Source organism: Perognathus longimembris, chromosome 12 (genome assembly GCF_023159225.1).
Source record: "Perognathus longimembris pacificus isolate PPM17 chromosome 12, ASM2315922v1, whole genome shotgun sequence".
In the NCBI taxonomy this organism is placed as follows: Eukaryota; Metazoa; Chordata; class Mammalia; order Rodentia; family Heteromyidae; genus Perognathus; species Perognathus longimembris.
The window spans coordinates 30902921-30975009 of NC_063172.1; the positions used below are offsets into that span (position 1 = coordinate 30902921).

A 72089-nucleotide genomic window follows, 5' to 3' on the forward strand; every position below is an offset into this window, starting at 1 on the left:
GTGCAGTTTTATTTCTGGGTCTTCAATTCTATTCCATTGGTCTTCAGGTCTGTTTTTATACCAATACCAGGCTGTTTTTGTTATGATGGCTCTATAGTAGAGCTTGAAGTATGGTATTGTGATACCTCCCGCACTGCTTTTTTTTGCTTAGAATTGCTTTGGCTATTTTAGGTCTTTTGCTGTTCCATATGAATTTATGGGTTGCTTTCTCTATTTCAGTAAAGAATGTAGCTGGGATTTTGATGGGGATTGCATTGAATTTGTATAACAATTTGGGCAATATGGCCATTTTCACTATATTGATTCTGCCTACCCATGAGCATGGGAGGTCTTTCCATCTCCTTGTGTCTTCTTTGATTTCCCTTTTTAGATTTTTATAGTTCTCATTAAATAGGTCTTTCACGTCTTGGGTTAGGTTGATCCTTAGGTACTTTATTCTTTTTTTGGCTACTGTAAATGGTATTATTTCCATAGTTTACTTCTCTGCTTGTACATTGCTGGTGTACAGAAAAGCTGCTGACTTTTGTGGATTGATTTTGTATCCTGCTTCTTTGCCAAAATGGTTTATTAGGTGTAGGAGTTTGGGGACTGAGTTTTTGGGGTCCTTCAGATATAAGATCATGTCATCTGCGAATAGGGATAGCATGATTTCTTCCTTGCCAATGTGGATCCCTTTGATGTCCTCCTCTTGCCTTATTGCTATGGCTAGGGATTCCAGCACTATGTTGAAAAGAAGTGGGGAGAGTGGGCATCCTTGTCTTGTTCCTGAGTTTAGGGGGAGTGATTTTAGTTTCTCCCCATTTAATACGATATTATCAGTTGGTGTGCTGTATATGGCTTTTATTATTTTGAGGAATGTTCCATCTATTCCTGTTCTCTCCAGAGCATTTAATAAGTATTGTTGTATTTTGTCAAAGGCTTTTTGGGCATTGACTGAGATAACAATGTGATACTTGATTTTAGTTCTGTTGATGTGGTGAATTACATTGATTGATTTACAGATGTTGAACCATCCTTGTGTCTGTGGGATGAAGTCTACTTGGTCAAGATGTATAATTTTCTTGATCAGTTTCTGGATCCTGTTAGCTAATATTTTATTGAGGAGCTTTGCGTCTGTGTTCATTAGTGATATTGGTCTGTAGTTCTCTTTTTTTGTTGGGTCTTTGCCTGGTTTGGGAATGAGTACGATATTATAGAATGAGTTTGGGATTTCTCCCTCTATTTCTATTTCGCAGAAGAGTTTGAGGAGTATTGGTATTAGTTCCTCACTAATGGTTTTATAGAATTCGTTGGTGAATCCATCTGGGCCTGGGATTTTCTTTGTTGGGAGGTTCCTGATTACCCCTTGTATCTCGCTGTAAGTTATTGGTTTATTTAGTTGATTTATTTCTTCTTGGTTTAGTTTGGGCAGTTTATACTTCTCTAAGAATTGATCCATTTCTGTAAAATTATTGTTTTTTAGTGAGTAGAGGTTCTGGAAATAGTTCCTTATGATTGTTTGAATATCGTGTGTACTTGTTATTTTTCCGGTGGAGTCCCTGATTTTATGTATATGAGTCTCTTCTCTTCTTTTTTTTCTAAGTCTTGCGAGGGGTCTGTCAATTTTATTTATTTTCTCAAAGAACCATCTTTTAGTCTTATTTATTTGTTGAATGGGCTTTCTATTTTCAATCAGATTTATTTCTTCTTTAATCTTTGTGATCTCTCTCCTCCTAGTCATTTTTAGATTCGATCATTTCTTGTTTCTCCAGTTATTTTAGTTTCATCATGAGGTTATTCACCTGCTCTGCTTCCATTCTTTTAATGTGGGTGCTGAGGGCAATGATCTTGCCCCTCAGCAATGCTTTAGCTGTATACCATAGGTTTCTTTGTGATGTATTTTCATTGTCACTGTGGCTTATGAATTCGTTAATTTCATCCTTAATTTGGTCTGTGGCCCAAGTGTTAGATAACAGTGAGGGGTTTATCTTCCAAGATTATGTATAGACTCTGTGGTATCCTTTGTTATTGAGGGTTACCTTTATTCCACAGTGGTCAGATATAATACATGGGATGACGTCAATACTTTTGTATTTGCTGAGGTTCTTTGTGTGGGCTATGATATGGTCTATTTTGGAATATGATCCATGGGCTGCTGAGAAGAAGGTGTATTGGGTCTCTGTAGGGTGAAAGACTCTGTACAGATCTATCAGATCCATTTGTGATATGGTGTTACTTAGGTCCTCAGCTCCCTTGCTAATCCTCTGGGTGTTGGATCTGTCTCTTGGAGAGAGTGGGGTATTAAAGTCACCCACTATGATTGTGTTTGGGTCTATCTTGTTCTGTAGGTCTGTGAAAATTTGCTTGACATATGTAGGACCTCTTTTGTTTGGTGAGTATACATTTATCACCGTGATGTCTTGATTCTGGATTTTTCCTTGTATTAAAATGTAGTGTCCTTTGTCTTTTTGAGTTGATTTTAATGAGAAGTCCATCTTGTCTGAGATCAGGATGGCTACTCCTGCCATTCTGGTAGGTGCGTTTGCTTGGAAGATCGTGCTCCATCATTTCATTCGGAGCCTGTTTTTTATCCCTTGCTGTAAGATGGGTCTCTTGAAGACAACAGATGGCAACTTTTTGTTTGTGGATCCTTTCTGTCAGTCTGCTCCTCTTTATTGGAGAGTTTAAACCATTTATATTCAAAGAGATCAAGAATAAGAGTGTTTTTTACCCTTCCATTTGCCTGTTAGGCTGTTTTTCCTCTCCTTTCTTTTTTCTTGTCTTTAATAAGCTGCTCTTTCTGTTGGGCTCTGGCTATTGTAGTTTCTTTCTGTTTCTGTGTGTCCTGTACAATTTCTGTTGGGGGGGGGTTCCCCTCTGAATTTGCTGTAAGGCTGGTTTTTTATTCACATACTCCTTTAGATCCTCTTTGCTATGGAAAGATCTGGTTTTTCCCTCGAGTATGAATTCTATTTTCACTGGATATCTAATTCTGGGTTGGCAGTTGTTGGCCTGTAGGACTTCGATTGTGTTCTTCCACGTTCTTCGTGCGTGGTAGGTTTGTGTGGAGAGGTCTGCTGTAATTCGGATCCTTTTCCATTGTAATAAATTTCTTTCTTTGCTTTGGCTGAATTCAAAATTTGCTCTTTATTCTTGAGATCTGAAGTCTTGATTATTATGTCCCTGGGCGAGAATTTTCTAGGGTCTGGTCTGCCAGGTGTCCTATAGGCTTCGGTTACCTGGGTGAGGTCCCTTGTGAGGTTGGGGAAGTTTTCTGCAATAACTCTATTGAAAATATGTTGAAGCCCTCTGCTCTGGTATTCGGCTCCTTCTTCTATTCCAATTATGTGCAGATTATATCTCTTGTCTTTGTCCCCTAGCTCCTGGATTAGTCTGCCCTGGAGTTTTACCATTTCTTGGAGAGTGGTAATTTTCTGGTCCTTATCGGCTGCATCGTTGTCCAATAGAGAGATTCGGGATTCAATAGGATCAATTCTTTTGATGTGGTTTCAAGCATGGAGTTTATGGATGTCAGGGAGCTATTTATGGTTGCCAGATCAGCTCTGATCGTGGAAATTTCTTCCTTTAAAGAGTTGTATTTTAAAACTATTTTTTCATTCATTTCACTTCTCAGGATGTTAAGGTCTTCTTTAACAGAGGTTTGCACTGTATCCATTTTTGCTTCCATTTCTTTCTTGACTTCCTGAAGGTCCTTCGAGACTTCCATTCTAAGCTCCTGGAATTGTTTTCTGAATTAGTTCCTGAGGCTTTCCATCATTTCTGCTATCATAGCCTCAGTTGTTTTTCTTCTTCTCCATTTCCTCTTCAGTTTTACTGCTTTTTGGAGCTGGCGAGTTGGCTTGCCCTTTCATGAAATTTGTAATATTTCTTTGTGATTTGTGCATCTGGAGATCTGTAGTTGGCGTCCTTGGGTTGGCTTTGTGCTGGTTCCCGCTGGTCCATGAGTGAAGACTTGTTTGTGTCCTGGCTCTGGGTTTGAGTTTGGCTGTTGAACCTTACTGCCCAATGGGTGAGCGTGACCGTCTCGGTTGTTGTCGGGGTGGTCACCTTCACTGCACTTAGGGGTGGGTAGGTTCTATGTCTTTCTCTGCAGGACTGTGTCCTGCTGCTGTGTTGTGCTGACCCTAGCGTGCCTCTGATGGGGGTTTGCGGGTCGCTGATTCAGCATGGTGTGGAGACTTTTCTTTGATTCTTTTTCCCACTCAGTACCGTGGTCAGAGGAGCTCACATCTCAGATTGAGATTTGCTGCTGAGAGGTGGCTCGCCCACCTGTGTGGATTGCTCCTGTCGGAGCAAGTGTTGCTGCTGAGGGGCAGCCCGCCCACCTGTGAGGAGTGCGCCTATCAGAGCAGGCACTGCTGCTGGGGGGCTCTGCCCACCTGTGCAGAGTGCGCCTATCAGAGCGGGTATTGTAGTTTGCCCACTTGTGCGCTCCCACGGAGGGTTGGGCAGGAGATCCTCCTGCTGGAGGGCTAGCACACTGGCCCATGCTGGCCCTCAGGGGGGGCATGTGCGTGTGCACTCTAGTGCTTCCTTTGGGGACATGCTGCCCTGAGTTGTTGGAGGGTGCTTGTGCCCTCTCGTGAGTTTGCTGTGGGGGGCAGTATGCGTGGACCCCAGCAGGCTCGAGTGTCTGGGTGTGGGTTGGTGCCCATAGACTCTCTGCGCCTCCGCTGTGAGGGAGGCATGTGTTTGGGCCCAGGTGTCCCTGCTGGGCTGGTATTGCACACCAGCTAGCCTGTGACTGTTGTTCAAAAAGTCCGCGAGGACCAGGCGCCTCAGGTGGGGCTTCTAATGCCTACCGGTCTCCGGGTCCCTGCTGGGGAGAGTGCGGGGCCAGTGCAGCCAGGTTCAGGCTCCTCTGTTGGGGCTTTGGGGGATGCCTCTGCTAGCTCCCGTGTCCTCCCAGAGGCTGTAGGGTCCTAGAGCCGCCAGATATGGGGCTCCTTTGTTCCCTCAGTGTAGGGAGGGGGAGGGAGGGAGCTCTAGCTTCTTTGTAGGGTTTGGGTCTCTGCTAGAGTTGGTCTCCCATGGGGGGGGAGTAATGGGGGACTTACTGGTCTTGGATTATGTGTATGTCCCGCGCTGCTGTGGGCTTTTCGGGGCTGGGGTGCTGGGGTGTGGCGATCGGTTGTTTGGTGGTGGCGGTCCCAGCTCTCCCCTTCCGGCTCTCCTTGTCTGCTCTACCCGGTTCCCCTGCTGTTTACGTCTGTTCCCGGCCGTTCGGTCCCACACCTCCGGTCGCTCGCCACCGTCTGTCTCCGTTGGTCTGCACTCCATCTGGGGTCCGTGGAGCTTCTGCTGTCTGGACTCTGCGCTCCTGGTGTGACTTTTCAGCTGTTGCTTCTCTGGTCGCTGAAGGTATGTGGCCCCGTTTGCTGGCGCTGGGTCCCCTTTCCCAGCCTGGCCCTGTTCGGGCCGGGGTCGGCGGGGGGTTGGGGGGTGGTACCCCGGAGATTTTCCGGCTCCATGCAGGTTATAGGCTCTTTTTTTGTTGTTCTTTTTCATTCCTGTGTTTCTTTGTTGCTTCTGGTTGTTGGGTTTGCTGGATTCTTGATGGGGTGTTAGGTGCTGGAGTTCCCAGCTCACTATTTGGTTGGAGTGAGTTGGGGTGCCTTCCTATTGTGATGGTGCCATCTTCCCTCCTTCGAGCCATACCAACTTCTAATCAAATGTTTTAGGAAAGATTTTGGAATCATATTACATGATACTGTAAAGAATGACTAATCTTTCCCATTAGAATAATAGGAACTTACTGAGAGTTAGTGCCTGAGACTGGTAGTTGATTATGTTTCAGTCATTATGAGGGTTCTTATCTCATAAATGTAATCATGGCCAGTTGGAAACTTTTGCCAATCCAAAGAAAAACATCAAAACTTGCTGGGCTGGGGATATAGCCTAGTGGCAAGAGTGCCTGCCTCGGATACACGAGGCCCTAGGTTCGATTCCCCAGCACCACATATACAGAAAGTGGCCAGAAGCGGCGCTGTGGCTCAAGTGGCGGAGTGCTAGCCTTGAGCGGGAAGAAGCCAGGGACAGTGCTCAGGCCCGGAGTCCAAGGCCCAGGACTGGCCAAAAAAAAAACAAAAAACAAAAAACAAAACCAAAAAAAAAACCCCCAAAAAAACCTTGCAGATTTCCACAGTATGCAGAAAACTCCGAACCTTGACCAAACCTGGCCTTAGAATGGCCATGGAGTTTCCTTTAGTTTAGTCATCTGCTTTATTTGCAGGACAGTTCTCCATTTCATGTCCTTTCTAGGGATCCAACCTACATTACCTGTCACAAAACACGGCGAGGCATTAGGGGGCTGGAAAGGATGAGACAACCCTTTGCTTTGTGTTACTGTGCTATGCTTGGAAAGTGTGCAGTCTGGCATCTCTTAAGGATGGTTTAGTGTGGGATATTTTTCATCCAGGAGACTAAATCAAGCCATCCATTAGAAGGTAATCCACGTACTTGATTAAGATGGAAAGGATTTTTTTTTCCTCCCTCACTTTTGTCCTACTATTCCCTTCACTTACATATCTTTTCTGGGTGGTGACATCATTGTAGATGGTGGTTGTGGGGTGGGGGCATGGGTGTGAGCAGCTCCCTCGGCAGCCATTGCTGATTCATCTGAATGACTTGGTTCCTGAGCTGGGAGGGAGTGATATCATAGTAACACCCTTTTGCTCCCAGGTGTTCTCTTTCATTTTGTGTGTTTACCATAGACCAGCAGCTGAGTTGCCTGGGACCTTGGGAACTCATTGAGCTTTTACAGGCTGGGTGATCCCAGGCAGGGAGCCCTGGGGCTTCTCATCAGTAGAGGGCTGAACTCCTTCACCCTGCTCATCATGACACCACTTCCAGATCCCCAAAGCTAGGAAGAGGCCAACCTAAATCTATCCAAGGCATTCAGGCATAAATGAATCAAGCTTCTCAGTCCTGCTCAGCCTCTCTGCCTTCAGGTCGATTATCATGAACTATCATTTTCGTAGGAATTTTCTTAATTCAACTGTTACATAAACCATGGGTCTGCTTCTTTGCCATTTTAATTCAGAGCCTTCGGGATAGCGGTAATCCCTGGTTTGATCTTTTGATTTTTATTTTTTCCCTTTCTTCTCTTCTATTCCATGACATCTTCCTGCCCCTCTCCTAATTTAACAGTTTCCAGCTGTGTATCATTTGGCTCTGTTTCCACACCAGCTTCTTCTGTATTATTCTGTTGGACCTTTTCCAAGTCCCAGATGTGCTATTGATTGATGCTGAGGCATCTGGACTTCAATACTGGCTTCTCACTGCACCATGGTGAACTTGGGAGAGATTGGACTGGCAGCCGCTGCACCAGGGAGGCATTACAAGGGAGCATGAGGCAGGCCAAAGGAAGGGCTGTGAGCAGCAGTGGAAACCAAGGTGAATCTAGTAGCTCATGTTCTCCCAGGCTGTGGCTTTTGTGGATTCAGATGAGCACAGTAACTGGACGATGTTATTGTTCAAGCAAGATTATGCAGCAGAACTGCAATATTTTATCTGCCTCTACTAGCATACTAGAGGTGAGGTTCCAAGCCAGAGCAAGGGGTTGCCAGCTGTCACCCATGGGGCTGTGAATGACAAAGGTGTGAACCAAGCAGTTGCAGGAGAGGGAATACTACAAGGGTAGCAAAAAGTAGTAAGCTGAAAGAAAAGTGCTGATTCTGGCTCAATTTCAGTATTCTCATATGAGCCTGTGTGTGTGTGTGTGTGTGTGTGTGTGTGTGTGTGTGTGTATTGGTACTGAGGTGTGCACTCAGGACATCTTGCTAAGCCATGCCTATATTCCTTTTATATGCTGCTTAGTTTTGAAGTAGGGTCTTGTTTCCTGCTTGGGCACAAATGCTTTGGCTGTGATTACCTTTTTTTTTTTTTTCCTGGTCTTGGGGCTGAACTCATGACTGAGGAGCTGTCCCCGAGCTTCTTTGTCAAGGCTGTACCACTAGAGTCAGCTCCACTTCTGCTTTTTTTTTCTTTTTTGTAGTTTATTGGAGATAAGAGGCTAATGGACTTTCCTGTCTGGGCTGTCTTTGAACTGGGATCCTCAGATCTCAGACTCTTGAGTAGCTAGGATTACAGGGGTTAGCCACCAGCACCCAGCTTGATATCTCAATTTTAAGCCTCTTGTTGCAGCTAGGATGACAGGTGTGTGCCATCAACCCCAGTTCTCAGTAGAGAAATATCCTAAATTTTCCTTCATGGGCTGGCCTGGGACTGCAATTCTTCTAGTCTTCACCTACCAAGTGTCTAGGATTACAGATAAGTCACTGGTCCATTTTTACCTAAGCCCTTACTGTGAAAGAAGAATCCTGAAGAGCTAGAGGCATGGTTCAGAGAAGTAGGGTGGGAGGGGAGGGAGGGAGGATGAGTAGATGAATAATTTTGTGGGATTTTTGTTTTGGGAATTCAAATGAACCTTTAACTGGAAATTATTTATATATTCACTTAATATTTTTGTTATAGGAGATAGTAATAACCACATTCAATAATAGCCTTCTGGTGGCCATTATAACACCCCAATCCCAAGGAGTTTAAAAGGAAGTAGAGGTGGTAGAGGTGTGCCTTTCCTCTATTCAACCCCATCCCCCCCGAGAGTCATGGGGTTCACAGAGTACAAAAACCTCTTCTTTCAACTGCTCTTACTCCTCCACTGGTTCTCGCTTTCCCTTGTACTTACTCTATCTTATCATCTTGTAGATTTTTTTTTCTTGGCTTCCTGAATGGAAGGCTCAGTGTCTTGGAAAAGGTTAGGACCAGTAGTTCTTGGGATTTAAGTTTTTTTTTAAATTTTGGATTTTTTGCATATACATAATGAGATGCCTTATGCATGAGATCAAGACTAAATATGAAATTAACTGATATGTCAAATATACTATATGTAGGCATGAATATGTATTTGTAGGTGATTTTATATTGTTTTAAAAATAATTTTGTGCATGAAACAATACTATGGTATAGAATTTTATTACTGTAGAAAAGTAAATGCAAAAGCTCAATTTTGGAGACCTTGACTGTCATCTGCTGATATGAGATACTTCCTTCTCAATCTAGAGTCTCACTAGCTGGATGAGAGTGCCCTTGAAGAACAAGTCAGAACTTCTAGTAGAACATTCCCACAGGCACATGGACTAAAGAAGATTTTAAGGCCTAAAAATCTCCCTCTCTATTAGTGACTTCTTATAAACAGACACAGTTAAGGTGAATGATGAGCCATAAAAGGAAGTTCCAACCATCTTGACTCTCAGTGACAATAACTGTATATTACTTTTTCTCTCATTTCCAATGAGCACAGAAGTTATGAGGCGTGGTAGATTGTATTATCAGGTCCACGTGTCTGCTTTCCTGCAAGGTGTGAGAATGATGCCTCTCAGCTACATGGATGTCAGGCTTCACCATCTGGCCAAAAAGAGGTGAGCAGAAGAGCCATCCATCATTTCTAGATGAATGCTTACAGTCTATGTGAAGTTCCAGCATCTCTTTCTTTCCCCTCTGCCAATGAGGGGTATATCTGAGAAACATTTGGGGAAATGTGCAGACAGGGGTTCTTTCCTTAGCTTGGGTTTCAGAATGACAATGACATGGAACAGAGATGCAGGAGACCTAAGGCAGATGTGTGGTAGAGCTGGAGCAGGAACAAGAAATGTACCTTTGTTGCAAGTTTGATTAGAAGCCAGATGGATCTTGGTTAGAATTTCAGCTATCTAATCTTAGTCATATGACAGAAATTCTCTAAGTCTTAATCTTCTCTTTCATGACATGGAGACAATAATCCTTAATCTCTTTGGGTTGTTGAGTTGATTAAAGATGAAAAAGCCAAGTATATTACTTAGCACAGCACCTAAACTTATAAAACACTCAATAACTGCTAGATGTTGTTATTATAAAGTAGACATTGAACTCCATAGGCTTGGGCATGTACTAGTAGATAAACAATTAGGAAACATAGCAACTGAGCATAAATCTGATAACATATCTCTTTAAAAAATAATAGTCAATAGTTCATGGCCAAGTGCTAGTCAGAATACTGTCCCTCAATGATGTCTCAAACCTTGGAACCTGTCAATATGTTATATTACATGACGAGAGGGAATTAATAGATATGATGAAGGATCCTGAGCTGAGGAGATGAACCTGAGTTATTAAGATCATCATTAGGGTACTCAGAAGGAAAGATGGAGGGCAGAGGGTCCAAGTAAGAGAAGGGGATGTGGATGAAGGAAATATAACTAGGAACAATACCCTTGCTAGCTGGAAGAGCTAATGGCCAAGTAGTGTTTGGAAGGTGAGAAGTTTTCCAGGGAACAGATTCCCTGTGAGTGTCTGCAACAGGATTCCAGCTCCTCACATTTCTTTGTAATCTCATGCAATCAGATTTGGGCTTCCAACCTCAACAAGCATCAAGTGGTAAGTTTATACTATTTTAACTCACCAAAATTGTGGCCATTTATTTCAGCAGCAATAGGAAAAGTCCTACTTCTTTTTCCTTATTCCAGCATGGTTGCGGTCTGTAGTAGGTGTCCTCAGTGTTCTGAGTTCAAAATCAGAAAAGCCTGGGTTAGGTTTCTTGAGAACCTTGATGCTGGCGGCATAGATTACCAGCCTGCCATCCTACTCCCCTTCCCAGCCCCTCAGGATCCTACCTCATCCTATCCTACATACAAAAGCTCAAAACCACAAGATAAATTTTCAATCTTAATTTTCAGATGACATTTTACTTTATGTACTATGTATGTATAATTTGAGGGGGGTTGTCATGGTATTGTTCAAGATATGAATGAATGATAAAATTAAGGCCAGAAGGGTCAAGCTCTTAGATAAGGCTGAATTATGCCAACATGATTTTTTTACTATGACTTTTCCCAGAAAACTTTTCTAGCAAATGAATGCAGGAAATAGCTTATAAACTTTCTAGATAGAGACAGAACTCATTGAAAACAATGTACATATAGCAATGTACGAGGCATATGGTGGTCTTCTTTTTTTTTTTAACATGACTGCTTGCTGAAAACTGGTTTGATGATAAAGGAGAGCAATGGTTGCTGTTGCCTTCTTTTAAGTGTTTTTGTTTTGCTTTTAAATTACTCTTAATGGAAGGCAAGAGACAGGAGTGATATTGTCTTTTCCTTCCAGAGGAATTTTGTTTACATTGTCTCTCCTCTGTGAGGAAGGAAGGGCCAGTAGGGACTTCAGGATTCCTCTGAGAGCTGTCAGTCTGGAAATGGCAGCAGGTGATCAAGGCTATTGCCAGACAGTTCCCACCACAGTAGAGCAATGCTTCTCTGCCACTCCTGTTATGAGGTGCTGAGGTTTGGGATTAAGGAACATGTCACAGAGGGAAGCATAAATCTCCTGGTCTCTTGAGCTATAGATCACCTATTAAATTAAAGAATCAATTAAAGCAAATATTCTCTTTCTGTTCTAAGTACAATTAGCAATTGGGTGTCTAAACAGCTGCATGTTTTACTTGTTTTCTCCTAACAAAATAGAATTATAACCTGTTAAGTTGAAACTTCTTTGTACAACCACTTGAAGATCAAAATTTAAAAAGGGGAAAAAGGCTGGCATGTGGAGAGCCTGCTGCATATGTCTGAATTCCAGAAAATAGGTATTTTTCTCTTTCCTTATTGATGACTTGGTATTTCTTGGTATTTCTATGTTTTCCCATCTTAGAGCTCTTGGTGCCAGACTCCTGGTCCAGGAGAAAGGTGTCAGAACAACTCTAAAGTCTTGGTCTGAGCAGCAGACTGGGTATTCTGCTAGTTCTATCTCTCTCTCTCTCCCTCTCTCTCTCTCTCTCTCTCTCTCTCTCTCTCTCTCAAACCTGATTCTATAGTAGAAGCTCTTACAAATTTACTACCACCCAAATCACTTTTAGTCAATATTTTGTCTAAATGTGGTGACACCCTTTTTTAGTTAGCTATTGTGTGCCTGAGGACTGAAGCATGCCCAAGACCAGATGGTGCTTGCTTCTGTGAGGAAGACAATGACGAGGTTTGCTTGTCTGAGTTATGAAAAATGCCAACTTGAGCAATCACCTGGCGGCTGTCCTAATTGTCTTAATCTGTGAGTCAAAGGGGCCATATGGCCCACCTGATCAATTATACAGATATTGATTATGTTGAGGAGGAAGAAAAGAAGCTGTTGTTAAACCCAGGCTGCTATTTTTGTCAGGGCGTGTTAGTAGCTCTGTAAAGATTTGTACGGGTGGCTGCTGGGGCCATAAGCAGCACAGGTGCATTTGAGTCAGTCTTGAACAGCCTTTTTGTTGTAGGACACTAGATGTTTGTAGGGCCTGTGGTATCCAGGGTAAGAAACTAGAGGTGGCTTAGAGCCTCATGCACAACAAAGTTGTACCCATTAAAAATAATGGTCATTTTTGAAGTTTCAAATGAAAAGGACAGAAATCTTGCTTGACAAAAATATAATTCCTTCCTTTCCCAGACTACCCCCAGACACACCAATGCCAAACACAGTAGCACTCTTTCGAAATGCTTTATACTACTTATTTTCAAAGGCTTTTCTGAAGCTATGGGAACAATCAACTCTCTTTTGGGGGGGAGGATTCAATTAAGTCTAAGATATTTGTTCATTATTTCATGATTTTAAAAAACTATTAATTTAATTTATTTATTTAGCCAGTCTTGGAGCTTGAATTCAGGGCCTGGGCACTGTTGCTGGCCTCTTTGTGCTCAAGGCTAGTGCTCTACCACTTGAGCCACAGCACCACTTCCAACTTTTTTGAGTAGTTTACTGGAGGTAAGCATCTCATGGGGATTTTTCAACCTGGAATGGCTTCGAACCATGATCCTTAGATTCCAGCCTTCTGAGTAGCTAGGATTACAGGCATGATCCACTGGCACTGGCTAAATGATTATTTTGAAAAAGAGAGAAACTTGGCTGGGTGTAGTGGCTCACACCTGTTATTTTAGCTACTTGAGAGGCAGAAATGAGGAGGATTACAGTTCAAGGTCAGCCCCAGCAAAATGTTAGTGACACTTTCATCCCAACAAACAAACTGGGTATGGTGCTTACCTGTAATCTAAATTATGTGGTAACAACAATAACCTCAATAAGTCTAGGGCATGTTCAAAGTCCTAAATTTAACCTATAGCCAGGGAGTGGTAGGGCTTGCTTGCAAAAACTCAGTTCTGTTTTAGGAGTTCCTCCCTTAATGGTAGTAAGATGCTGATAGATGGATTCCTATATTTTTTGCAACTGTAACTGTATTCAACAAGATCTTCCCTGAATAGTATTCTGCTATTTTATAAAACTATCAGTGGGCCAAGTGCCAGTGGTTCATACCTGTAATTCTAGCGACTTTGGAGGCTGAGCTCTGGGGATCACAGTTTGAATCCAGCCTGTGCAGAGTCCATGGGACTCTTATCTCCATTTAACCACTAAAATGCCAGAAATGGAGCTGTGGCTTAAGTAAAACAGTTAAGCCTTGAGCACAAAAGCTGAGGCTTGAATTCAAGCCGCAGTACTAGCACACACACACACACACACAGACACACACACACACAGTGTGCATACACATGGAAATGTTGTATTCCCAACATGAACCATTTGAAGTTACCTATGTTGAATATTGCCAATTGTATTACATATCCCAGAGAAAATGGATCATAACAAATAATGCATATATGTATGCCTCCATATGCATGTAAAACTATATGTATATGTGTATGAGTATGTACATATGTACACATGTATACATATACACACATATGTATATATATAATTTTAAACATAAAAGGTGTTTACCCATTGAACGGTAAAAGAGAAATTAAAATATCAGTGCAAGTGATCTCTTGAGCCATAGTTTTGCACCATGGGTTCTGGAGCCTTGCAAGGAAATACTCACTAGCTATGAGACCTTGGGGAAGATACTGTAGCATGAGCTACTTCAATGAAATATGTTTATGCCTGCTCCATGGGACAGTTATAGGGATCAAATAAGTTAGACTTGGCCCCATATAAAGTCCACGTACCTGTAGACTTCCATTATAATTACTAACATGAGCCAAGGCCCCATGCTAGGTGCTCTGAGAGATAAAAGTAAAAAGACACCACCGGTCCCTTTTGACACTTTACTATCTAATTAGGAACCTAAGTGACATTCTCATATAAAGTTGAATATTAAAACATGGTAAATACAGTAACACCAACAATTATGTTCATCTGCACAGAATAGCCTTTTACTATGGAGTGGATAACCAGAGCAAGGGGGTACTTTTTAAAAACAATTAATAAAACACACAAAACCAAGAGTTTAGTCTCTAGCTTCTTTTCACTGGGAGCTTATCTCTGACTTTGTGAGGAAAGGCTCGTCAGATTGACATTAATACACAGCTTGTCCTGGCCCAGCTCCTGTTAATCCTGCGGTGGCTTAGCCACCTATGTAACCTTAACCCACACCGGTGCTAATGCTGGGTTAGAACTTGCCCACAGAGTTGAGGGACTGTGAATACCCCTCAGTGTAGTTCGGAGAGGAACAGTGGCAGCTTTGGCTGAATTTTTTTTTCCTTCATTTTTTTCTTAAGAGTTTACTGAGTTCTAGTTTAAGTAGCAATTCTGTACACGTGCTGGGAAACACCCTACTCGGATCCTTGAGGGATCCTGTCACTCTCACCCAGTTTGTGTCTCCGTCCAGACTCAGCCTTCCATTTTGGTCCTGTATTTTGAATGGCAGCTCAACTCTATAACCCAGCTGGGAGAAGTGGTGGGGCCGGGCGGGCAGAGGCTGGTGGGGGCCCGGGGAGAGGCGGGTGGGGGTGGGAAGAGGCCAGGTAGAGGTCGGTGGGGCCGGGGCAGAGGCCGGTGGAGGCGGGGTGGGGTGGTGGGTGCGGGCAAGGCCGGTGGCGGTGGGGAGAAGCAGTGGGGCCCGGCCGCGTTTTTTCCAGGCCGCAGACGCTCCACGGAGGCCTGCTCGCTCACAGGCGGGGCTGGCTTTAAGATCTAGCTGAGCAGGCTGGGATGGACGCGGCCCTGGTGAACTGGAGCGAACGTTCCCGAGCCCGAGGGGCCGGGGTTTGGACTGGCCATCCGCCCCGCGGTGTGCCACCTCGGAAAGGTTCCTAGGGGTCCCTGAGCGGCAGTCTTCCCTTTGGGAAAGCGGGAAGGACAACGCCACTCTTCCCGGTGGAGACTGTCCAGGGAAGGCCCGGCACGGAGAAGGCTCCAAGGAATATGATGCTCTTGCCTTCGAAGGGGCCCGGAGGCCTAGCATTACCGCGCAAATCCCTCAGCAGCGGCCGCCAATGCAGTTTATAAAGGGATAGTGGCAGCTTCGGCTAAGCTTTATTTAAATTAAAAAAAAATTTTCTTGTTTAAAAAAGTTATGTTAGAGAAGAGGCTCAGGGGCCCGAAGCGTTTTCCCCAGGAGCTGCCCCAGGAGAGGCGGCATAGTTAGGCCCTGCGAATGCGCATGCGTGTCCACAGGAAGAGGTTAAAGGGCAAGCACGTGTGTGTGCACTAAAGAGACAGGAAATTGGGGGTGGGGAGAGAGCCCCCCCCAGAACGTTAGTGCGTAACCAAGGCGGGAGCCAATCAGCAGGCACAACCCGCCCTCGCACACGGGGGGCACAGGCGGTTGCCATGGTGATCCCGCCCTCCGCCCACGGTAGTTGCCGCCCAGCAGACGCCAGGACGCCTGTGGCAGGCGAGGAGCGAGCAGAGCGTGGTCTTTCGAGTCCACCTCAGCTACCGTCAGCTGCCGTCGCCTTTCGTGGGCTACCGTCGGCTGCTGTCGCCTTTCGTGGGCTACCGTCGGCTGCTGTCGCCTTTCGTGGGCTACCGTCGGCTGCTGTTGCCTGTCGTGGGCTACCGTCGGCTGCCGTCATGAGTGGACGAAGCCGGAGCCGAAAGGCTTCCCACGCCAAAAGCCGTGGCAAAGGCCGCCCCAAAGGCCGAGTCTGCGCTGGTGGCGAGGAGGCCCCGCGCGAGGCAGACCCTCCGCAACACCAGACTCCGCCGGAGGACGTCCCGACAACCGCACAGGTGCAGACGGGCGCCCGTTGGGACGGTGGGGAATCGGCCGGGCCCGCAGCCAACCCCCAACTCGCGGAAGTGGCCTCCAGCCCGCTCCCTGCACACTGTGGGTATGCGCTCCAGGCCCAAGCGGTGGGGGTCCACCGGCTGGCCACCCCCAGGCCCCGCCCCAGGAGGGCCTTGGCCATCGCTCAGAGGCTGGTCACGGACACTGTGTTCGTGGGAACCGTGGGAACTGTGGCAAGGCGGAAAAATGCCCCCCGCGGCGGAAGTCGGCGTGGCCCTTCCATAAAGAAAGCGGCCGAACCGTGTGGCGCTGCAGGGCGGGGGTCTCAGGCCGCAGGTGGTGCGAGACCCAGGAGAGGGCAGGCGGCCAGGGAGGGTGGCACAGTTGCCACCCGTGGCGCCACCGTCTCCGCAGGGGAGGAGAGGAATGTTCTGGCACCTGGGCCCTCATCCGGGCCCCCAGCAGGGCCTTCATCTGGGACCCCAGGAGGGCCCACATCATCAGGGCCTCCATCATGGTCCCAGCCACGGCCCCTGGTCAGCATCAAAAGTAGCATGAATGCTCTGGAGAGGGTCCAGCAGAAGCTGGAGACCTTGAGCACCCAGGCCGACCGGGCCTACCTTAGGCTTTCACGAAAGTTCGGGCGGTTGCGACTGCAATTCCTCGAGCGCAGGAAACTCGTGATCCAGAATATTCCTGGCTTCTGGCGGCAGGCTTTGCAGAACCACCCCCAGCTGTCATCTTTTCTGAACAACCGAGATAAAGAAGTAATAAGCTACTTGAGTAGCTTGGAGGTGGAAGAGCTGGGCCTTGCCAGATTGGGCTACAAAATCAAGTTCTACTTTGGATGCAACCCCTATTTCCAAAATAAGGTGCTCATCAAAGAATACGGTTGTAGTTCTTCGGGTAAGGTGGTGTCTCATTCTACTGCAATCCAGTGGCTTGCTGGTCATGATCTGCAACCCCTAAGCCCGGGAAATCCAGAAAACAACCGAAGCCTTTTTGGGTGGTTTTCAAGCCACAGCTCTATTGAGTCTGACAAGATTGTCGAGATAATCAATGAGGAACTTTGGCCCAATCCTCTGCAATACTACCTTATGAGTGAAGGGGCCCAAGAAGAGAAAGCAAAGGAGGGTAGGCCAGGTCCGGCGAAGCAGCCAGTGGAGGACCCTAAACCTGGGGCAAACCAGTCCAAGTGATCCTTCACAAGCTTCTACTACCTCTGGCTAGACGTGTTTCTGGCTGACTACTTGTGTGTGTGTGTGGCAGTCTTGCCTTTTCCTTAGGTTTGCCTCTGTACTGTAGCACCTTTGGACTTTAGCTATAAGAATATGGCGTTTATAATCATCTTTTGCTCTCCAGGGATTTATTGCCTTTTTTAAAAACAAGAATCACATGTTATGACATCTCTTACTGTTCTAATGTTAAGCATTTAGCACTCCAGATGTCTTCTGCCTTTTTCCACCTTGCCTGGACCCTCATGAGTGATCTTCCAGGAAGACCAGAACATTCTCTAGGTCTGCTACTTCACAGTCAGAGACTTGTTGGACTTTGTGTTTATGCTGGCTATGCATGTCATTAAGAACAAACTGCTCTTTCAGCACAACAAAACCAAGCCAGTGCACATGGCATTGACTGTTTTGTGCTTTTCAGGCCCAGTTTTGGCCTGGGATCTGTTCTGTCTATGTGCTGGACATTGCCAACCTTGAGGTCAAGGACATTGTGTTGTGTGTTCTTTACGACCATATGTGTCTTTTTGCCTCTGGACCTGTCTAGGAGTGGACCTGTCTAGGAGAAGCCTGGCCATGCTTGATGGACATTGTCAGGTCTCAGACTTTTGTCTAGACTCTTAACTGTCCTGGTGAACAGGTCCTCAAGAACTCCTTCTGGACTCAGATGTTGTGCCAGCGCATGAGACACAGCTATCTTCCTCAGACCAGCAATCGGGTGACTGCAAAGACTGAAGGGCAGGCAGTTATTTGTGGACACATCCTCAGGCTGTGATCCAGGTGAGGGTGGGGACTGTGCCCCACCTTTGTCAACTACAAATTTTTGGGGGGTCAATTTCTTTTTTTTCTTAAGAAATGTCATGATTGTTCTGGGGTAGGGATTCTGGGGAAAAGGTATTTGTCCTCTGTTGGCCTCTATCTCCTTGACTTCATTTCCTATATCCATACTACTGACTCTTACCTTCCTCCTGACCTCACTTTTGTGCTCCATTTCTTGCCACTCTGTTCTCTGCCTCTCACTTTTCCTCCTCTTTTTTTGTTTTTTGTGTGTGGTGTTTTTTTTTTTTTGTTTTTTTGTTTTTTGGTTGGTTGGTTGTGGGGCTGGGTGCTGCCCCTGAGCTCTTCACTCAAGGCTAGAGCTGTACCATTTTGAGCCACAGCACCACTTCCAGTTTTCTGGAGGTTAACTGGAGGTAAGAGTCTCATAGACTTTCCTTCCTGGGCTGGCTTTGAACCTTGATACTCAGATTTCAGTCTCCTGAGTAGCTAGGATTACAGATGTGAGCCACCAGCACCAGGCTTTTTGTTTTGTTAGTACTGTACATAGTATGGACAGAAACAGCAACACAAGCTAGGGTTTTCTTTGTATAGCTAGGGAGATTGGGAGCTTGATATGCACACTCACATGCTAGGCTGAAATAGAGGGAACCAGAAGACCAAGTGAGTCTATGGTCATTATTTGATACAGACTCCTAGAGTCATTCAAAAGTTAGCAAGTTGAAAACCCTGTTCACACTTGTGCATCTGCTACAATTAGTCTATGGCATAATGTTTACATTAGTATCTGTTCTCTTTTTGACTTTTGACTTTTGTGTGCATGCTCCTTAAGTCCTCCCTCTCCTTTGTGGTAGTTTCAATCATCTGGATCCCTAGCTCCCAGCTTCCTACTTAGCAGTCTGTTACTCTTTATTTTTTACTTTCAAATGCTTACAGAAGTAGGCTTTAGCTGGGTACCTGTGACTCACATCTGCAATCTTAGCTACTCCCAAGAGGCTGAGATCCAAATCCAAAGCCAGCCATGCAGTAAACTTCTGTGAGACTTTTTATCACCAATTAACCACCAAAAAGCTGGAGAGGGTGCTGTGGCACAAGTGGAAGAGCACTAGCCTTGAGCAAAAAAACTCAAGGACAGTGCCCAGGCTGTGAGTTCAAGCTGTAAGTCCCCCCCCTCACCCCCCCCCTCACCCCCCCCTCACAAAAGGAAAAAGAATCTGCTTTTGTCACCAGAATGAGGGACCCTAAGGTACTCCTAGGGCATGGAAATAGGCAGGAACAGAGTCTGTTCTAGGTCTTTAGGTTATTTCCTGGGGGGTGGTGGTGGGGGGTAGGGGGCGGGGTGGTGGAAGCAAGCTATGGATGAGTCCAGAGCTCAGTCTTTCCTGTCCAGGTTTGTCGGTATCTTCTCCTTCATCCTTGAGGATAGGAAATAGGACTCTCTCTAAACCTGCCTTACTTTATGGAAGATCTCATCCTAAATTCTGCAGGCAAGTTTGTGTCTTGTAGTTGTAGTGAGGGGAATTGGAGCAGAATGTAGAGCAGGCATGAATGAGCCTGATGTGGAATAGGCATGGGAAAGGTGACCAGAATGGCTTGAGAAGTTTCAAGGAAAGCATACCTTACCAGTCAGTAATTGAGGGGGCAGCAAGGACCTTTTTAAGTGTTGGGAAGGGAAAATTAAAGGGGTTGATGGTAAATAGGATGCCTTAGAAAGAATAGGTCCATAGTTTTGTCTAATCTGTATTCCATCATACTAATGATGTTTTTGAATCACAGAAACCCAAAACAATGTTATTCTGGATGCTTTTTCTTTTTTTCTAGATGTGGCCTTGTATCTATGGAAGATTTAATTTTATGTGTTCTGTATTTTGCCTCCAAAGTCAATTCTTGCCACTTTCTCCATTGTTGCCTATGAGAAAATTAGAGCTGTGTAAGTCTGTTTGTTTTTTTTCTTAACAGTTTTGTTCTTTATTATGGACATTTTCAGGAACACACAAGTGGAGAAGACAGTCACTAGACCATGTGTTTTATCACCTACCTATTGTATTACCACCTAGCTATGTGTTAGTCATCAGTTAGGATCTATTTAGTTTGTTTATAGTGCTTCTACCTATATTGTGTTGGTTCTAACTCTTAAGACACTATGCCAGTGCAGTTGGGAGTTTGGGACTCTGGTGGTGTTAATTGTGAACTAACACTATGACATCCATCCTGCATTTTGCTTTTATTGTTAACTAATGATGTTCTCAGAATAGGCCTTAGAAATGAATCGTCACAATTCTTGAGGTTCGGATGAGCTGAGCTACCTCTCATCCACAAAGGAGAGATTATTTGTTGTAAAACTCAGACTTCAATGTTAGGTACTTCAGACCCTTTATCATAGCATCAATCGTGTTTCTGGTGTAACATGGAGACCTACATTATGATTGTGTGACTGTTAGGATTGTTATCAGTGTGATTTGGTTTCTTAACTGTGGACTTAGAAATGTAATTTGGTAACTGTTGCTGGGTTTTGTGAATATCTTCTAACTGGTTATACTTGATAAGTTGACACTGGTAAGAACGTAGTTATTTCTGTGTTTCTAAAAATCAGAAATGTTTGTACTTTTGTATGCATGATGAAAAATAAAACTTGTTATATTATTTGCAAAAAATAATTGGAATGTTGTTTGGTAGGCAGAGTTTTGTCAGAAAGGGATACATACATTGGACTAGAGTTATGATTGCCAAGCCACAAACCCATGTAGAGATGACTGCACAAAACATGCAAAATCCTGATTCCCAGGCCTTTCCTAGAGATTGTGATTCTGTGGTTTCGAGAGGAAGCCAGGTATTCTTGTTTTTAACAAGCTTTCCAAGTGTTTTTAGTGAGTGTTACAAGGATTCCTGTTAAAATAAGGATTCTGATTTGGTGGTTGGAGGTGCAACCTGAGACTTTGGCACATACAGCAAGTTTCCAGGTGATGGTTTGTGGACTTTGAGTCTCAACAGAGATGACCCTGAAAGCCTTTCAAATTAGAGTGATGGTGCCAGAGCTCCATACAAAGGCGAACTAAATCAGAATGAGGAAAGACATTAGCTCAGCAGAAGATACTTCAAAAACTTCTCACATAAGCGTGGGGGCTGGTGGCTCATGCCTGTAATTCTAGCTACTCAGGTGGCTGCGATCTGAGGATTGAGCATCAAAGCCACAGCCAGGGCAGACAAATCCGAGACTTTGATCTCCAATTAACTACCAGAAAACCGGAAGAGGAGCTATGGCTTATAGTGGTAGAGTGCTAGCCTTGAGCAAAAGAGCTCAGGTACAGTACCTATGCCCTGAATCCAAGCCCTATCATTGATTAAAAACAAAACTTTTCACATGACTTGGTGGTTATCTGACTGGAAAACTTGGCTCTCTGATGATCATTTCAAATCAGTAATAAAGACCATTCCCCACTAATCAGCCTCAGTGACAACCAAATGCCATTAAAATTGTCCACCAAAAAATAACTAAAAACTTGGATTGCTAATTGACAAACTAAAATGTGGTTATGATAAAGGTCTTTGAATAAATAAAGGTGCAGGGTTCAGGACACAGGAACACTGATGTTGAATGAATAACTGAATTCCTGGTTCATATTCAGATGCCTCAGTCTAAAGGTAAAACTTGTGAAGTGGTTTGCTTTTTTCAAAGGACCATCTGCATTAGTACATGTGAGGAGAGATCACGTGAGATGGGAAGCTGGGTAGTGATCTAATGGTTAGCCTGCACGTTTATAATAATATTCTCCTGAGAATTGACCAACATCCTATGAGAATTACATCAATTCTTTGGGCAACATCCTCAGTGAGCTTCCACTAAATTCCACCTTTTGAAGGTCCTACAACCTCTTTACAGTTTTGCTACAAAGGCTAGGCTTCTCATATAAGAAGCATTGGTTGACACATTCAAAACATAACACCCTTTTCTATATCCTTGGAGTCCCACTTGGCCTGGGAGCTACCTTCCCATGGCTCATTCATTTGTTGTCTGCTGTAGATATGAGTGTCATAGACCTTAGACATACAGCTGTGAACAAATATAACTCTGATTCTTATATTTTCCTCCTAGATTTCAGTCTCCTCAGCTTTTGCCTTGGATTGGCAGTTAATATGTGTTTTCCTTTTTTCCTGCATGGGGCTGGTGAGTGCTTTTGATGTATGTTAGGTTGGGCACTTGGCCACAGTACTTCCTTATCCTATCCTTTAGCCTTTAGCTTAGACTTCACAAGGTATTCAGGCCCTTTATAACTTACTTAAAGAGTCCTGGGCTTGGCAAGGCACAGTGGCTCATGTCAATATTGTTAGCCACTCCAGAGTGGTTGTTGGGAGAATTACAGTCCATCGTCTGTTCAGGCCAAAAGCAGAATCTTTTTGAAAAAGTAATTAAAGGCAAAAAGGTATGGAGGTATAGCTGAAGTGATAAGAGCCTGCCTACCAAGTGTGAGGTCCAGACTTCATCCCCCAATGCCACTAAGGGAAAAGACAATTGTCCTGGGCCCCTTCTTCTCTTCCCTTCTCTTCTTCCTTTTCCCCCTTTCCATCCCTTCTAACCTTTCCTCCTCCTCTTTTCTCTCTTCCATTCTTTCTTTTCTGTTATCCAGATTAGTCTCACTAACATTTTGCTTGTGATAGCTGGCCACTAAGTACAGTTTTGATCTCTGTCTCTCAAGCTGGAATTACAGTATACACCACCATTTCTTGCCTTATTATTTTATTTTTTTGAAAGACTGAGTCTCTATGTGTGGGCCAGGCTTTCCTCAAACTTGCAGTCCTCCTTCATTTGCCTCCTAAGTGCTGGGATTACAATGGAGTACCACTACACCTAGCTTGATGTTCGCATTTCTATAAGCTGTTCATTGAGTAATACAGCCACTTAAGATATGGCTGAAATACACTTTTTCTGTGCTGTTATGTTTTCTAATCTTCTCAAGCTAAAATGATTAATTTTCACAATATTTTTCCCACACTTCAATTAATGGTACCTAAGATAGTGATTATCTGTTTAGCTTTTGGCTCCCACTAGAATCACTGAGGCCCTGGGTCCCAAAAATAATAACAAATCTTACGTCTTTATCATGTTTTTAAATTCTCACATCTCACTGGCTTACACATAGTAGATAATCATTAAACATGAACAAAAATTGAGCAACTGAATATTGGAAATGCCCTTAGCAAAGTCTGGGAGTAATTTGGAGTGAAGGAGACACATGAATCTAATAATACAAATGGATTTAAAGCAGGGTAGGATTGTTGGGGAATCTATTACCTGCACACAGCCTCAGGCAAAAATCGTGGTACCAAATCGCACTAAGCATATTAGAAATCAGGAAAAGGAAAGGAAGGAAAACAAAGATGTTAGAAATGTGTACTGCATTTGCGGTGCTTTGATGATGTACCTGAGCATGAGTGTGTAATGGAAAATGTGATTCTGGACAGTGACCCAGGGGTCCTTCTCTTTCTTTATGGATATGTGCATATAGTCCAACATCTCCTAAGAGGGCTCTTCAATTTAGACGAATTAAAAAAAATCAGCCTGTAACATTGAAAAGCAAGCTGGACAGGAGATTAAACCTGAACAATGGAATGGAGTAAGAAGATGCAGTGGGAAACAGCTATGAGCTTCAGTACTTAATAGCTTAACTTCTGGGATTATTATGGAGAAAATAGGGTTACCAAGGCCTATTGCAACTTTATGTATTGCTGGCCCACCAAAAACTTGAAGAAAAATTCTGAGAGAGGGAGAAGGGCATGAAAGAAGGCCTTTGAAATCTAGGCACATTCTGGATAGGGTTATGATCACAGGCAGATAGTCCCGGAGGAAGAATGGAGGCCTTGTAGGGTTCTGGGGGTGCATCCTTACCTTCTGCTTTGAGAATCTGCCTTGTGTCTACTTAGAGTGCCACCTCTGACTTGTGGTACATTCATTATCCAATTAGCATGTATGTGGGACATTGAGCTCCTACAAGCTTACCTATCATTTCTTACAAGAGGTCTGATCTGACACTTCAGTAAAATGGTACCCCTACTGCCCACTGTGTTCCTTCTCATAGCTTTTACTATGTAGAATTTATTGTAATTCCTATCATTTTTGTCACTGGTGGTAAGTTTTTAAGGGTCTTTGTTCACTGCTTTGCACACAAGATTTTGCACAAGTATTTTAGACTAATGGAAGTCTAGTTGTCATCGGCAGTTAGATGGCAGGTTGGATGGACCTTTGAGTTGTCCTATGTTGAGATGTCTTTTCCTGATGTGCAATGGAATTTGTGGGCTTTTTGATTGAATATTATAAGCCAAGTGCCGTGCTAAGGATATTACCCACAGAATCACAAGTCGAGTTTTAAGAGCCTAGTAGAGTCTAGATAATTTGCTCAGAGTACATAGGTTGAAATTCCCAGAGCAAGGGGTTTTACTCTTGCTTAATCGTCATGGTCTGACTAGAGTTTGTAATAGGTGTTGGTGGTTAAGCAAGAATTATGTTAATGCCTTCAGAGAAGACAATGAGTGGCTGTAGGTGAGTTTTGTGCTGTACTAAGGGTGGCTGCACTGTGCCTAATACCAGGGAGAGGACTGTATGTGTATATTTGTGCATATGCATGTATGTAGCATTTCTGGGCTGGGCCTGGGTCCAGGAAGGCCACGAGAATAGCCAGCAAGTCAAGCTGTGAAACATAGGGTGTAAGCTGTCAGCTTCTCCCAGGCCCACGCAACCCTAAGGTTGCCAGGACAAGATGCACATTGCCTGGGCTCTTTGCTCCCTCAGGCAGTTGAGTACGCATTCTAAAGGCTCCCACTATAGGCAGCTTGTGGGGACCAGAGCCTCCCTGATTGGAGCATCCCAAAATACTGGGACCTTTCTGAATAGAGGCATTGATTGTAGATGGTTCCACAAGAAGCTAAGTCATAGACAGCAGCAAACTCAACAAAAGGCAGTAAGCAGCTCTTCAATGAGGGCCTGCTGGTCAAAGCTGTTCTTTGAGCTCTATCCGCCTACATGGATAACTGTCTTTGCCATTTCTCTTGTTTCCAAATAAGGATGATGAAAACTGACATTATTTGGGGGTACTTAAAAAGTTTCACTGCAACCTGTACTCCACACAGGGATCATGTAGAAGAAAGGAAACAGGAGTTAACATTTACTGATGAACTACTGCAGGCATAAGTGATGTATAGTTGGTCAATATTTAAAATATTTTTTCATATTTTTCAATATCAAGCTTTGAAAAGCATCACTATTAACTACATTTTATAATTAATGATACTACATCTCTGTTTTCTTTATTCTTGTTTGGGGGCAATATCGGGGATTGAACCCAGGCCTCACCCTTGCTGGGCAAGCACTCTGCCACTTGATACTGCCCCAGTCTGACTTGAAACTCTGAAAGTGAAGAGACTTTCTCATGGTTACTCAGCCAAACTAGTGTTTGGCTCTAAACCTCTGTGTTCTCATTATACCATACTGTCCTTTCTAGAAGAAGGAAGATGTAATTACTCACATTTTAAAAGAAATGAGAATGATATTGGCCAGTTCTATGCTTTCTAATCCTAAGAAAGTTTAATGAGTCTGAGAATCCAGGATAGTTACTGTTTTTTTAAATAAGGAATCTGAGGGTCAGTGATCCTGTGATTATTAGTTCAGCTGCTTAACAAGCTCCCAGATTCTTTCCACCTTCCTAGGTTTTTCCCACCACCATGTTTGGCATGAGCCTGGCAAGGGCTTTTTGTCCTCATCTCATGGTCTCAAGATGCCGGATTCTCTTCCAAGTAGCATCTTCAAGGAAAGTGTTAAAAATAGGAAAGCAGTGAAGGAGGAAAATAGGGACTTGTATTTTTCTCTTACTTGGGAAAAAATATTTCCTGGAGTTTCCTGGTGGATTTTCCTTTGTCTCACAGGCTAAATGAGTCCCTATCCCCACTAAGACCAGTTGCTGGCAAGGAATTCAGTGGCCATGACTGGTCTGGGATGATAAGCTCTAGTCCCTTGTGACTATAAAAAAGCAGAAACTGGCTGCTGGGTACATGATGCTAAAGCTAAGGGCTTGTCAGGCAGAATACCTAGGAGAACTGAGGGCATTGATTACTGACTCATAGGCAGCCTTTAGTACCACATCTCTAATCTCAGGCATGTGGTGGGTCAAAAGAACAGGATTTAGGTTTGCATATGCAGAACAATTAAATGTGGAAGGAGAAACACACACACACGCACACACACACACACACACACACACACCCCATTCAGTAAAAACATGAAACAACAGTTTAATAAAAGAGCCATGTGATCAGGCAGTCTCTGGAGCAGAGGACAACTCAACAGTTCTCAGAAGATTTGGTGAGATTCTTTGTTCACTCGTGATTGGATGGAACATTTTAAGCTCTTTCTAATCAGCAGGATTTGTTTTGTATCCTCTGTATTATTTCCTCCAAAAGAGAATGCATACATATCTCAATGATTTGGGGCTAATTTTGGACCAAGCAATTGTTTTTAGATGTTTGGAACAACATTGCTGTCTCCTTAGAAAAGTATTTAGTGCTTCAGCAAGAGATGTGAACAAGCCATAATTTAAATATTAGTCCTAGTAGTATTACCCAACTACAGTTGAATTTTTATGAGTTTTTCTTTTTCCTTTCAATGGGTTCCTTGTGGGTCCGTGCAGCATTGAGATAACACTGGTGCTGTCCACTCAAAGGACCTCTGAACATTTATTTCAACAGCTACATACGAGGCACTGGAATAATTAATACAGCAACAGAAACAGGGATATTTGGCTTCTGGTTACTGGCAATCTTTCCAATCTGTCCTCAGTTTCTAGATCAATCCTGTGAGCAGGTTAAACACAAGCACATACTGGGAAAATCATTTGCATTGCTTCTATAACAAGCCGACTGAGAGGAGTCATCATTTAAAACCAGACATTTCTCAAATGATGGTACAGAAATATGAACACTCATTTCTCTAGACCTCCAGCTGGAGAACAGTCTCCATAGCCCAGTAACTTCGCTAAGATATCTAGCAGCCAGCCATTTGGAGATGCTTCTTTCTGATGCTTCTTTCTGATGTTGGATTCAGTGTATTGATCCAGCCTTTTCTTGAGTGAGGTCTCCAAGAGCTGAGAGAGCCATTCCCTACGTGGCCCAGGCTCAAGCTTTTTCCAGGGGCTTTTAGTGTGGTTCTATTTGGGTTGGCTCTAAGTGTTTTCTGTCTTATCCCACCCTGTTGCATATTTTAAATGCTTCTCAATCCTAGTTGATTTGAATCCATGGTGACCAAAATCATCCTAAAAGGAGACTAAGTTCATTGCAGATACCCATAGGTAGTACTTTTCCCCGGAATGCTCTAGTAGTTTCTAGGGCAATATGCGGAAATGTGGACCTCTTGGCTAAAGAAAAAGGTTAAAAAGGAGCACTTTAGAACATGTTCAACAAGCTAGTTTGAGGTCTGTTTTGGAAAGTCTTTCCCTTCATTACAGAAGCTGAAACGCCACTTGGAAACAAGAAAGAACAGCAGGCTTGCTTAGAGTCATTGGCTTTTAGTATCTGGAGACACCAAATGTTCCAGAATGTTGACTACTAAATGTTTAGCAAAGCTAGGTTGATGACTTATAGAATGAAGAGAAAGAAACTTACTGGGTGACAGCTAAGACTTGAGGGCAGGCATATCTGTGTTCATACTCAAACCCTGATTAATACCTGCTAGTGTTAGAGTCTTGGTTAATACTCAGCTTCTATATAATGTTTTTTTTTTATTTGTAAAAGAGAGACAAATGTTTAGAGTTTGATAGGAGTAATAAAGTACACTCAGCTGGGTACAGTGGTTTACCATTATAATATCAACTGCTCAGGAGGTAGAGATGAGGGTTTCAACTTGGGCAAAACAGCAAGACCCTATCCCAGCACTAAGCTAGACAGCAGAAGTACAGTTGTGATTCCAGCTATGGAGAGGCATAAATAGGAGGATTATAATCTGAGGCCAGACACAGACTTTCTCTGAACAATAACTTTAAAAAGGCTGGAGACTTGGCTCAAATAGTAGAGAGCAAACACAAGGCCCTGAGCTCAAACCTACTACCAGGAAGAAAAAAAAAAAAAAACCCAAACAAACCCAGACTGGAATAGAATAAAACTATTTGTGTGGGGAACTGAGAAATCCAAGACAATCTGGGTGTCAGACAGGCCTGATCTCCAAAGGTAAGTGTCCCATCAGGGAAGGATGGCTTCTCCATGTGCCAGGCCTGCATGTCTTCTCTCAGCTACCCTAATAAAGATAAGTATTCATTCCTTGCCAGAAAAAAAGGCCCAGGGTTAACTCTCTTTTGGCTCATTAGGCCATTGTGAACCCTTGAACCAAGCTAGGGCCTGGGTCACTGCTCAGCCTTGGAGACAGGAATGGGGTCAGTTCTGCCTCAAGCTCCAAGGACTAATAATAGGTAATAAATGAAAATAAATTATGGTGCATTTAATACCAGAGGAAGCAGGGATGGATGCTGAGTAGGTGAAAACAATAGATGCTCACTGAGCAGGAGCCCCTCCCAGGCCATCCTTGTTAATCAGAAAGTGTGGGGGCATGGGAGAGAACAAACAATATATAAGGATCTGGATTGGGGTCAGACGCAAAGTGCTACCAGTTTCCCCTCTGTCCTCACAGGAGGACAGTCTTTGCATTGTAGGAATTGATTGCCACTTAACTGTGACTTATAACACATTTTTTAAAACTCTGGGCACCAAACTGCTTAACTTCTGTTATTCTCTCAAGGTTTTGGTATTTTCCCCTGTATTTTCTGGTGTGCCTCTTGGCTATAAATAATCTTGATAGCAACTGCTGTATGTGGACTGTGAGACTGAGACGCCCTCTTAGGTAAGTGGCCACTACAGTCAGATGATGAGGGCTTCCCTGGGGGGAAGAGATGTGGGATCAGGGAGCACAAGCTGGTGCCTAAGAACCTGGGGGTGAGATTTTCCTGGGAGGCATAGGACTTTGGGCATGCAGTCATGCCTTGATATTCATGGAAGCTAGTTGCAGGGCCCCCAAGGATATCAACCTGAGATGCTCCAGTCCCTTAAAAAATGATACAGTATTTGCATATGACTTTCACATATCCTCTCATATACCTTAAATCACCTCTAGGTTGCTCAATAAAATGTAAATGCTATATAAACAGTTGCTGTACTATGGTATTTTGGGAATGATGACAAGAACAGAGTCTGTGCATGTTCGGGCTTGTGGATGCAACCACTGTAGGTCCACCTATGTTTCTGGTCTGTGTATGTGAAATCCTGTGGCTGGAACCAATGGATGCAGAGAGCCACCCAGACTTCAGAGGTTCTGAGTTTTCACTCCCTCTTCATTTCTTCCTCACAGCTCCGTTCTGAGGCTCGCTTATTAGGCTTTTGTAGTTCTTCCTTGTCTTCATTGCACAATAGTCACTCTTAGGGGATTTTCTATCATAGGACTGTGGGTTTGTAGGGGGAACACAGGTGGGGGCACCCCCAGCCCTGGTCAGGCTGGCAGGCAAGGAAGGATACTGCACTGCCATGACCATGCTGATGAAGTTCCTGAGGCTCAGAGACAGAGGAAGAATTCCATCAACTTTATAATGTATTTGCAAAGGTGTTCCACACACTTACTTCGAAAAGTGAACTCTTTGTGGTGGTGGTAGTGGGCTTCTCATGCTTTTTTCTGGACAGGACCATGATGAGGGAGGGGGAGAGTCAGATGGAATGAAGACAATTTTGGGTAGGTTGGGCAAAGTGTAGGGCCTGTAGGGGCTTCGGAGCTAAAGGAAGAAGAGCCAGCAGCAGGATGTGGGAGGAGCAGGAGCTAATTAGGTTGTGCAGGTGGGAATCCAGGTGATTTCATGCAGGGGTCCCTAGCGACCTCAGCAGAGCACGGAGGAACTTTACTCCTCCAGGGGACACAAGGAGTCCAGAGGGGATGCCCAGGGTGGGGGGGCAGGAGGGAGGGAGAGGCCAGGGGCACAAAGGGTTCAAAGGGGATGCCCAAAGTGGGGGCAGGGACACAAGGAGCCAGAGAGAGGGGAGGGAGAGTGTCACTCAGAGGATAAGGTTAGCATGGAAAGAAAGAGACCACCCCAAAAGGCAAGCCTTTTTCAATCAAAGGCAGGAGACAGGCCATGTGCATGTTATCTCAGGCCTTTGAATGCCTCTGTGTTTCTTCTTTGCTCAAGCTTACCTCAGCATGAGCCAGCTGTGAGAGGAGGGATAATAAGTGGAGAATGTGGGCTGGGGTGGGGGTGGATAGGATCAGGCCACAAAGAAATCTCCCTCCTCCTCCCCCTCCTCCCCCTCCTCCCCCCTCTTCCCCCTCTTCCCCCTCCCCCCCCTCCTCCCACTCCTCCTCCTCCTCCACTGGAGTTGATTGGAACCACCAAGCCGGTACAGGAAGGCTCCTTCCTTCCATGGAGGGGCCCAGCCCACAGCTCGGGTAGAGTCTGCGTTGTTTCCTGCCCAGTACCCACAAACCCACATTCACACTTATAAATAATAAAGCTCAGTCTCCAGCCCAAAAAGCAGAAATGGTTTGTTCTCTTAAGCTTTATTTCCATTTCCATGGAAGAGAAAGGGAAAAAAAATCCAAAACAAAAAACAAATCAGCTTAAATAGGGGGCATATTTTTGGAAGGGTGTGAATTGTAGGAGAGTTATCCTTGGACAATGGAGATCAATGAAAAGTAAATGAAAAAACTGGCTCCCAAGATGACATGCAAGAATCCCAACCTAGAAAAGAACTCTGAAAGCTCCATTTTCAACAGAAGAACCTGGGAGTTTCCTAATGGAAATGCTGGCAGCTCCTTGCTCTGTGGCCTAGCTCTGGACAGGGCCAAGATGCTGTTTATTTGAGGATGAGGTAGCTGGGACCACCTCTCTGCTGAGTGTGGTCTTGGCGGCACTGGGTTCTCATCTTGTTAGTGGGCCTCTCCCTTCAGAAGCCTTTGCTCTTGGCAGCATTGCTCTAGGGCTCCTGCTGCAAACCAGGCCTGGGCTTCCAGCTCCTTCTGCCTTTGAAAGAAGAGGCTGCTCCTGTCTCCCTGCATCTTTTCAGGAAGGGGTTTCTGTCAGCCTCCATGGAAGCTGCAGTTGTATAAGAGAAGACCAGGAGCCTCTGTGAGCTGCTGTGAAGACTGAAGCCACAAGACGCTTATCTTCTGAACCCAGCATCTCTAAACCTCGGAGCTGGTTCTTCTGCAGGCTGGCCACTCTCACTTCCTACTGTGATGGTGGCCAGCAGGAAAGCTATGCTTGGCCCTGGAAGAATGGAGGAGTATATGTGGGACTTGGCAGGGGGTAGGTGGGAGGGGGAGAGACCAGGAGGGGGTTGATGGGCTGGCCAGGGTGGGGTAGTGATTGAGCACTGACTTTGTAACAAGACAAACATGGATTTGAATCTTGGCCCCAGGATTTTGTGCAAGAATCTTGACCTCCCTGAAGTTCATTCAGTTCCTTGATCTTTTAACTCAGTAACAACAATAGCTAACCCCTATAATACAGGATTAGTTAGGTACCTCTTGCTCCCCATAAAATATTGTGTGATTCTGGAATCAGTCTTGGACTTGGACCTTTATATAGTCTATGGTTTATGAAACCCCAAATTTTAGAGCCCAGCATAGTGGTTCATGTCTGTAATCCCAGAACCTTGGAGGATGAGGCAGGAGGATTATGAATTCAAAGGCCAGATGGATTACATTGCCAGTTCAAGGTCAGTGAGGGGTACATAATAAGATAAAACAAAAACTCAAAACATCCCCCAAATCTTTCTGCAGAAATAGAGTTTATGCTCTGGAGGATTCCTCTGTCCTGGCTGCCAATTACACTGCAGCCTGTATACATGCCCAGCCGCTCACACTCAGGTCTCCCAGCAGATTCCACAAAAATCCACTCACCCACCAGCACTGCAGTCTGATTTACCTGGGCGCCATGGGAACCAGCAGCAGGCTGCTTGTCTCACTCCTGGTTTTTACCTCCTTTCCTTCCTGCCCTCCTGGCTGGCCAGCATTCAAAGTTCCTCCTGTTTTCAGAGCACTACAGCCCTCCCCACCCGCTCCCCCATATTACCTCCCATGCTTTGACACTGCTTGACAAAGGTTTCACCTGATCTCAATATCTGCGAAGGCAGTGGACTAGCCCGTTGCAAGTGTACCCCAGGTAGTGCCTATCCCTGGCTTCTTTCATGTGTGCCAAGTGCAATGAGGAAATAATTTTACCACAGTGACTGGTACATAGGCACCTATAGTAACTATTTGTGAAAAAAAAATAAAGTTGAGTACATTCTGAGAATCCCAGGAAGCATTCTTCCATATTGATGGAAGAAAGCAGACACTGGATCAATACATCGTTAACCTCACAGGCATCTTGGTCTCTCTGACATTGAGTGCACATGGTAGCTGCCTCATGCCTTTCAGTTGGGAAACAAAATGACTTGCCCAGATTCACCAGCTGGCAAGTGACTAAGGTCTAATCACACTTCTGTTGGAGCCTGGGTGTCTTATCTAACATCCAAATCTTCCTTCCATCATAATCCTACCCTCCCTCACCCCAACTGGCCTTCTTTGCAAATAGATGTGACAAAGGGGTGCACTTTTTCTCATTAGGCTGGCAGTAGCTAGTTCCCTCTCCTCCCCACATTGGTCTCTACCCCTTTCTCCCTCTGCTTCCTGTTCCATGGTTATAGATGATGCCGTGGCTGAACCCTGATTCTGAAGACTATTAAGTCCCATATCTGACTCAGAGTGGGTTTCCTTCAGATATTTCCATGTGAGAGAAATAAGTGTCCATATTGATAGCACTGCTAATTTGGGTCCTTGCTACTCATAGCTGGACTGTTCTAGCTGATACAGCAGATTCCTAGGCCAGCATTCCCATGTCACCATAGCCTTCCTACCTGGGTGTCAGGCCATAGCTGAGCATTCCAAGTTCTTCCTGGATGTGAAGAAATATATATAGCAGGTGGCATGGCATGACCTCCAGGATGTTTGTTATGGATAAGTGTAAGCTGGAGGAGGAGGTGACTGAATGGGGCAGAGGGAGAAGCTGGCCAATAACCCGTACACAGCACACAGTGTCCATCATGGGCCACTATACTGCCACTGTTAGTTATGGCCATGAACATGGGCTGTCAGGGAAAGGGAGAGGAGGAGAGGGAAGAGGAGGGGATATAAATCCTTGAGTGAAGCACCTGTAGAGAGCAAGCATACCCAAAGATGACAACCTGAGGCCCAAATCCTATTCAGAAGGAGGACCAGGACAGTGCACTGTTCCAGCTCAGTCTTCATCTGCAAAATTGGGACCATGACCTTGCCAACTTCACAGGGTTTCTTTTGGTTAATGTGACTATCTGTCATGTAAATTGACCTTGATTAGCTTTAAGGGCACTGTGGGGACTCTGCCTGCCAGGCGGCATGGCCATAAGTGTTCTTTCTGAGCATAGCTGACCCCAGTTCTTTCTGACTGGACTAACTTGTAAGGAATGCCAGAGTGGTGGGGTGTGGGACCTTCAGAGTTGGACATTCTGAAGACCATTCTAATGAGACTACCCTATCCTACATTCAGCTGTTTCATATTAAATTGTGATCAGATTTCAGAGCAAGACAGGCTCTGACCAAAACCAGTGGGATTAAATATCAGGGACATGCCCAAGGATGATGTTTCATTCCATTCCATGGACGGAATATATTTAGGGCTTTAATCTCTCGATTCCCATGCCATAGCATCCAAAGCCCAAGTTTTCAACCTCACGTTAGTTAGGATGCAGGTCATTTCAGAACCACATTTGAGTTAGGGTAGATGCTTAGGATGATGCCTGTTGATGAGTGAGTCAGGACTCCTGCTATCATACCTTGGGGAGCCCTGGCCCATGTCACTGTCAGCCTGATACTGCCACTTGCTTTGGCTGGTGGAAAATCAGCAAATGCAGCACAAAGGCTTGGTGCATGTGCACTGGAATTTGCAAAATCATAGGCTCCTTTCTTGGATGAAGAAAGACCAGGCAAATGAGAAACACTCCTGCTTAATGAAGGAGCCCAGGTGAAGTGCAGAGCCCGCCCCCCCCCCCCCGTTGTTTACAGAGTCATAAGATATAATTATTGCATTTCTTTAAAAAAGTTGCAGAATAGGATTTGAACTCAGGACATCATGCTTGCTAGGCAGGGACTTTACCACTTTTAAACCATGCCCTGGCCCTTTTGATTTATTTTGTTTTATTGTCAAGGTGATATACAGAGTGGTTACAGTTACATATGTAAGGCAGTGAGCACATTTCTTGTCAAATTTGTTACCTCCTCCCTCATTTTTCTGCCAACTTCCCTCCTCCTCAGACCCCCCCCCCCCAGTTGTACAATTGATTTACAGCATAGTGTCTTATAAATATTGCTATTGCATTGGTTTGCCTTTTACCCTTTGTCTCACCATTTTGATATTCTCCTCCTCTTCCCTAGTTCAGATAAATGCATATACAATATCCAAAATCAAATACAGTGACAACACGGCTAAAACTGTATGGAAGAAAAAATAAAAATGCATAATTTCACCTGGTATGTTGAAAATAACAGCAACAATGATAAACCACTTATTTCCATAACTCGGAGTTCATTTCACTTAGTGTCATATTTTATGTGATCATATGTACATAGCTATTGAGCTATTGTGATCATCTGCAACAACTATCCTAGACATATACTAGTTATTACCAATGAGGGAAACCATACAGTCTATGTTTCTTCGGGTTTGGTTACTTCACTTAGTATGATCCTTTTCCAATTCTTTCCAATTCATTATGAATGGGGCAATATCAGCCTTTCTGATAGAAGCATAGATTTCCGTTGTGTATACTTGATTCATTCATCTACTGAGGGGCATCTGGGTTGGTTCCATATTTTAGCTATGGTAAATTGTGCTTCCATGAACATGGTTGTGCTGATAGCTTCTTTGAAAAAAATTAAAATTGCCAGACGCTTAGCAAATCTTACCAAAAAAGAGGAGAATGCACCCAAATACACAAAATCAGAGATGAGAATGGAAACATCACAACAGAAACAACCAAGATTTAGGATATTGTAAGGGAATATTTTTCAAACCTTTATGCTAACGAATTTGAGAATCTGGAGGAAATGGACACATTTCTAGTAAATATTGATATACCCCCAACTAAACCAAGAAAATTTGAACCAAGTAAATAGACCCATATCAAGCAATGAAAAAGAAACAGTAATGAGATCTCCCATCCAAGAAAAGCCCAGGTCCATATGGATTCACAGCTGAATTCTATAAGGCTGTCAAGACAGAACTCCTCAAACTTTTCAATGCAATTGAAAGTGAAAGTTCAGTACCAAGCTCATTCTATGAAGCCAGCATAACACTTACCCGAAAACCAGACAGGGACTCATTAAAGAGAACTGTAGACCCATTTCTTTGATGACATTGATCTAAAAGTTCTCAACAAAATTCTGGCCAATCAACTTCAACAACTCACCAAAAAAAGTACATACTATGATCAAACAGGATTCATTCCGGGGATGTAAAGCTGGTTTAATATATGCACGTCAATTAATGTAATTCACCACATCAATAGAAGCAAGGACAAGAATCACATGATCATTTCCATAGATGCCCCCAAAATATTTGACAAAATCTAAAACCCATTTGTGATGAAAGCTCTGGAGAAGCCAGGAACATTCCTGAATATAATAAAGGCTGTGTATGACATATCTATAGGGAGCACTATACTTAATGGTGAAAAGTTAAAGCCATTTCCTTGATTTAGTTATTTTTGCAGGTGGAATCTTATTCTCCTTTTCTGAGGCAGGCCTTGGATGATGATCCTCCTCTTAATGCCCCCTTACAGTTGGGATTACAGATACCAACAATCACACCCAGTTGGTTTGTTGAGATGGACTTTTTTTTTTTTTTTTTTTTTTGCCAGTCCTGGGCTTTGGACTCAGGGCCTGAGCACTGTCCCTGGCTTCTTTTTAGCACTCTGCCACTTGAGCCACAGCACCACTTCTGGCCATTTTCTGTATATGTGGTGCTGGGGAATCGAACCCAAGGCTTCAAGTATACAAGGCAAGCGTTCTTGCCACTAGGCCATATCCCCAGCCCCTGAGATGGACTCTTGCTGGCTTTTTGCCTGGGTTGCCAAGAAAGTATGAGCCACCACACTAGGATTAGGTTAGTTATCTAACATATATATATATATTATCAAACTGAATTACAGAGAGGTTACAGTTTCATACATTAGGCATTGGATACATTTCTCGTACTGTTTGTTACCTCGTCCCTCATTCCCCCTCCCCCTCCTTCATTCCCTTCCCCCTCCCTCCCATGTGTTGTTCAGTTGTTCAGTTCATTTTCAAACAGTTTGTAAGTATTGCTTTTGTAGTTTTGTCTTTTTTTACCCCGTGTCTCTCGATTTGAGTGAAATTCAATTAATTCAGTTTGAAAGTATACAATTCAGGAGCACATAATACATTCAGAATGTAGGATGGCCACTGCCTCTTTCTAGTTCCAAGATGTTTTCATTACCCCCCAAACTAGTCTGTACTTCTTAATAGTCACTCCTAGTTCCTTTCTTCCTCTAGCCGTTGGCAATCACCAATCTGCTTTCTGTTTCTATGGATACAGACTTCTGCTGACTTTTTAGCATAAAATTCCCAGAGTACATCCACATCCTAACCTGTCAATATCTCATTCCTCTTTGCATTTGAGCAAATTCCTGTACCTCAGTTTTCCCAGTACTATTCACAAGTAGCCAAAAAGGTGAAAACTACCCATATGTCTACCAATGGATAAATGGGTGAGCCAAATGTGTCATGGCTATTCAATAGGACATTGGTAAGCCATAGATTGCTGTTATTTTGTGCCAGTAGCCTTGGCATGCTTTGCTACTGTAGTCATAGGCAACAGATGGTCTACAAGGTGGTTGGGATGATAACTAGAGCTATGAATTCTTATATAGATTCTATATGCCAGGTATGGGAAGCACTTGGCATGAATTATGCTTTAATCTTTGTATGAACCTTGTGGTTTGGGTGCTAATATGGACCTCATTTAATAAATAGGGATACAGAGGTTAAAAGCTTGGCCTAGTTGGACTCAGTCTGATTTCAGGGCTCATGCTGTAGACACTCACCATATGCAGTGAAGCCCTAAAAGAAAGGCTCACTTTGGGAGACTTGGGACATGGAAGTGTGGATTTCCTAGGACACACACCACTCTGTTTTCTGTGTAGTTCATAATGACTATTACTGTTGCAAATGACTGACAGAAATTAAAACCAATAGTGGTTAAATTCCATATAGTGGTAAAATTCTGATCTGTGAAGTCTTAGAAACATTGAATTTTGTAGAAACATTGTCAATAAAGTAGTCAAGGGCAAAGTTATACAATCACAATATTTGATATTAATGGAATAGCCTGATTGATAGGTCAGAGCTTTATGTAAAACTTCCACGGAAGAGACTTAATCCCAATGAAAATAACTTCTGTGAAATACAATATGATGAAAATGGGAAGAATTGGAAAAGATTTAGCTGAGTTATTCAAGAGAATTGTTAAAGGGATTAAATGGATTTAATGGACTTTTCTCCAGAAAATCCTTCAGTACAAAACTATATCCATGATGATGTAATTGTGGTTTAACTGGTATTATTCTTAGGAGTGAAAATATCCTTAGGACAGAACATCTTTCTGAGGCAAAACATCTTTTGTTGTTCATAAAGATTCTTTGAAGAGGGCAAAATGCTATCTAAACATGAGGGTAAGCCTCTCCACAAGGCCAAGGCAGATCTCCACGATCCTGGGTTCTTTGGAGAATAAATGCATTGGGATATGGCATCAGAGTCCATGTCCCAAGACTGACTTAGGATACACATGCAGGCTGCCTAGGGAGCCAGGTTTGGGTGCTCCTCTTGAGATGAGTGTTTGCTAGGAGGAAGAAAAAGGTACATAGAGAGTCTGATGTTTAGGAAGTGTCATGTAGGAAGTCATGTAGGAAGTGTCATGGAGCCTTAAGAGAAGGAAGAACCTTTTGAATGTGCAGTCATCTTAGGGAACCCAGTGTGACAGAAATATGAACCAGTAGGAAGTATACTCCTAGGAGCCACGTACAGGAGCAGCAGTCCTTGAGGCCCACTGGAAAGAGGGACTGGCTGGGCTGATGGTAGGAATAGGGGCCAAAGTACCAGGTTGTTTATTCATTAGGTATCTGAGGCCTATGAGCTTTTAGGCATTGTAAAAAAATTAATACATAAAAATTCAATTCTTAATTCTTAATACATAAAAATTCAAATCCAAAAATCAATGCATAATTAATTATATGTTAATATATGTTTGGGTCAAAAATAACAATTTCTAACATTAAAACTTTGTGGGGCTAGGGATATGGCCTAGTGGCAAGAGTGCTTGCCTCGTATACATGAGGCCCTGGGTTCAATTCCCCAGCACCACATATACAGAAAAGGGCCAGAAGTGGCGCTGTGGCTCAAGTGGCAGAGTGCTAACTTTGAGCGGGAAGAAGCCAGGGACAGTGCTCAGGCCCTGAGTCCAAGCCCCAGGACTGGCCAAAAAACAAACAAACAAACAAAAACTTTGTGAAAATTAAACATCCTTTCACAATTTGTACCCAAACCATATAGAACCAAATATAACTGGATAAATGCATATATGCTTGTATCTACAATCAGCTATGTGTCAAGCTACTTATGTATCTGTGAATGAAGATTGTGGATATGTTTAAGTATTATTGGCTTGATGTAGGAATGGACTAGGGCCTATAAATATCATGTGACAGAAAGTGAAGGTGGGCCATATGACTGAGAAGGTAAAGGCTCTTGACCTCTTTAACTGCTAAACAATTCAGTAGTCTCTGGAGCCAGTGGTATTGTTAATTAGACCCAGATTTTTTTCTTGAGGCTAATGTGGAATAGGACATAAGATCTCTATAAGGTATTAGACTTGAGTAGAAAATAAACCAAGGGATATGAAGATCTAGACATCCTTTGGAATCACAGAAATATGGTCAGCAGGATGGGCTCGGGAAGACTGTCCATCCTGTTTCCCATTCAAGAGGATCCTAGTCAAGTTGTAAGGCTTGTTGGGTCACGACAGGAAAGAGCTACTTCTGGAAAGAAGACCTATGCATGGATCCTGTTGTGACCTCTGTACCCTGTGTGAGGCTAGAGCCTTGGGAACAACACAGCCAGGGAGGCTGAGCAGGTCTGAATAGCTGTCTGTGGAGTACACTAATTTGTTAGCAATCCCTGAGACCTCATCTGTCACTGGCATTACTTATGTCCTAGAAGATTTCTTTATAGGAGTGTACTCTGACTTAGCAAACACCTCCATACACTGCATGCCTTTGCTTTTCAAGGGCAAGAGTAAAAAGGGCTACTGCAGTTGTCATGTTCTGTTCACTGCTACTCTTTGTCTTGTTTTATGCTAGCAGCTTGGGGAAGACAGTGAACTAATACAAATTCTCTTAGAAGAGAATCAAAAGCTGGTTGCCAGCCACAGTGCCTCTTCCTCTGAAATGGGCCCTTTTCCCATGATGCCTTAATAGCCAAATGGATAGAGTTGGTGAGATGGTACACTCTTATATCTCAGCTAGGTAGGCAGAGAGATAGGAGGATGGATCATGGTCTAAGACTGACCTGCTCAAAACCATGAGACCCTATCTGAAAAATAACCAAAGCAAAAAGGGCTGAGGGCATGGTTCAAGTGGTAGAGGACATGCTTCGTAAGTGTAAGGCCCTGAGTTCACTCTCCATTACCACCATAACCCCTCCCCCCTCCACACACAAAGAAACTAAATGGATAATGGCAACAGTTCATGTTCCTAGTAGAAGTGGATCATTCCCAAACATCACTCTTGCCATATTTAAGGAGATTAGATACAGTAAATGCACCCACTGCCCTCTGTGGGTAATCTTAGCTGTCACTTATCAGGCACTGGTGAAAGTACAAGGAGTACAAGGTCATCATCTTCTTGCTCTGAACAGCTGTTTCTGTCCATTCTGTCTTCACCCATCTCTCTGCCTCTGCTTCTGCTGAATTTAGAAGCCAGATTTGCTTAGAGAGTTTGGATAGTCTTTACCTACCCCCTCATTTTTGTCCTTTAGGGAAACAAGGCCCAGAGGGATGAGCAAAATCACCACTAATTATTAAGCTTAGCATTGCAGTTAAGTTTGGTTTTACAGAGAGCAGAGCTGAAATCTAGACTGTTTGGAAATGTGATGAACAGCAAGTCAGACTAGAACCACCAAACACACAAGCCTTGCTTTGTGTCTTTATGAAAACTTTTGTTAATGACCATATTTTGAGTTAGAGATGTAGCTCAACTGATAGATGCTTGCTTAGCATGCCTGAAGCCCTGGGTTCGACCCCTAGTACTGGGTGGGCTCATAAAGATAAAAACAGACACAGAGAAAAAAAAACCTGTGTTTTCGGAACACAATAGTTAGAAAATGTAAGGAAATTAAAAGAACCCACTTGTGAGGTGAGTTAGCATGTTTTCGCCTTGCCTTTGTGATAAACCCAGATTTTCGCCAAGATTGAGAATCTATGAAAGTATGGATGAAGTAACCTGCCTGTGTCTTTCCTTTCTCCTACTAACATGATGTTGGTATTCCTTAGCATCCCTTGGCAGGACAGTCGTGAGGGGACACCTCTCCTGGCTATAAAAGAAGAATTAGTTCCACCACCTCTCGCTGCTATGGGTAACCTCCATTCTGCCTGTGGCCTTTTGCTGATGGCACGAGCTGGGAGACTCCTGCCCTGACACACCAAGTGTAGATTAGACACGTGGAGAGACCCTGGGAAATAGTTCACATGATACTGAATTAGTCACAATTGCAATTCCTTTGTGAAACTTCTTAAAAATAATTTTAAAAAAATCAAAGATTTAAAACATTTTTATTGTCAAGGCGATGCACAGGGGGTTACAGTTAAATAATAAGGTAGTGAGTACATTTCTTGTCATATTTGTTACACCCTCCCTCATTTTTCTTTCCCTTCTCTAGTTCAGATAAACATATATACAATACCCAGTGTACCAAAATCATATACAGTGACCATAGTACATTAAAAATAATGACAACAATAAAATCCTCCTGTTTCCATCTCTTGAAGTTCATTTTGCTTAGCCTCATCTTATATAATCATATGTACATAGCTGTTGAGCTTTTGTGATCCTCTGCTAGGACTATCCTAGACATAAAAATCAAAGATTTTCTTAAAAAGAAAGAAAAATCCTACAGGGCCAGTATGAGCATCCAGTTCTATATAACTTGTGTTCTGAGCTCCTACTTTGTGTCTAGAGATGGAGAGCCCTGGGACTAGACCCTGCTCTCAAGTTCTAGCTAGGGGCTACAGGCTCCTAAGCAAAAGGTCCCTGATTAGAAATGACAGGGTAATTCAGCAATGGGGTGAGTGACTGCTTGGCTATTGAGGATGGAACCACTTTCCAATAAGGTTGTATCAAGGTGGTTTCAACAGAACCAATCAAATATATCCTAAGGAGGCAAGAGGGACGTGGAAAAGGTAAAGAAGTGACTCAAGGCTGGGATTTTGTGATGTTCAAGCCATGAGCCTTCATGGAAGAGTTCTGATTAAGCTTTCATTCTGCAAAGAAATGCTTTCCCACAGGGCACGTTGGTTCACATCTATAATCCCAGCTGTTTGGGAGGTAGAGAGGAGGATCAAGTGGCCCCAGCAATATGGGGAAAAGAATGAAATTCATAACTAAAGCAAAAAAAAAGCCACAATGGGGCATGACTCAAATGGTATAGCACCTGCTTAGTAAGGATAAGATCCTGAGTTCCAACTCCAGTACTGAGAAACAACTTCCTCCTTTCCAAGACAAAAAAGCAACCCTCCCAAAAGACCCCTTCCCACCTTCGTTCCTGAACATGAAACTGTAAGTTCTGAAGGTGAGCTCAGGTCCTCTGTCGCATTCCTTGCCTCTCATGTTGCAGTAACATTGACAGTTACACCGGGCCATGGCAACAATCTAATTTTTTAGAAAAGCCAACCTGGAAAGCTCACTATGCTTAGAAGGAACATTGACAGATAAGCAGCCTTCATGGTGCCATTGCCAAAAATCTATCTCTAACGAGGCATAGCTAACAAAATGTGTATGGTGATTATTTATTCTGCCAGAGAGTCCCAAGGTGATAGAATCAGTTGCATGTGAAATTTGCTTTGACAAGCCATCCCTGATATGTAAACCCTTTGCCTTGTTCTGGACTGGAGAAGCTCTGCTATTGACGGAGGTTTCTGATCAGCTCTTCTTGAAGAGACAGGAGATAGATAGGAGTCCTTGTCAGGCCTTTAGTCAGGCCCTACTTCCCATGGCTACAGGCTCATGAAGCACAGTGAGGAGCTTAGGACTGCAAGAGGAAGGAAGGAGCTAGGTGCTATATGCATGGCACTTTATGAGAAGAGGCACAAGAATCCCAGGTGCTGGTGCTAGGGCCTTCAGGATCTCAAGAGAACCTAGTCATCTTTCAGCTTTGTCTTTCAGCATGTGCCCCAGGACACCAAGCTTCAAATGGTATGATATTGCATATGCTGGGTATGTCCCAGACTTCAGCCTGGCTCATCCCACATTATCTGGAAAGGAATGCGATGGGATTTTGTGGCTTCATTCTTGTAGCATAGTGATTCACCATTATTTTCCCAGGACAGAAGGCCTGGGAACAGTAGGTGTTTGATTTTGACCCAATATTATAATTTTTTTCTTAAAAAAGTGCATAAATATCATAAGGTGCTTGTTAAGATCAGGTCCAACCAGATGTGTGTGTGTATGTGTGTGTGTGAGAGAGAGAGAGAGACAGAGACAGAGAGAGACAGAGACAGAGAGACAGAGACAGAGAGAAAGACAGAGAGAGATACACAGAGATACACACAGAGAGAGAAAGGAGGTGGGAGGGAGGGGGGAGAGAGGAGAGAGAGGGCGCACGTGAGAGAGTGAGAGAGCAAGAAACAGACACACACAGACACACACAGACACACACACACACACACACACACACACAGAACCAGAAATAATGATGGGTTTAATAACATGGAGGTTTATTTTCTCTCACATAGGTTAAATCTTCATACCTGAACATGTTTGGAATTAATGTGTATACCTCTGGCTTCCATGGCCCCAAATTGTTTATGGAGCAGCAGCCATTGTATCTGTGTTCTAAGCAGAAGAAGAATGGAGCAGGGAGGAGCTGGAAGAAAAGAGGAACACCTCCTAGTGGAATCCATTTTATTTAAGGGTCCCCATCAGATGAATTAATTTTTTGACAAACCTCAGTTGCAAAGGAAGTGGTGTGTATTGTTTTAGTTGGGCTCATGGCTCCTCAGAATATATTGGTCAGGTAGTAGGCAGGCTGTGTCATATCATCTTTTAGGAATGAGGCTTAGGTAGAAAGAATATTGCTTTAGAACCTGGTTATAATTGCATTTAGATCCTAGTTGGATTGCTTTTTAGCTGTGTGACAATGGGAAATGTATTTTCATTTTCTGGATCAGCTTTTGTAGTTGTAAAATGGAGATGATAATCCTTTCTCATGGGCTGTTACAGATTTGATGCACAAGACAGCTCACGCAGCATGCTCAGCACAGAGCTTAGCATTTGAACGGTTAGTGCTGTCTTTCATGCCTGATAGAATGTGCTATTTACCCACATGGAGGTTTTGATCACCAGCTCTCAGCTACAGCTTCAAATGCAAATTCTCAGATATAAAACATCGAAGGACAAATCCATATTTTCAATAATTCTAGCAACAATAAGAGCCGGCAAGAAGATGAGATGGTTAGCTTTTTGAGCTTGGCTTACCTCACTCAACATGATGTCCTCCAGTTTTGGCTATTTTCCTGCCAAAGACATAATTTCATTTTTCTTTATGGGTGTATAATATTCTGTGGTGTTTATGTAGCATATTTTCTCTATCTACTCATCAGTTATTGGGCAGTGTGAGAGCTAAAAGACATGCATATATGTGTATTATATATAATACTATGGTATATTATACATATTAACAGCTACACACATGTGCACATACATATGCACACATACACAAAGAACATGTTTTTAATTATGGGACTATTTGGGGATCAAAAAGAAAGGGGAGAGGGAAAGAATGGTGGAATAATGGAGGGTGGATAGTACTGAAATAAGGAAGTGCACTGCAAAGATATGAACAATAGGGGCTGGAGTGGACAGGGAAAGAGAGAGCAATAGAAGTGGGTATTCTGATTAAAATATACGCACCTGCAAAAAATACTATTGTGGAATAATAATCTGGCAAGAGTTCTATTTAACCAACCAGACTGGCTTTTTTGTAGTGAAGGAGCAGTTTTCAACAGACTTTGTGATATTGACAAGAGAACTTGATACAGTATTTGTATCTTTTAATCAGTGTAGCCTTTGCAGTTGTGTGCTTCCACTGCTCACAAGCTGGATCCATGCAATTTGGGTGTCATCTTGACATTGAATCTCAAATCTTCTAGAGTGGAACAGCATTTCTAAGTTTTGCCTATTATATTTTGTGTTATGTCAAGTATTACAGCAGGGCCCAAATAGGATAGCCACAGTTTGGTTTGTGGGCATAAGTTTCTAACCAAACTCCAGACTTGCGGAGTGGTTTGGAGGAAGCCAATATGTGGTGTTTTAACCTAGTGAAGGTGAGAGAGGAGAGATGAACACATCTTAAAGCAGGTAAAGTGTAGAAGCATCTTTTGTATCCCAGGTGTGGCTTCTTCAATGGACCAAGCTCCAATGCAGTATTGATTTGACAGAGCCTCTACTTCAGTGATGTCTATCTCAAAATGGCTCCAAATGATTTCTGTACTGCAAAACAAAGCCAAACTCTGGAAACTACAAAAAAAAAAATACTATTGTGAAAGTCCTTGGGGCAATTACTATTTACACCAAAGAAAATGAATGACATGAAAGCAAAATAAGACCCACTTGTGGGTGTGTGGAGGGGGTGTTAAACAGAGGGAAGGCTTATTGGGGGAATGAAGAAGAGCAAAAGGCTTCATCAAGGGTTTCCTGAAATTCCATTTCTTTTTAAAGTTTGAGGCAGGGCAATGGAGCCATCAGAGGGGAGTGCAGGAGTGGTCAGTAGAGACAGAGCCCAGGGCAATCAGCCCCACATTAGTCTTTGCCATCTGCCTCTCTCAGGGTCCTCTGCACCTGGTCAGTCAGGCCAGCATCCATCCTGACCAAATAAATCACACTGGTTGCTCTCTGTGTTGTTTCCAAGCGCTGTTGGCTTTGACTCTAAATGAAGAGCAGTGCGCTGGGCCTTTCCCCTTCCAAATGGCTTGGAAGCACACTTTCCCTATTTTGGGATTGAGGGGCCTGTCACCACCACTTCCAGACTGGAAAATAATACACAGAGCAATAATAATTCTGCAATTATCAAAGGTCCTCATTATCTGACAGTTCTTGACATTGGCAAAAATAAAATTGCCTCTTGAAAGTGAATCTATCTAAAGCATCGACCAACAAAGATCATAATAAATAGTAAAAAGTCATACAAACAACTGACTTGTTTCATTTTTTTGTCTAGAATATCAAACTAAGACTATAAAAATAAGTTTATATTATGTTGAACAAAACAGATAATTTTAGCTACCTAATCAACTCTTAAAGAATAAACTGTTGTTGTTGTTGGGCTTGAATTCAGGGCTTGGGCTTTGTCCCTGAGCTCTTTTGCTCAAGACTAGTGCTCTCCCACTTTGAGCCACAGCACCACTTCCAGTTTTGTAAGAGTCTTATGGGAACTTTTCTGCCTGGGATAGCTTTGAACTGTGATCTTCAGATCTCAGCCTCCTGAGTGGCTAGGATTACAGGCATGAGCCCCCAGTGCCTGGCAAAGTAAACTTGTTTATGTGCGAAAATTTCCAGCAAATTATAAGAGTGCCTGATACTAAATTCTTCACATTTAACTTATATAGCACAATTAAAAATGAGTAATTTTTGACAAAGTCCTTGAGCTTACAGAATTTACTCCTGAAGGTTCCTTTAAAATTTTGATATTCTCCCTTTGGGAGGATGAGGCAGGAAGATTGAGAATTGGAGACCAGCCTGGGCTACAGCGTGATACTGCCTCAAAAATAAATCCCCAGAACTTTGCTATTCAAATCATTTTCTTTGAAGCATCACCCACTTTAGTCTTTTTCTCTTTCTTTGGGAGATGAACTACTGTTTTGGTAGTACTAGGGTTTTGAACTCAAGGCTTTTTACTGCCACTTGAGCCATGCCTCCAGCCCCTTTTTGTTTTAGTTGTCTTTCAGGAAAAGTTTTCTTTGAAGTCCTCTTACCTATGCCTTCCAAGTAGCTGGGATTATAGACATGGGCTACCAGTCCTGGCCTAGGAATTGGCTGCTTCAGTCCCCACTCCTTAGTGAGTGACTAGATATCTAAATCGCATAGCCTTTAGACTTACTTCCATTGAACTACTGAAATCCTCTATTTCTTATCAGACTAATTTGCAATTTTATTTAGCCTTCACAAACATGGGTAGATATGAGTGCCGGATTATTTGTAAGGAGGTTTTTGATTAAGTTCTGTAATTTAAGAGACTTTTTTTTGTAAATATTTTTATATTATTATAAAGGTCAGGTTACATTTCTTTTTGGACAGTGTCACCCCTTCCCTGGCTCTCTCCCAGTTTTCCCCTCCTGTCCCCACTCACAAGTTGTATAATTAATTTTCAACACAATGTCCAGTGTGTACCATTCTGCATTTGTTTGCCTTTTGTCCATCCATTTCTGTGTAAGAGACTTTAAACATTTTTTTTCTCCTGTCACTGCACAGTTCAGGCACTTACAGAAAATAAGTGCTCTTAGTGTTCCTGTGCAGTGTCTGGATGTTTCTGGAACTCCTGGACATGTCACTTTCCTTGGGGACCTCTGAGAGCCAGCAAAGCCAAGTGACTGCTTGAGGCCTCACAGCTGCTTGCGAGGCAGAGCCGCATCACACTCAGGTGTGCTGGGTGTCATTCTTCCTTCTTTCTCTGGTGGTCTCTGAGCTGGTTCACCTAAGAGGGATCCTGAAGTAAAATTATGACAGGCCATGAATCCTTTCAGAGAAAAATTGTCATTGCTAAAAGAGGCATGAAAGTCCTCAATGTATAACATCTGAGTATCTTAGAATTCCTGACTCAGTGTTGAGGTTTACTGTTGTATATAAAACTACATACTATGGCAGTTACTTTCTGGAAGTCTCCATCTGGCTTTCCTTCAGGCAGAGCAGCTGCAAAGCCTGCATGGGGACTTGCAGTATACAGACCTCTCTCTTTCTCCTCTTCCTTCTTTTTTATAAAAAATTATTTATTGTCAAAGTGATATACAGTTTCATACATAAGGCAGTGAGTACATTTCTTATCCAACTTGTTACCTCCTTCCTCATTTTTCTCCCCTCTGAACCCCTCCACATTTGCCTCCCACCTTTTTCCTCCTTAGCCAGAAGTACCAAGGCAGAAGCTAACACTTGCCATCCCTCAGGTTTTGCAACATATCCAGGTGAAACTGGACCATTAATGGAGCTCATTTCTTGGCTTCCTCATCCTCCAAGTAGCTCCTCAGCTTGAAGCAGCATCCACCAAGGGCAGGAAACACTCTCTGGTCCACAAGTACTACTTGGCTCACCTTGGCAACATCACTTCATTAGGGTCAACAGCCCTCTTAATTATGCACTTTAAGCAACAAGGTACTGCTTCATTCATCAGAATTTTATCTCCTAGTTAGACCAAGAAGGGTCCCTTTGGTATACTCCCCGCAAACCATCAACAACAACGAAAAAGCCTGCCAATTCAATAGTCCTGCCTCCCCATCCATTCATTAGGGCTTTATTAGTCTGGTTTATTGGCCTCCCGTAGTTAGGAGCTGCCAGGAAGTGGGCAGTCAGCGGCCAGCCAAGGCTGAGATGTTACCACAAATCATGCTGGCACTGCTTCCAGGCCTGCTCTGTGCCAGCCTGGGGACAATAGAGGTGGCCCTTTCAGGAGGTGAAGGGACAGCAGGGAGGGGAGACCTGCCTTTCTTCTTCCTTTAATCAATTCTAGCAGGTGAAGCTGCCTCATTTGTTTTTGTTCAAGGATGTGACCAGAGAGGCCCAGTACTCTTAAGAACCATCGCCTTATTATGCTTCTAGAATGTCGCTCTCACATCTGGGTTCTGGACCACAGGAGGAGGGCGGGGTTAAATGCAGTAGGTTTGGTAGGCATGACCCAGCCAGCACTGCTGTTTTCAAGTATTTCCAGATGTTTCTGGGACAAAAATTAAAATTCACTTAAAGCGCTGTAGAGTTTACAGTAGTTATATCAGAAGCCTTTGCCAGTCTTTGAAAACAGAGCTGTTCCTCCCTGAAGGACCTGGCCCCAGGCTGTGTGTGGACTTCCTGAGCCCCTTCCTGTTGGACCTGCCCTGTGTCAGCAGGGAATCCCAGAATTCCAAGTTCCCAGGAGAAGACTCCTGCTCAGCCAACAAGAATCTCCCCCTTTTAGAGGCTTGGAATTGGCCTTCCATGATGATGTCCTTTGGGGCAGGTGGCTGGCCTTGCATATACAATTGTGAACTGTGGGGTGGTGTCATCTTGCCCCAATTTTCAGCATGAAAAGCAGAGACTGGGTGGGAGGGAAGAGTGTTGCAAACACAGAAAAAAAAAAGCAGGAATGGAGGCAGTGCACAGCTGGACCCGGAGGCCTCTCCAACTCTTACCTCTCAGCTTGGATGTCTCTGAGTCTCCCAGGAATCCTTCCAGCACATGAAAAATAAATGGTGGTAGCTGCGGTGGGTTTCTGTAAACTCAACCAAAGAATCACTGACCAAATAGTGACTGGGTGATAGTATATATTTTCCTAGACAATATCTATTAAAATTAACATGAGAGATCCTGATTTCTTTTTAATATACTGTGTTAGTTCTTAGAATGCTTTAGGAGGTTGGGAGTCTCTGCTTTGCCTGAAAATTCTCTGGAGAAGGGGATGAATGCATTGCAGACAAAGACATGTGAAGCACTTAGCTCAGCACCTGTCACAAGTACTTACTGAGCTATTGTTAAACTATTACTTTGCCACCACACATATACTCATGACCAGAATTCACATGACCAAGATTACAAAGGCCTTCCTGAAGTTTATCCCATATGAACTGTCATGATTTAAATGTCCTTTCTTTCCCCTCCTCACCCTGTGAGGCTCTACAGCTGGGCTGTACTTGCCCTGCATTTAGGAGCGGGAGGAGCTTACACTGGGATTTCTTATGAATGCAAGGTTGTCCCACAAGCATTCTCTGGAGACAGTGTTGCGTTAAACAAAAAAAACCTCCTAGACCCTATCTCAGACCCATTGGATAGAAATAACCAGGTCTAGGGATGGGCCTCTGATTAAATCAAACTGTTATATTCAACTTCCTTATGTAAGTGTAGGTACCCAAGGTGGGACTCTCAGGACCTGTCTCTCAGATAGGATGCTATCGTACAGAATGTGAGATGTAGAAATGTGGCTACTTTGTGCCCATGAGAAAAATAACTTTAGTATGACTTTGACCCCGTGGAATCAAGAGCAGATAACATAAAAGAAATCAAGTCTTACTACATAACTAAGGTGCCAGAGCTCAGCTTGCCTCTACTTTCTACTGCGGGAGACCAAAGAATTTCCTTTATGATTTTAGTTACTTTGAGTTGGTATTGATCTGCAACAAAAGAGTGCTAATAGATTTTTCTCTACAGTATTGAAGCATGAGTTTATACCATACATTCCTGTTTTTTGATCAGTTAAGGAGACACTTGGCTATTGCCCAAGCAAGAATGAGTGGATCTACACTTCACCAAAAGAGACTGAGGATAGGAAGAAGGAAGGCTTCTCTTCCATGAAGACCATGAAGTATTTAAAGGTGTTAGCCAGGAAGGTTTAAGAATTTCTTACTCCCTATTTTATTCAAGAGACAGTATGTATTCTATATAATTTCAAATATCTTTCTCAGTGCAGTGGAGAAATGGATTAATGGTCCTTACTGAGGATATCTTCTGTTCTGTGATTTCATCCAATTATCTAAACTTTATTCTGGACCAGATTCCCAATTTCAGTTATGAAAACCATCATCCAAGTCTCCTAGAGTTACTGGAACGACAGTTCACAAACATTCCCAGGGCAGCCCTGCCCCAAGCCTGCTCCTGAGCGATGAAAGAGTTCCTTCTCTTCATCCTTGACTAACCAGATGTGTCACTTGGCTAGCCAGGAATATTTTTATTGCAAACTATGCTGCTTTCACTGACCACAATTCCAAAGCCTTTAAGACAAAAACAAAAATGTGATCTTATTTTGGTTTGTTTGATTTTCTAATGTGGACTTGATGAGACAGACATTATTCAGGGTGTTAAATCTTTCCCACTGAAGTGCCCTACAGCACCCAAAGCTTGATTGTTTAGACAATGATTGTAGCAGTGCAGTGACAGAGATGACTTTGCCAGGAGAAAAATTTCTTATTTCTATATAGAGAATAAGGAACAGAGCAGAGAGGGTCTAGCTCTAAGTGTACGATTGGATATTTATTGTACTAGGCAGCGGATGCTCAGAATTGAATAAAACCTTGGCAAAAGCAGCCAAGCAAGATCTAGATCACCAGCTGACCAGAAGGTGAGACATGGCAAAGCTAAGGCTATGTCCTATGTGGCACTTGAGATATGGCCTGCCTGCCTGGTTCCTGGCAGAAGCCATTGGCTGAGAAGAATTGAGTACAGAGCTTGGAGTTAAAGCTATGGTCTCTTGGTCATCACACTGGAAGCCTTTGCGTTTCCTCAAGCTTGTTTCCTCAACGGTCATGTGGAATTTATAAACCTGCCTCACAGAGCCTGCGCATGTGGTTCACCACCCACAGGCTGTGTGTGTGTGTGTGTGTGTGTGTGTGTGTGTGTGTGTGTGACTGGACCAGAATCCCCCAAGGTAAGGAGAACATGGGTTGAGGCGAGAGCCTTTGTGTGGGGGAGGCAACTTCTTGGTGTCCAGGCCACTAAGAATCGTGATGCCTGACAAAGCAGAGTGCTAATCCAGAGCCTGGGCCATTGCTGGTCTTGCCTTTCAATGACAGAAGAGCAAAGAGCTCAGGCTAAGGTGACCAGGCCCACCATTTCTAGGGGCTGGAGTGAAGAAAACATTCTAATGCCATTTCTCTGGTTAAACAAGAAGGCTCATGAAACCTGCTTGCATGTCTTTTCCACTTTCTGAAAACTCAGCCATATGTGACAAACCAGGCTGTGCTACCATGGAGATGTGGGCCCAACAGGCACTTAAAGGGATAGGACACTGGGCACTGTGGAAGCTTGATGAATGGCCAGTTCAGACCCCAAGAAGGCCACGGATTCTTTCTTCCCCTCAGGCACAGAGGTCTTGCTTTTCACTTTAATATATATCTCCTTTAATGAAGACAAAGCCCTTTGGTCTCTCATGTTTTATGAAGACTAAGATGCTGTTACTGTAGAGAAGAATGATGTTCATGCAAAGGTAAAATGGGTGCCTGTGATGTCCTTTGAGAAGGATGTGAGAGCTGTATGCGGGGTTTGGAAGTCAGGAGAAGCTCCCATTGCAAAAGAGAAGGTGCAAGATGCTGCTCCCTTCACAGTGGTCCCGAGCACTGGGCTGCTAATGGTGTCTGAAATCTGTGGGTGCTGCTTGTCTTCTGTTGTGAGACTGGAATAATAGGATAGTATTTCTCCTCCTCTTCCTCCTCCTTCTTCCCCCCTCTCTTCTCCCCTCCTCCTCCCCCCTACTTCTTCCTTATCTCTCCTCTCCTCTCCCCTCTTTTTTCTTTCCTTCTTTGTTTCTTTTCTTTCTTTCTCCCTCCCTTCCTCCCTCCCTCCCTTCCTCCCTCCCTCCCTTCCTCCCTTCCTTCCTTCCTTCCTTCCTTCCTTCCTTCCTTCCTTCCTTCCTTCCTTCCTTCCTTCCTTCCTCCCTCCCTCCCTCCTTCCCTCCCTCCCTCCCTCCCTCCCTCCCTCCCTCCCTTCCTCCCTCCCTCCCTCCTTCCCTCCCTTCCTTTCCTCCCTCCCTCCCTCCCTCCCTCCCTCCCTCCCTCCCTCCCTCCCTCCCTCCCTCCCTCCCTCCCTCCCTCCCTTCCTTCTTTCCTTTCTCCCTTCCTTCCTTCCTCCCTTCCCTCCTTCCTTCCCTCCCTCCTTTCTTTCTTCTTTCTGTACTGGTATTGAGGCTTGAACGCAGGGCCTAGGTGTTATCTCAGCCATTTCACTCAAGGCTAATGCTCTATTACTTGAGCAATAGCTCTGCCTCTGGCTTTTTGATGATTGATTGGAGAAAGCCTCATGGACTGGCCTTCCCAAGCTAGCTTTGACCCATAGTCCTCAGATCTCAGCTTCCTGAGTAATTAGGATTACAGGCATAAGACATTAGTGTCTGGCTAACATTTCCATCTTCTAAACAGGGAACACACAAAAACCTGTGAAGTTTGGAAAATACTGAGTTTACTACTGATTTTTATCTGTGTTGTGGAATAGACTAGTTAGTAGAGTTTTGTGAGCTCATTCAAAAAAAGCAGTGCTCATGTAAACAGTGAAGGAGAATAAAGTAGAAGTAGGTAGAATTGAAGTGGTCAGTAATACTGAAAATGTACCCTAAAATGGAAAATCAGAAATAAGAGAAATAATGTTGGGGAAAAGTAGATTACAAAAGAAAGAAAAAAGAAAAAGCAATAGTGTCTGAAGTGATTGAATGAATACAAATAAGCATGAGACATGAGATTTAGCTCTAAGATTTCTGGAAACCAAAGCAAAAGGGTAATTATTAGGTTCTCTATTCTTTCAATATTTTGAGAGAGGGAAAGAGGGAAGGAAGGTGGAAGGGAGGGACCTGAATAGATGTTTCTAATTATTTCCAAGATCTAAATTCTAGGTTAAATTTATTGCAAGAAAATTATACTTTATAAGGAATAGGAAGCCAAACAATATGTTTCAAAACACAGACAAACAGACCTTTTAATACTGATCATCTATAAAAGCCAACGACTTTATATTGAACCATAACTCAGGTAAGACATTTTTGTGGAAAAGCATTATAATACAGACTGGATAAATTTCTTTAGAGACTAAAGGGAACAAATAAATACCATGTCCTTTGGCACAGATCTTTCACATGTCAGGTTTGGAGATGGCGTGCTAGGTCATGTGACAATGGTAGATGGCACATTCTGTAGTTTTGATTAAGGGGAAAAGAAAATGTATTAGCAGACATGCAAGCAGATTTGATATTATGTTATAAAACTCAGGAACCCAGGTTAAAAAAAATTTTTGTTGTTGATTGTGGGGCTTGAACTCAGGAGTTGGCCCTGTCCCTGAGCATTTTTGCTCTACCACTTTGAGCCCCAGCTCCACTTCTGGTTTTCTGGTGGCTGGTGGTTAATTGGAGATAAGAGGCCCACACATTTCCTGCCTGGGCTAGCTGTGAATGGTGATCCTCAGAGCTCAGTCCCCTAAGTAACTAGGGCTACAGGTATGAGCTACCAGCCCTTGACTGCTCTTCCTCTTTTTTTAAGCCACAAGCCCAAACCAGAGGGTAGCCACAGGGATAAATACTTGGAGAATCCATTCTTGCTTTTGAAGTAGAATTTTGAGGCCAGTTGTAGCCTATCAAAGAACACTACTTGGAAAAGAGGGATCTGTGTGCCCTACGCATGAAAGGTATTTTTTGGGGGGGTGGGGGGAGGCGGGGAGGAATCCCTGAAAGCTAGCCAGAGCTCTACTCCTCCTAGTCACAAAAGCACTCTATGTTATGTGTGCATAAAACTCATTTCTGAGCTAGTGACTGACTGAGCTGACTCATCACCAGCGAGTGATTGAGCTAGATGCAAGGGAATCTTCACAACATGAAGGTGAGTAGGTCTGTAGGACATGATGGGGTAAGGAGAGGCTTCATAGATTAAATATTTGTATCACCACTTCCAAATGTATATGTTGGGACCCTAATGCACATAAGATGGTATATGAGAGCTGATAAGGCCCTGGGAGTGAAGTCCTGGTAAGTGGGATTAGTGCCTTATAACAAGAGGATAGAACAGCAGTGCACTGCCTTTCTGCAAGGTGAGGGCATGAGAAGTAAGTGTCCATCTGCCACCCAGTTCAGATGTCCCTCACCAGAATCTGACTGTGTTGATACTCGGACTCCGACTTCCAGCCTTCAAAACTGGGCGATAAATTTCCATGAATGATAAGACTATGGTACTTGGTCCTCGCACCCCAAATAGACCAGAACAGGAAGTATTCAGGCTATTGCTTACCTAACTTATCTCTATCACAAATACATTCACTTTCAGATAGCTGATGCATCCATATTCCTTACAGGGGGCATTTCCACACCTGTTTACCATGTATTCCAATCAGTCTCACCCCTCTCATCACTCTGTGGTCCTTCTTTCTGACCATCATTAACCAAGTGCTTCAGCTTCTCAAGACTACTTCTTAGTAATATGCTGGCTGAGGTCTTTGTTCTATTGGGGTAGGAATCATGGGTAGGTAAGGGGCAGCTCTCTCTGTGCTGCCAGTGCCAGGCTCTTGAGTGCTCAAGGCCTAATAGACTCACAGGCTAACTGTTGCAAACCCTGAGACGTAGGAGCTATTGCTCCTATTGCTCCAGGCTTTAGAAGCCAGAGATCCATGGCTGTAGGCACCCAGGGTGTTAACCACTAGCATCCCCAAGTGCTTGGCACTTCCTTGGCTTCCATCAGCAATGGGCAGCAGCAACGGACAGCAGCAGGTGATGCCTTCTAGTGACACAGTTGCCATACAGGCTTCGGGTACTGGAACCTTTAGGCCTACAGCTACAAGTGTTACACTTGGGTCTAGGGGGCTGGGATTCTGAGCCTTTAATAGCAACAAGATCTTCATAGTCCCTGTCTCCATCATTTCTGTTCTCCATCATTTCTGCCCTGGCCATTCTGTGGGACTCTTCAGCTGCCTCTTGTCCCTGCTGTTGTCACAGCTGCTGATGCTTGGATAGCAGCAGCTGCTGCTTCTTCGGTTGCTGCGTGTGCTGCTACCTCAGCTGCCACTATTGTTTAGGTACCACCTTTACCATTCTCTTCACGTTACCAGCTCAGCCTGCTTTATGAATGAAAAAGTCAAAAGTAAGCAAGACAAGACCATTCAGAAACCTTCTATTGGGCCTAATGTTACCATACCAGGAAGCAGAACAGAGGGTGTCTCCTTGTTACTTCCCACAGAGCTGAACAGTCTGCTAATATATCTAGAAAGGGAGTGTGTTGAAAAATGTTTGTGCTAATCCTGGCACTTCTTTATGCAAATGAGGGACAGTGTTTGCACCAATCATGGCATAGTCCCTCATGTAAATGAGAGACTATGCTTGCATCAATCACAGCAGTCCCTTATATGAATGAAACACTATTTCCACACTTCACAGGCTTTCTGCTCAGCCTCCTGGAGAAAGGGTCTCCATTTGGCCTTGGTAGAAATGGTTGGAGGGTCAGGTACAATTCACTTTGGTTTGTGATGGCAAAAAAGTCCAGCAGCAGCAGCTTGAAACAGCTGTGGCTGGGACATTGCCTTCAGAAGCTGTGTTGTGAGTTGTGTTTCGGCAGCAAACAGCCATCTTCACCACATAGCTTCCTCAAGGTATCTGTGGAGGATCCAAAGCAGCTTGTGTTGGCGTGAGGGCAGTCAGGCTGGTGCTTTGCTGATAGTCCTTTGCTCAAGGCAGATGGGCATCAGAGAAGGGTCTATCAGATGCCATCTAGGGAGTCCAATCACTTGATCCCACCATCTTAATGTATTTAAAGGAAAAGTAGACATCAAATGAAGTACTCACAATAAAGGCTTATCATTAACAGTGCCTTAACAGTATTTAATGGTGCTATAATAATATTTAACGTTTTCTCCAGGACCCAAAGGAGGTGGGGGTCCCCTTCATTTCTCTCAAAGCCATATTATTAATATAAGGGAGGAGTTCCCAAAAGCTATGTCAGAGAAGGCATGGTTTTAGTTAGTCACAGAAGCAAATTGCTTGGGTTTAAGGGAGGTTGGGGTGGGGAGAAGAGTCATGCTAGGGCACAGTTCTGTTTGCCTCATTGTAGAATTAGAATTTGCTTTGTCAGGAGACTGTTCTTACCTGTCATATTGTATGACAGGCTCTGAAGAAGAAATGTTTCCCTGTTATTAACCTTGAAAAGGTCAGATTTACCCAGATTTTCAGGTTGGCAATAGCTTCCAAGCTGGTTTTTCTACTCCCTCTCTCGCCACCCTTTCCCCAAGTCCATTCCTCAGAGGAGCAAGAGTCATCATGGCACACAGATCAGTATAAACTCTGCTTGGGACCTCCTCTGACTTATCACTGTTAGACTGAACCCTCTCCTATGCTGAAAAATCCCTAGCCTAGTCTGACCTTTTCTTATCCCTTAACCATACAGTAGTAGGTTGAATGATGGTTCATCTGTTAATTCCCAGGACTTGTGACGATTACCTGACAAAACTATGAAATTAAGGATTTCTCAGAAGAGGTGCATCATATGCATCCTTTTAAGACAAAAAGACACAGAGGCAAAGGGACTCAGAGAACAGGAGGCAATGTGACCATGGTAGAGGTTCAAAAGATACAGCCACAGATAAAGACACCTAGAAGCCACCAGAAGCCAGAAGAGACAAGAAACCCATACTTCCCTGAGCCTTCAGCAGAGGAGTAGCCCTGTCAGCTTGAGTTTGGACTAGTAGCTTCTAGAACTATGAGAAAATAGATTTTCATTCTTTCAAGCTACCTGGTTGCTGGTGATTTGTTATAGCAGCCATAGGAAACGAATGCAGCTGCCATGATGATTGCAAGTCTTTTGCGCTCTTCTTGTCATTCCAGGCTCAGCTTAAAGGCCATGTACCTCAGCTGATTGCCTACCCTCATCTCAGCTCCTCCAATTCTGTCACTCTTTGAATGTTTCAAGGAAGGAGTGGCCAAGAAACTACAGGCTACTACTAATAGAGAAAGTAAGGAAAGCATTAAAGATGGAATGAGGCACAGAGAAAGTAAATAACTTTTTAATTGTGGCACACTAAGTGTATGTGTGTGTGTGTGTGAGAGAGAGAGAGAGAGAGAGAGAACTAATTTGATCTGATTCTAGAGTATTGTGTCCTTTCTCACTGTTAGGCTGTCTTGAAGCAGTGCCATAAGATACTGCCAAATGGTCATTTGAGCAGGATAGTAAATATTCTTTTGTCTTCAGCATAGTCATAAATTTTCAGAGACCCTTACTGTGTTTTATCTTTCTAACTCTCCTGTCTAGTGGTCTAATCACTCCTGCAGTTCTGGTGGACAGAGACAGAGGATGGATAAATAGAGGATGGCCACCCACTTTCATTATATAAAATAGCTATTCTAAAGGATGAAGATAGCAAAAAAGAGCCCTGTGGCCATTAAACTATCAAAATCAATGGCCCTTGCGGGATGTAATTGGACATAGACTTACACTTTAGTCTGTCAGTTAGTGGCGGTGATTAAATGAAGGTTATAAACATGTTTGACTGGGTGTTTTCCTTTTGGCTCCAGGTGGTTAAATGTTCCCAGAGAACCGAGTGAAGAGAATCTAGGCTTGTGATGAAAAGTTCTTTCACAGAGTTATTGTCAGTTTGGGCATTCATGTGTGCAAAAGCGACTAAAGAATTAACAGATGGTCTACACTTGCAAAGCTCGGAAAATGGTAGATGGTGTCATATACCTATTTCTTGATGTGTATATGTTTTTTGTAAGGGAAGAGATGAGAGAGCCTCAGGAGCAGGATTAGCATCAATAATAAGTCACCAGCCTAGAGTCCACCCATGTTTTTCATAGACTAATAGTTTTAATGAAAGGATGACATTCTTTGAAGTTCTGAGGCCAGGTCATAAGAAGTGTTGTGCCTTCTTCCTGGAACTGGGTACCACGCTGTAAGAAGCTCAAGCCACCAGAGAAGCCATATGTCCATCTTCCACCTGAGCTCCCAGCCCACAGCCAGGACCAGTTTCAAGCTATTCAAGTGAGCTATCTTAAGCATACACCAACCAAGCCCTTGGATACGTGCAGTCCCAGCTGACATCTGACTCCTATCTTGTGAAAACCCTAAGTGGGAGCCACCCAGCTGAATTCAGTCAGTCTATAAAACCATAAGAAATAATAAACTGCAGTTTCAAGTGACTTATTATGTAACCAGGAGTGGTTCTGAGTCACTGGAGAAGTGTTCCAAAAAATTCTAGGTTCAGAAGACAGTAGGACCACTTGGCTTTTGAAATTGGGGTTATCATGATGCCCATAGATGGCACTTGCCACCATCACATAAACTGATCAGGCTGAGTCCAAGTCCACATGGATAGAATGAGCGGAGAGGAAAACTGGACTTTGTCACTGGAAGATCTCTGCCTCTGAGCCTAGACAGGAGAGGGAGGACTTGGAAGTCCCTTGGAGGCCTTAAACACTCACATCCCAAAGAAGCAGAAGCACTTGATGGTGGTGCAATTGTCCACGGTGTGTCCCTTTAGGTAGGAGGGAAGGGGTGCTTGCTGGAAATCAAGGTGGGGAAACTTAAAAGAGACTGCACCCCAGTTGACAGATTTAAGGGACTAGCAGTGTATCACACTGATGTTGCACATGTCACCATACTGCAGCAGTCAAGGAGTTTTGCCACTCTTTCGTTATAGGCATTTTCTCATTCAGTAGTCATTTATTGTAGACCTCTATGCACAAAGAAGTGTACTAGGCTCCGAGGATGCATGACTTATCCCCATGGTTCTTCTAGAGAGGATCTCAGGGCAGGAAGACAGGCTAGTAGAGAGGAAGTAGGACCACAAAAAAGGAAGTTCAGAGTAGGGGCCCTGTCCTGTGCTCCATTTCATGAGAGAAGGGCGTGAGTTGTGTTAGGAACAACAGGCTCAGGATTGGTGAAGAGTGAGCTATATGCAGAGACTACAGACTAGAGGCACCCGACAAGCCTACCTGGCCTTCTAGGGGTCATCAACTGGGTTCAGTGGCGAGAATCTGGTGAATCTCTTCCCTATCTCCACAGGCCTGCAGAGCAAGCACAGCTTCCACAGGCCCAGAGGGAAAGCAAAGCATCTCAACCATGTCTTAGTTTTGGCTCCAAAGATGATTCCTGTGTGGGCAAATCTTTTTGTCAGACTGTGTTCTTACTTTTTTTTGTTATCTCCATACTCTAACGCAGCAAAAGAAAAATAAATAAAAGCTAAAGTAAATTGTCACAGAGTTCAAAATGGCAGACTGGAGCTCCAGCCAATGTCCTTTTCTTCCAACATTGTCTGCCAAGTAATCTCATACATACTTGGTAGGGCTTTGCCTTCCCTCTTTATCTTCTTCCTCTTCCCAAGCCCAATTCCCATCCACTTGAGGTTATCATTAACATCAACTATGGGCAAAGGATGAGGTCCTTCACATGATATCTGCCCTAAACTCTCTTTTCAGGCTTGCCTGAGAGGCTTGTTTTATTTATAAGAAAATTCCTGCATGGGATGGGAACTCCAAATGACTTTTCTGTAAATGACAGGATAGGACTTTTTCCTTCCGTATCCAACATGTTATCTAGCCGGAATCAGGAGTAGATTTCTCCCTGGAGCAATCATGCAATGTGTAGGCCAGCCATGATCAAGTATAATTGGAGTATAATGATCACCAATGTCTTCAGTGAGGGGCTCAGTTCTGGTCTGATAGCTCCCTCAAAACAGGGACCAGATTTTTTTATAAACCTAAAAAATTATCTCTAAGTGGTTGTACAAAGGTGTTGCCATTTAACAAAGCTGCTTATGAATACAATGCATCTTGATCAATGTCACCCCTTTCAACACTCTCACCTATCCTTCCCAATCCACACTTTCCCTCACCTTAATTTTGTAGGATATGCATTGAACTTTTTTTTTTACTGCATTCCCTGCTTTTTTCATTCATTTACCTTCTCCTCTTGAGTCTGCCCCCATCCCTTTCAAGTACCTGTTTCCTGGTGTTTATTTTTTTTATCTTTGATTGAGCCTTTCTAAGGAATTACACTGTTTGAGTGCTCCCCTGAATCTATGCTATTTTACTTAATACATTTGTGCACACTGATGTACTACCCTAAGTACTTACTTATATATTTATAATCTAATTCTTGCTTCTGCATATGAGAGAAAATATGACCTTTGTTTCTGTGGGCCAGACAAGACCTTTTCCGATTCTTCCACATACTGTAAGCTCTGACTTCCGCAAAGGCCTTGGTAAAATGTGTTGAATTTAACTGTGATGGCAGGCAACAGCTCTCAGATTCACCTCATTATAAGAGGTGGGGAATCCTTCTACAACTAAATAGTAATGGTAAAATCATTTTATATAGAAAAGCATTATCATAGATTGAACACTAGCTTTGGAAAATTCTCGAACAAGCACCATATATCCTTTATCTGATTTGAGACTCAGAATCTCCAGGTGTGTAGCCAACATCATCGTGCTTTGCAGATGAAGTGGAACTCCAGAGAAGTCAAGAACCTGTAATACCATGCTTCTAGACTTGGGGGAGGTCAGTTCTGAAGACTGTGTATTTGTCCTGGATTGCCCAACTGTGCAGAATTCCTCAGGTTCCAGGGGCCCATCTATACTGGTGGTTCCTTTTGGTGTTAGCTCTGTCTAGGGCAGATATCCAGCTTTCCCAATGGAAGACAACAGCCCAAGAAGCAAGATTCAGTGCTTAGGCTGGTAAGAGGCTCAGTTTTGGTGCCTCTCGGCAAAGAGATAAATAAATACTACTGCAATTCTCACTTAAAATAAACAAATCAAGCTCAGGGTGTATGTGGACAGAACAGGGGGCTTTGGGATTTAGTGGGGTTTGTTTATTTCAATCTGTATTTGACCCTGTGCTAATAGTCCAAGTACTTCCCAGTGAATGCAGAAACCTTTCCCCTGTCTAGGGAACATTTCCATGCAAACAGGAACCCGGCACGTATGACAAAAATTAAGATGTACTCTCTAGCTTGCCTTGCTGTATTATTTAAAACAATTACTGTATGATTTGCCTTCCACATAGCCATGGAAACCCTGCTGAAAGGATTTAATACAATTTATTGTGTGAAGCTTAAGAAGAAATCTGTTTCCCCAGTGCTGGAAAACAAAGCAAGCCAATTTCTTTCCTCTTCCTACAAGGTGTGATGGATGCAAATTGTGGACCTGTGACCTCACCCAGCAGGGCCTGAGCTTTCTGGGAAAGCATTCTGGAGATAAGTGGACCAGCTTCTTTCAGAGCTATCAGAAAACAAAGCCAGTGCCAGGGGAATGATAATCTCCTTTGATGTTATTGGAGCTGACTGACTATTTCAGAAAGAGAAGCACATCTCTGAGTGGCAGGACCACAAAGCTTTGCAGTAAACTCAGAGAAATGTCCCTGCCAGGAGTGTCTCTGTTCACCTCTTCTTATAGTTATCCTGGTCTAATGGTATCTTCAGAAGGAGGGTAGTTCAACACTGAGGTCTCATCAGATGGTGGATTCACTTAAGATCCAACTGGTACCTGGGGGGTGGCTTTAGGGCTATTGTTCTTAGTCCTTGCTGTCTATTAAAGACAATGGGGAGCTTCATTCAATCCTGACGCTGCCTGGGTACAATGATTTATGTCTGTAATCCCAGCTACTTTGGAGGCAGAGATGGGAGCATAGGTATCCACAACTGGACCAGAGCAAAAGTGTGAGACCCTATCATGACTCAAATATGAGGACTTGAGCTCAACTTCCCTTTCTCCTCTGCCAAAAACTGTCCAAAAATAATGAAATGAAAATAAAAACAAAAAAGGATATCCTGATACCTAAGCTTGGTTGCATAGCTGATTAGAACAGAACCCATAAAGAGCCAGTACAGGTTCTCCAGGATTTGAACTTGAGCTCTGCCAGAGTGTAACTCCTTTAGGACTTGGAAGGAATTCTTTTTATCTGCTTGAGTTCAGTATCTGATCATCCATAACTAAGAAGCTGGTTTAGCATGAAAAACTCCAGTTCTTCTAGCTCAATTCCTCATTCCTAAATTCAATGGGATGGACATAATGTAGCAGTGTCAAAGGTGGAGAAGCTGAATGAAGGGCTTACTGTTGTAACCTCTTGTGAGTTTATTTCTGAACAAAAGTTTTTACCTAAATTGAAGGCTTGAGTTCAAATTCTCAATTTGTGACTTATTAGGTAGAAGACTAAGAGAAATAACATACTTAGCTGGGTTCCTTTGGAAGGTGAAGGTACTTATTTTTATTTATCATATAAACTGATGAGAGAATAAAACCTAGATATTAGTTTGGGGTCTCTTTGCCCTGCAAGGGCTAGAAAAGCTTAGTGTGTTTTGTGCTGCTATAATACAATACACAAGATTTGATAACTTATGAATAAAGAAGGCTACTCCACATAGCTCACAAGGCTGGGAAATCCAAGATTAAGGCCCTAGCAGGTTTGGTGTCTGCTAAAGGCTAAAGGCTTAATCTCTACTTCCAAGATGATGCCTATATCCTCAGGGGGAAGCAGTGGAGTGCTGTTCTTCACAGAGAGAAGAGCAGAAGGGAAGGGAAGGGAGGGAGGGAGAAAGAAGAGAGGGGGAGGAAGAGAGAGAGTGTACAAACCCACTCCTGTAGCCCCTTTTGATAACAGCATTGATTCATCCACGAGGGCTATATAAACTAGACACTTCTATTAGACTCGACTTCCTGGTACTGCCACTCTAGGGATTAAGCTCCAATATGAGTTTTTAGAGGACTGAAAGCATTCAAACCATAGCATTCTGGAACTCTGGACTAGGGAATTTCTAATTAGAATCAATGAATTTTCTGCATTACGAATCTGATTATGGTCACTTTAGGTTGTGAGCTCCTGCTTTCACGAAATAAAGTTTGACATTGTCTTTGTCTGACTTAATAGGAACCTTAATCACTAACTTCCCTCAACAAACCTCTTAGTAGATATCTTTAAATGTATGTGGCTCTTGGGATGATGAAGGGAAGTACATTGTAGTACCAGAAAGTGACTCAAAATACTGTCACCATATCCTGTTTCTAAAAGATATTCAGGCACCTCACCTGATCCTCACCTCTTCCCCTTGTTTCCCTCTTGTCTTTGTCCTTCAACCTTGTTTCTATCCATTCCTAATGTAGGTTACTTTAACCACCTCTGTTTTTAATTTTTACTCTAACCTGTCATTGAAGAAGTTTATCAAGAAGGTTATTTTATTTTATATCTTATCTAGCCTCTGTGAAGCCCCATGGAGTTTTGATTGGTCAATGAAACCCATCCCCGGAGTCTACCCCAGGTGTGACCATCACAATCAGCTCCAGTTCATGACCACTCCCCCCATGTCATCTCCCCACCAGTCCTGTGAGAGTCCCAAGGCCTGGGGCTGACATGAGGACTCACGCAACAATACAAATGTTTTCTGATTTTTTTTTTCCAGGCTGTCATCTGAAGAACACAATCCTGGAACCTGGGGATGCAAAACTCCAGCATTCTTTGAAAGGGCTTATGAATGAAAACTCTTTGTTCCTTGAATAAAAACGACATTTTGAGGAATGCATATGGGCAACCATTTACGAGTTACATTTCATTTAAAATATCAAGTTGGGGCTGGGGATATGGCCTAGTGGCAAGAGTGCTTGTCTCGTATACATGAGGCCCTGGGTTCAATTCCCCAGCACCACATATGCAGAAAATGGCCAGAAGTGGCGCTGTGGCTCAAGTGGCAGAGTATTAGCCTGGAGCAAAAAGAAGCCAGGGACAGTGCTCAGGCCCTGAGTCCAAGCCCCAGGACTGGCAAAAAATAATAATAATAATAATAATAATAATAATAATAATAATAAATTAAATATCAAGTTTACAGAAAGAAAATGAAGTAGGCAAAAAGCCACCTGTAAAACCTGCTGGAATGCAGGAGACATTTGGAGGTGTGTTGCTGGATACTCCCTCCTACTGACAAGGCCTGGAGATGAGGAGGGGTAATGGTTATTTTCTTTCTTGGGGTGGGGTGGGTTTGCATGCACTTAGATCATGGGAAACTTGGAGTTTTGATGCAGATCGCTAGAAGAAGGAAAAGATCAGATTGGTTTCCACTGTCTAGGAATAGCTCCCGAAAGCCTTCACTTCTTTCTTGAGAATTTTCATCAAACCCACAGTGGCCCTGTCTGAGGTAGTGTCTGAGAATTATCTTGCCTAGCGTCCTGCTGGGCTGCCATGGAATGCTGTTCCTACTGCATCAGAAAAGAGTTTGTTTGCTTGGAAGCGTCTGATGCCTTGCTGTGTGCCTTGCTGCTTACGTCTCCCAGTAGGTAGTGAGGTCTTCAAAGGCAGGAAACATTTCTTTTCTAATATGTGACACAGTCCCCAGTGCAGAGAAGGTATTAGATAAATGTTTGCTCTAAGAACCAATGAGTGAATGAAGTCTTACCAAATAACGGCACTGATTTGGCTAGGGTTATTTATTTTAATATAATGTAAAATACAAAGCAGGCATTATCTCCTGTTCCTAAATCTTTTGTGATTGGCTAATCAATGAGTTATGACTGAAGAGAGCTCCAAACTTAGAACTAGGTGAGAGGGAAGCAATGGTGACTATGTGCTTTTGTAGGTTTATTAATCAGCTGGATAACAGCAACACTACACCATATTATTAGATCCATTCTTCCTTACAGCTAAGGGTTCTACTTATAAAGCATCTTGGTTAATTTATAAAGCAAGGATAAGGACAGTGTATTTTATAATTATTCACCTGTCATGAATAGCTAGCCTACTACAGAAAAGGAGCAAAGGTCAGATGTTTATCATTTCAAACTCTGTTCTCACATACTTTTCCTTGGAATATTTCCAGGCAGCAAGGATGTATCTTCTAGCAGCTTAGAGCAGGGCTCAGTTCCCATCAGTTTTGTTGTCTTTCTTCTCTAGAGCCCTTTGTACCTGGCCCTTAGCCATGTCAAGACTTCTTTGCCTCAATGTTGAGAAGTCAATCTAATCATCTATTGGTTTAAGATCGTGATATAAACTCACCACACTTCTTGGAAAGTCAGTCCATACACATTTATCAGGTACCTTCTATGCACAGGTGCTAAGGGTTCTAGATGAGCAAAAAGAGTCATGGGGGGCTGGGGATATGGCCTAGTGGCAAGAGCGCTTGCCTCGTATACATGAGGCCCTGGGTTCAATTCCCCAGCACCACATATACAGAAAACGGCCAGAGGTGGCGCTGTGGCTCAAGTGGCAGAGTGCTAGCCTTGAGCAAAAAGAAGCCAGGGACAGTGCTCAGGCCCTGAGTCCAAGCCCCAGGACTGGCAAAAAAAAAAAAAAAAAAAAAAAAGAGTCATGGTCCCCACTCTAGGGGAGAAAGGAACATGTTACAAATAAGTGGTTGTAAATGTGCAGGTTGTTGTGAAGGAGAGAGGTGCAGGGCAAGTCTAACACAGATGGTGGTGGAGGCTGACACCAATCACCAGGCACTCTCCAGAAGACTGAATCCCAGGTGAATGGCACCTGTGAGGTCAGCATGGCGTCCTGACTGAGAATGAGAAAATAACATGCAAATTGATGAAGGAGAAGAGGACCGGTTAGGAGGAAGAGCCTCTTGGGAAGAGGAAAATGACATGTATGGAGCCCTTCTGGAGAGAGGAGCTGAGCTTGGACAAAGAACTGGAAGGAAGACTCCATATGGCTAAAGCAGAGATGTATGGGCAAGCTTGTGCCTGGAGGAGAAGGAGGAAGGTAATGCAGGGCCTGTGGGCATTGGCAAGGAGTTTGGGCACTGTTGTAATTGCAATGGACCAACAGTGGAGGATTTCATAGCTGGAAATGACACGGTCCGATTTATGCCACTATTGATTGAATCAGGCTGGGAGTGGCAAGATTTGGCTCAGGATGCTATTGCCAGAGTCAGTTTGCAAAAGGTCTGCACACAGGGACATAGTAAACCTTGGCTTTTTTTTCTTTCTAGTTACGAACCGCTTCACGCTTTCCAAAGCATTTTCAATTTATTATTCCATTTGATCTGCATAAAGCCCTACATGATGAGGTGTGTATTATCACCTTGCCTCGAGCCTGCAGGACTGAGGCTTTGAAGGGAAGAGGGTTATCTGTCAAACTCAAATCTGAACTCGACCCATCTTCAGTACTGCCATACCGTTTAACACACCACCTAAACATATAATTACTAGACTATTTTTTAGGATCTCAGAAGTGATTTAAAATTTCCAAGAGTTATGATTTGCAAGCAGAAAAAGAAAGAAAAATACCAATAAAAAGCTGATATTTCCCTAGGAACAGCCTGGGTCATCCAAAGTAGATTAATTAAGAACACTGTATTTCACTGGAGTCACAATGGCTCCCTTCTCTTCCTATTTATTTACACGAATGTGCCCCACTGAAAAAGATCCCTGTGTGCTCCAAGTCTCAGAAGATATATTTTGTTCATTAAACACCAAACAGAGGTTAAGACATAAACAAATCAACATTATTTATACCAAATGAGGCAAACATCCCTTTCAAAGACTTTCATTTCCTCTGAGAACATGTGCTACCTGAGCCATAACTCCCCTCCCATCCCCCATAAGTATTTTCTTTCCCCTTTTAAGGAAATGCCACTCCATTGCCAAACCTCAAATGCAGTGTCCCAAATGGAAGGAACAGTTTCTGAAAGTACAGCAGGGAAAACACTTAAACTCAAAAGCCTCTTAGTTCTCTTCAACCAGGGACTCCATCTGAAACTGTGTGTGGATAGTGTTTAATGTTCTGCAAATCTCTTATTGAAAGGGGATTTTCATCACAATTGCATGATGATGTTTTTCCCTAAGATCCCTCCCTGCCAAAAGCCAGCAGCTGAAATCTTGAATGACAACTTTCCAGACCTCCTTTCCAGTGCCCTGGTAAAGGAGGAAGGCAGGAGGGAGAATCACTCTCATTTTGCTTGTGTCCCCCACACCAGGGAACAACAGATAAGTTTGGTAACCCCTAATTTGGGGATTTGAGGATGACACCATGCAATGGCTATCTTTCCCACTTTTTTTCTTGCCAAAGTTTCATTGGAATTAATTTACTAGGATTTCCTATTGCACTCAGATCTCTATGGAAACAACTAATCCTCAGCATTACAAGCATATTCTCCAAGAAAGGATAAAACTGAGATGTGGGCCAATATGGCCCGGTGGGAAATGAAGAACAGTAAACATGAAGAGGGGCTTCCCTTCCCCCATCTAGCCCTTTGGGAAGCAAGGGCAAATAAGGGAAGGTACTAGAACCCCAATCTGTCATGGGCCTCAAGTCATGCTCCCTGGAAAGTTTGGGTTTATGCTCAGAAGGGATCACATGTGAGGATGCAAGGTGGCTGATCATGTTCCCTCTGCTTGGCTTTGCTGCTGTGGGTATGGAATCTTATCTTCCCCTTCCCTTCCTCATCTAGACCCCAGAGCTAGAAGAAAGGAGTGGGTGTCAACTTTCTATGGCTGCATCTAGTAGTATCAGGTTGGCTCTTGGGTCTGGAGAGGAACTTAGTGGGAAACCCAGCTGTGGCTGTCAGCAGAAGAGTCAGCCCCTAAAGGCTTGCCCTGGCTTCTCCTCTCCTTGAAGCTGTTGTTTGTGTCCCTCAAGCATCCCTGTGCTTGCCTTTGCTTGGTTAGGTCATGTCCTAACCCTGAAAAGCCATCTTTCCAACTCTAAATATGCCCTCCTTCCTTTCTCAGGCTTCCTGGACCCCACCTCTTTCTTGTCCCCTTTCTTACCCTTTTCCTCTGTGGATGCCATTTGGAGATCATTTCAGCACTTCCTACATCTGCTGAGGAGGGCTTGTGCACAATTTGTACCTTGTAGCGTTTCTTGACTGACTGTCCATGGCTGACCACTGGGAAGGGGCTTATCAGGTGTTCATAGAATGACATAGAAGAAAAGAGAATGTTGAAAATCCAGGCAAGGAGACAGGCAGGAAAGAAGGTTATGGAGGATGTGGGGTTGTTCTGGGAGAGAGGTGAAGGGGCTAGGTACAGGCTAGTAGGACTGAGAGCTCAGGTTCCAGTTAGGGGAGGCAGGGAAATCTGACTGTGTCCATTGGTCCTTAGGAAACCCACTTAACTCTCACACAGAGAGAAAACATCAGTTTTCCTAGTGTACTTTTAAGGCTGTCCGGGGTGATACTGGGACACTTAGGGAATATGGGGCAAAAGAGGTAATTTTAATCCAGGCTAAAAGTTATCTACTAATAAGAAAGCCTTGGCTCTGTAATGTTGAGAAAGACATGCCATCTATCTCTTGGGGCCCTGATTTCCTTTTCTTTCAAGTGCTGAGTCTAAGGGGTAGTTCCAGTGTCTCAGTTCTTCCCCTTTCACCATGACCAAAGAGGCAATCAATTGTTCAGTAGGCCATAGAGGTGTTGAATTGTGCTCAGTACCAGTCACAACTTGTGTCCTAGGTAACAGAACACCACAGTACTCTGTTTTCCCTACTAAAGTGTTCTGCGTAAAGAAGCCAGGCGTGCTATAGAGAGGGAAGAAGCAGGTATTAAATGTATGCACAATGATATTTAGGGCTAGGTTGGCATCTCCACACTAAGCTGGCACACATGTAAGGCTGACGAGATGGTATCTTTGGCTCATAATCTGCTTAAGAAAAAAATGAAAATATGCCAGCAATCCAAAATGTCCTTCAGCAGAAAAGGAGGTATACTGAATCCAAGTCAGACATTGTGTGGACACTCGTTCTGGAGAGATGTATATGGCATATTGAAGATGCCTTTTGGACTCAGGGCCTTGCTCACACTGGTGTTGTACCACTTGAGCTTGGAGGTGGACTCTCATGGATTTTCTTGCCTGTGATGATTTCCAATTGTGATGATTTGGGTCTCAGCCTCCCGAATAGCTAGGAGTATAAATATAAACAACTGACACCTAACTACAAAGTTTAACTTTTTTTTATAAGCCCTTTTTGTGAGCTCATTTGGACTTGCAATATTTTCTTTTTCTGTTAGCAAGTAAGGAGATGGGAATGAGATGGGAATATCCCATGTAAATGGAACTTGGGACACTCCAGCTCTCTCTCTCTCTCTCTCTCTCTCTCTCTCTCTCTCTCTCTCTCTCTCTCTCTCTCTATCTCTCTCTTTTTGGCCAGTCTTGGGCCTTGGACTCAGGGCCTGAGCACCATCCCTGGCTTCCCGCTCAAGGCTAGCACTCTGCCACCTGAGCCACAGCGCCCTTCTGGCCGTTTTCCATATATGTGGTGCTGAGGAATCGAACCAAGAGCTTCATGTGTAGGAGGCAAGCACTCTTGCCACTAGGCCATATTCCCAGCCCCCCAGCTCTGTCTTTATAGGGCTAAAACATGTTAGGAATCTTGTAAAGAAAACACTCAATTACTAAGACAACTGGTATTCTTGAAAACTCACCATGGATCAAGTGCTGTGCTGGATATAAAAAAGATGCATTTATGAAAATATAATTGTCTCTTTCTTCAAGGAGTTTATAGTCTCATGGGAAAGAGACATATGGATGACATGGACTTGCCTTCAGTGAGTTAGGAGGCTGCAGACAACATTCCATACGAACTTACAGATGACATGAAAAGTCATTTAGGTGGGTCTCAAATGGCTAGGGGTAAGGCAGCAGGGGTAAGCCATGCTTGGCCAGATGTTGGGCTGGAGATTCCAGAACAGAATGCCACTAAGTCATCGAGGGACAGTCATTGGCTTTGGGGCCTACCCTAATCTAAAATGGCCTTAAATCAATTACATCTGCAAACAACCTAATGTGGTCTATTTTAAAATAAGGTCACATTCACAGATATTTGAGGTTAGGACTTCTACATGTCTTTTAGTAGAAGACACAGTTCAATCCTCTTCATTTGTTCCATAGGGAGAAAGAATTAGCTTGCCCCAAGGCATGTTGAATCAACTTTGAGCTGTCATCAGCCAAAAGTGATTTATTCAGAATGCCCATGTTTGACTATAGTTGTAAAGCATAGCATTCAGCTCTTATTCATCTTCTTTTTGATTCTGGTTCTATATTCTCCTAGCCACGCTCATCTGTGGTGCAAAAGGGAGTGCAATTTCAATCATGCCACGCTTCAAAATTTCTTGTGAACTCCACCATGCCTAAAACCTTAACTTTCACTCCATTGTAGTGAAGACCAGACTTTCATAATTGGGTCTTGCTCAGTCCAATATGGGGTCAGATTTAGCTTAGAGCCATGGAAAGTGATGTCAGAGAGCAAACTTAGGTCATAGATGGTTGCTTATCTGTACCTAGTTGGACACTGCTCTGAGGAATCTATGACATAATACCTGGCCAAGTCTGGCTCACCCCAGACGCCCATAGCAGCCAATGGATTTGAACCCATTAGAGATGACTTTTCATGGTGATAAGATATAAGGTCTCAAGGACTAGGAAACTTCATCTCCATGGCCTTCTGCACTGCACTGGCTCCACTTTTTGCCTGTGGCTTTCCTTAGAAAATATTCCTGGTGTGTCTAAGTTCCTGGGGTCTCCATTGCATCTTCTGTTTACTCTATGTTTTACACATTGTCCTCCTAGGGGTTTCCATCAGGGAAGTGGGCCCTATACACATTGCCTAGTCATCCAAACTTTCCTTTGAAATCAGAGTAGAAGTTTCCATGAGCCTACAAATCTTACATATTGAGCACCTGCAAAATTAGTAACATGGGTTATACCATGGTCTGCCCAAGTAGCTTCCCCCACTCCCAACTTAGGCAATGACTACATCACCTGCTGAGTGCCTGAGTTGCTGAACCTGAGAAAATTCTTTTCTTGGCTTCCCTGTGCAAACAGGGTTCTGTTGAGTTCTTCTCTAAAGCAGAGTTTTTCAAATGAGTTAGGAACTTTATGCCTCTGAGCTTGTGATAGTGGCCTGGCCAATTCCTGACATGCCTTTTGACCTCAACACATCTTTCCTTGACCAGGTGTCAAGTACTTAGATTGTTTTTAATGGTCCTAATATTTGCAGTCATCACACTTTCCATGGCTCAGCTTTATACATGATTCTTTTCTGTGAAAAAGTTTTAAAAACATTCCTGCTCTGCTTTTTGGCTCCTAATTCTCATAACTAAAACCAGCCAGATACACCCATGCCACAGTCTGAATGCTGGGAAACCTTGAAATTTCCTCTACCAAATCACCTTTAAATTCAGCTTTATGAAAACTCTCAGGGAATGGGAAAAAGATAGATATTGCTCTTTGCCAGATTGTGACATGAATGGATTCTAGTCCTGTTCCTAAATGGAATCCCCATTCCTGTCTGAAACCTCATGAACAGAGTCTCATCAGCACTGTGGTCTTCAGAGTTCCCAACAGAATTGTCTCTAATGCTTACAGTATTCTAGGGCTTCTCCAGACCTCTCCTGTAAACCATTTCTGAACTGTATGCAACTATGGTACTGTTTTTCTGTATTAGATTTTTTATCATTGCTGTAACCAAATATCTAAGACAACCAACTTAGGGTGAAAAGATTTATTTTGGCTCATAGTCTTAGAGGTGTTAGCTTTTCATGCCCAGACGGACATGATAGGTAGGAATAGAGTATCTCATATCATGATGGCCAGGAAGCAGAAAAGAGAAAGCAAATACTTGTAATAATGTTCTCATCTTCGTTTTGGGTGGGTCTTTCCCCTTCGGTTAATTTGTAGAAACACCCTCACAGACACATCCAAAGGTGTATCTTTCTAATTCTTAGACATCTCCCAACCCAGTCAAGTTGATAATCAAGATAAACCATCACCGGTTGAGTGTAACAGTCACCTTCAGAGAATAGATGGGAACAGAGGTTTCAAGTCTGTGGAAGCTACCTCAGAGTTTTAGGTAAGGTAATTTGTTCATCAAAGGGGTTCATGACCCAGCAGCCCCACTGTTGGGTATCTATCCAAAAGACCACAAACAAAATCACAGTAATGCCACCAGCACAACAATGTTCATCGCAGCACAATTTGTCATAGCGAGAAGCTGGAACCAACCCAGATGCCCCTCCATAGATGAATGGATCAGGAAAATGTGGTACATTTACACAATGGAATTTTATGCCTCTATCAGAAAGAATGACATTGT

At 43.5% G+C, this 72089-nt stretch overlaps 1 protein-coding gene and 1 long non-coding RNA gene across 2 annotated transcripts; both read left to right on the plus strand.

The window, feature by feature from the left end:
• Nucleotides 1–9017: 9017 nt before the first annotated feature.
• Nucleotides 9018–44254, plus strand: LOC125360848. The gene is made up of 3 exons (XR_007212816.1): nt 9018–9422; nt 28787–28888; nt 43128–44254. It is a non-coding gene; the product is annotated as an uncharacterized LOC125360848 (long non-coding RNA).
• Nucleotides 15853–18241, plus strand: Tspyl5 (TSPY like 5). Its single transcript, XM_048358985.1, has 2 exons — nt 15853–16475; nt 16560–18241. Exons 1-2 carry the CDS (start codon nt 15853–15855, stop codon nt 17206–17208), a joined length of 1272 nt encoding a protein of 423 aa, XP_048214942.1. The 3' UTR covers nt 17209–18241.
• Nucleotides 44255–72089: the final 27835 nt, after the last annotated feature.

Coding starts and splice junctions, on each gene's coding strand:
- Tspyl5 (XM_048358985.1), top strand. CDS start 15,853: ATGAGTGGACGAAGCCGGAGCCGAAAGGCTTCCCACGCCAAAAGCCGT. Junction 16,476..16,559: donor TCATCCGGGCCCCCAGCAGG/GCCTTCATCTGG, acceptor CAGCATCAAAAG/TAGCATGAATGCTCTGGAGA.